General features: G+C 36.5%; 1 protein-coding gene across 7 annotated transcripts; it reads left to right on the plus strand.

Annotated features, from left to right (window-relative positions):
- Positions 1–32,071: 32,071 nt before the first annotated feature.
- Positions 32,072–41,690, plus strand: LOC149157209 (uncharacterized). Of its 7 annotated transcripts, none has more exons than XM_089435670.1 (9): positions 32,094–32,304; positions 32,395–32,633; positions 33,821–33,904; positions 34,341–34,525; positions 34,661–34,799; positions 34,898–34,957; positions 40,945–41,031; positions 41,125–41,217; positions 41,390–41,690. In XM_089435670.1, the coding sequence occupies exons 1-9, from the start codon at positions 32,211–32,213 to the stop codon at positions 41,573–41,575; spliced, it is 1,167 nt and encodes a 388-aa protein (XP_089291796.1). In that variant the 5' UTR covers positions 32,094–32,210; the 3' UTR covers positions 41,576–41,690. The 7 variants fall into 7 exon arrangements, with proteins under 7 accessions (XP_089291794.1, XP_089291793.1, XP_089291796.1 ...); XM_089435671.1 differs by lacking the exon at positions 40,945–41,031 and adding an exon at positions 38,104–38,269 and having other exon boundaries at positions 41,390–41,515; XM_089435672.1 differs by lacking the exon at positions 41,390–41,690 and adding an exon at positions 38,104–38,269 and having other exon boundaries at positions 32,098–32,304; positions 41,125–41,182.
- The last annotated feature ends 30,399 nt before the right edge of the window (positions 41,691–72,089 follow it).

Here is a 72,089-nt window from a genome sequence, read left to right on the forward strand (position 1 = left end):
ACTTGATCCGTGGCTTAACACCCGATTGGTCCATGATCTCTATTTAAAGAGCACGGAGGGTCATTTGTAGGTTAACCATTCATGAGAGAAGCTTATGTAAATTTTCATTCTTTTATTAATAAATTGCCTGAAGTGGCCGCGTTGGCTCAAGTCGTGGACTGTTTCCCTCTTTGAGGGTTTTAACCACGTCAAAAGTACTGGTGTATTGATCTGTGATCTGTGTTATGAGCGGTGTCCTTTGATGTTCTGTCTGAGGAACTTACCCTGTAAATTCCTACATGGTATTAGAGCTATTTGAGGGCCGCGTCCGTTGGTCATCCAAATCTGAAGCTGGTAGAACTGCATCCGACTACCGTTTCCTAGATCTACTGTTTCTGACTGCTTTCGGGCTGAGAGGACTGCTCTCTTGTGTTGGGAGCATCTGTTCCAGTGAGGAACCCCTTTCGTTTCACGCGAAAAGGTTTCCGGTAGCCCTAGCTGCGTCATTTTTAAGATCTGGAGGTATACAGTGTTTATTTGCAGTTTATAGTTATTTTCTCTTTGTTTATTTCGGTTTCGGTTTATTTAGCCTTTTTTATTACCGGATATATACCTTTCATTTCTGCGTATGCTCTTTGCCCCGCGACTCTGTGCGATCTGGGCAAATCAGAAACAGAAAGGAAGGATTTTTCTCATGCGTATGCTCTTTTCCGCTGCGCCTTAGTGTGATCTCGGAAAATCAGAAACATTGAGGAAAATATTTAGTTTCCAGCTAAAGCTAACTTCGAGCCGCAAGGTTCATTTTTTTTGTATGTCCGTGTTGGGTTTTGTGTTTTTTGTTTTGTAGGGAAAAAGAGCGTTCTCAAAGCAAGCACGCAACCCAAAGCTTCAACCACCCCCCCCTCTCTCTCAAACTTTTTGTATAGCTCACTTGGTCCAAAGCTAATTTTTGAGAGTAGAGGCCTTGAGTTCAAGTCTCCTTTTTGTGGGGGCGGATTTTTCATTTCCGCACATTCCCGCACTTCATCGGCATCTTCATCAAATTTTCTTCAAAAAGCCATAACTTCCTCATCCGGAAGCCGTTTTCAGAACTGTTTTTTTTTAAACAGCCTAATTTTTCGAGATCTTTCCATTGGAACACTTAGTTTCAGCATCTATAGCTTCAGTTTCTGTTAAAATGGAAAGTCCATGTCAAGTTATTCTTGACAGCACCAACTACTTCCAATGGTGGTCCTACATTGTGGATTTACTTAGAAGTAAAGGTCTCTATAAGATAGCCACAGGCCAAGAAACCAAACCGAAAGATGAAGATAAGGTAGCTAAATGGGAAAACAGGCAAGATCAAGCACGTGGGTTGATAGGGATGTCTATTTCTCCAGATCTTAGATTCCATATTGCAGAACTTGATACTCCTGATGAAGCATTGAAACAGATTACTAAAGTTTTTGGAATAAAAAATGAACTTAGAGCCCATCAACTTGAAAATGAGTTGCTTACATTGGACCCCAATAATTTTTCTTGCATTGAAGATTTTTTGTCCAAGTTCAAGACCCTTAGACTTCTCTTGGAAGGTGTTAAGGTTAAGAAAGAAGATAGTAAACCTTATCTATTTCATTCTTACTAAGTTGGGACCAGCCTACTCTGTGTTTGTTTCCACCTTCCATTCTACAAGAGAAGCCTTCATTTCTCAAAGACAAGACTACAAGTCCCCTTCCTTTGATTCTTTTTGTGATTCTTTAATAAAAGAACAAGAAAAACTCTTACACCTTGGTCTTCTTAATCTTGGAAACTCTTCTAAGAAAGCGTCAGCTGCCGAGCAACAACCAAATCCAAAGAATCCTAAGAAGTTGTATCCTAAAAGGAATGGTCCTAAACCAAACAAGGGTCCTAAGCAATCTCAGCATCAAAATGAAAAATCATTTCAACAAAATGATAAGTCAAATAAAAACAAAGGGAAGAATACTGATAGACATTGCAACTTTTGTAATCGAGATGGCCACTTAGAATCCAAATGCTTTAAGAAGATGGAAGCCTTAGAAGTAGCAATGAAGAAGCATAACATCCATTTGGAGCACTCTTCAACTTCAACTTCATCTTCAGGAATGGAACTTTCTGCATGTGTTTATCAAGCATCTCGGTCTGGCTTTGCACTAAATATATCTTCTTGTTCTTATTCTCATGAGTGGCTCATTGATTCTAGAGCTTCTTATCACATGGCCAAAAACAAAGCCATGTTTTCTTCTTTAAATGATTGTAACACCAAAAATATATATGTTGGTGATGATAGATCTCTTAGTGTTGTAGGGACTGGAACTGTTCATATAGACAATGGTCAGTTTAATGATTATTATGTGTTCCAACCTTATCCTGCAACCTTCTATCTGTATATCAGATAACCCATTCAGGTGAAGGTAAAATCGTTGAATTTTCACCTCACGATGTTGTAATTAAGGACCTAAGAGATCCTAGACAGATTTTAGCTACTGGCATTGCTGATGATTCTACAAGGTTGTATAAGTTTCACAACTTTGGGTCATCAAATCTTCCCTCAGTATTTGTTGCTAATAATGATGAAGTGAGCAAACTTTGGCATGAGCGATTTGGTCACTTAAACTATCGCTCTCTTTAGAATCTATGTAAAGAAAATATGGTGACAGGTCTTCCAATGGTATCTTGCAGAGATGGTGTTTGTTCCGGATGTGTACTCGGAAAACATCATCGGGACAGTTTTGAAAAATGTGCCTCTTGGCACGCCTCAGCCCCTTTACAGCTCGTGCATAGTGATTTATGTGGTCCACTTCCAGTTGTTTCATTCTCTGGCTACAAGTATTTCTTAACTTTCATTGATGATTTCTCCAGACGCACTTGGGTATACTTCTTAAAAATCGAGAGTGAATTATGTAACATGTTCTTGTCCTTTAAGGCCTTTGTTGAAAAACAATCTGGACATCAAATTCTTAAGCTAAGATCTGATAATGGCGGAGAATATGTTAACAACAAATTCATCAACTTTTGCACTGAGAATGGAATTCAAATGCAACATACTGTTCCATATACTCCACAACAAAATGGTGTAGCTGAAAGGAAGAATCACACCTTAAAGGAAATGGCTAATTGTATGCTTCAATCTAAAGGACTTATTCTTAATTATTGGGCATAAGCAATTAACTGTGCAAATTACATAATAAATCGCACTCCTACTAAGGTTCTAAAGAATATCACTCCAGAAGAAGCATGGAGCTCAATTAAACCAGATGTAAGCCACTTTCGTGTTTTTGGAAGTGAAGCATGGGCCCATATTCCAGATGAGAAACATAAAGCTTTAGAACCTAAGAGTGACAAATGTATTTTTGTTGGATATTCTGAAGATGTCAAAGGATATAGACTTATTCCACTTAAGTCCAAAAATGTTATCATTAGAAGAGATGTAAAGTTTGCTGAAAAAATATCGGCCTACGAGCCTAGTTCAACAGATGTGCCACCTCTCCCTATCTCTTCTACTTTTGAAAATATTTCTTCTTCAGATGATGAAAGCGAGGATGAAAATCCTCCCCCACCTTCTCAGGATCCTCCTTCAGCTCCTCAGCTTCCAAAATGGGTCCACGCTACTCGGGATGCAACAGGTGATCTTGTGGGTGATCCTACAGATCAGCGACGTACACGTTCTCAGTTTGATAGAGCCTTTTCTTTATTGGCTCAAGCTTCAGTGAATTATGATGCTGACACCTTTGTAGAAGCTTCAGGCCATCTCGATTGGGAAGCAGCTATGAATGAAGAATATCATTCATTATTGGCAAATGATACATGGAATCTTGTTCCTCTACCAAAGGGACGAAAACTTGTTAGATGCAAATGGGTTTACAGAACCAACTATGGACCAAATGGGAAAGTTGATAAACATAAAGCTCGTCTTGTTGCTAAGGGTTTTTCACAAGTTGAAGGCATTGACTATACTGAAACCTTCTCCCCTGTTGCCAAAATGAACTCTATCCGCCTTGTTCTTTCCCTTGCTACCTCTTTCAAATGGGAAGTCCATCAGGTGGATGTTAAATCCGCCTTCTTGCATGGGGACTTGCATGAAGAAATCTATATGGAACAACCTATTGGCTTTATACAAATAGACTCCAGCCTTGTATGTCGGCTTAAGAAATCCCTTTATGGTCTCAAGCAAGCTCCTCGAGCTTGGTATGCCAAAATGGATAACTTTCTTTTAGAAAATGGCTTTTCTAGGTGTCATTCTGACAATACTGTCTACACAAAGAAAGTGGACAAGTCTCTTATCATTCTTGTTCTTTATGTTGATGATCTTATCCTGACCAGTAGTGATCCCAACCTTATAAACCATGTGAAGTCTAGCCTTAAAAGGAAGTTTGAAATGACAGACTTAGGACACTTACATTATTTTCTTGGTCTTCAAGTCTTGCAATCCAAGGAAGGTATTTCCCTTTCCCAGTCCAAGTATGCCTGTGATATTCTACGCCATTTTCACATGGAAGACTGTAAGCCAGCCCCTTCTCCCTTTCAGTCTAGAGTCAAACTTTCAGTCACCTGTACTTCTCCTGAAGTTGATGCTACCTTATACCGTCAACTTGTAGGAAAACTTTTGTATCTAACCCATACTCGTCCTGACCTTTCCTTTGCTGTTGGCCTTGTTGCTCGGTTTATGCAAAACCCACGTGAAAGTCATTGGAAAGAAGCTAAAAGAATACTTCGTTATGTTCGAGGTACAGTTCAGTTTGGGATTCATTACAGTGTCGAAGCATCTCCTCTATTGGTTGGTTTCACTGATTCCGATTGGGCTGGTGACCCTGATGATCAGAAGTTTACTGCAGGTTATGTGTTCACTCTTGGTTCAGGACCTATTACACGGGCTTGCAAGAAACAAGGTGCCATTTCTCTTTCTTCAGCAGAAGCAGAGTATCGTGGTGCCGTAGAAGCTAGTAAGGAAGCCTTGTGGCTTCGTCAGATCCTGTCAGAGTTTGGCTTTCATCAGTAGCATCTGTCTACACTTTGGTGTGATAATCAAAGTGCCATTCAACTATGCAAAGATCCAGTCCAACATCAGCGCAGAAAACACATTGAACTGCACATGCACTTCATCAGAAAGCTCATCCACGACCATGTTCTTGAAGTGCAATATTGTTCAACAAATGATCAAGTTGCAAACATCTTTACAAAGGCTCTCACAGAGGCGAAGTTCACTAAACTTCGATTTATGGTTGGAGTTCAGGAAGTTGTCACTAAGGGGGGATAGGCTCTAGTGCCTCCTTCCTTCTCCTATTGTGTCATATTTGTAAATCCTTCAATCCTATCCCAAGTTGTTCTTAAGGGGGGATGTTAGGATATTCCGACACATAGGAAATAGTTAAGTATAACTTGGTCTAGTATAGAGTTAGGTAAGGTGTGTTTCTTTACTATGTACATTTTGTAACTTACAATCCGACGGTCACGATATGTAGTTGATCCGACGGTTCATTCTCTCCTCGGTATTATCGACACTTGATCCGTGGCTTAACACCCGATTGGTCCATGATCTCTATTTAAAGAGCATGGAGGGTCATTTGTAGGTTAACCATTCACGAGAGAAGGTTATGTAAATTTTCATTCTTTTATTAATAAATTGCCTAAAGTGGCTGCGTTGGCTCAGGCCATGGATTGTTTGTCTCTTTGAGGGTTTTAACCACGTCAAAAGTACTGGTGTATTGATCTGTGATCTGTGTTGTGAGCGGTGTTCTTTGGTGTTCTGTCTGAGGAACTTACCCTGTAAATTCCTACAAGTAAAATATTTGTCATTATTTTTTAAATATAAATTTATATTTAATTTCAACAGTTAAATTTGTTAAATTATAATTCAAATTCAAATTATATTAGTTTTTCTTCTTAGTAATTTGTATTCAATATTTTTAATGAATAAATCATAATTTATATATCGAAAGAATTTAGTTCATGATTTTTCTTCTAGGTTTGATAAATTAAATTCTTGTTTTGAAAATAAATATGCACAAATGAAGGTGTTGATGGAAGCTTATGTGTTTCATGGTTGTATTTCACTTGAAACCAAGAACTAGAAGGTGATCAATAGTCCATCATACATAAAGGATTATGATGTCAACAATTTCCCATTGATAATGACACATTGCCTTTGATTTGATGTTCAATCACCTAGACATGAATCTCATTTCAATGAAGCAATATGTGAACTACAATTTTTTCCTACCTTAAACAAACTCAAAAAAGATACTCGCATCTACCAGAATTTAATAAGGTATCACTTGACTCCATCCTTCAAATCCTCCCATCATTTGTTCATTAATGCATAGCCATTTATAAGCTTATTCTCATTAATTATTCATGGACATATTCAATGGATGTTCTATTAATTATACACTGAATTTTAAAAAACACTTTGTTTATCTTTGAACAACATAGCCACACAATTCACTTCAATGTCCCTTTCCCCTACATTAGAGGTGTGTTATTTTATCATGATATACGTTAAACCACATCTTTTGAAAATTTCAAAGATTTTCTTATAGTTAAATTTATTATATATGGTACAAATCATTTAACACTATTTTTATTGTAGTGATATTTACATCACAACATATTTTTCTTATATTTTCAAGTAAACATTCTCTATTATTATTATTATTATTATTATTTAAATACAAGAAAAATATGATATTGATAATGGGGTTGTAATAGAGCTAATAACAATGATATAATGTTGTATAGATGCTCAAATACAAAACTATGCAGTCCTCTACTACTACAAGGAATGCATTCTAGCTTCTTCTACATGTTCACCCATTAAAAAAAATGCCTTTAGTACATGAACAAATTCTCACGAATTGATTGCATAGTGACATACAAAAACAACACCTATTAATATTCAAAGAAAGTTAATGGGTATCTAACATCCTATGTGTATATTTTATTTTTCCTCTTCATAACAATGTCTTGATTTGATTTCCTTACTTTCCTTAATGGAGTCAAGGGGTGTCTTTACAAGAGGAAGGAAAACTAGAACTAACATGGAGTTTCACTTTGCCTTCCTATAATTCTTCTTCCAATTACTATTCATCATCTTTGAAAACCCTATGTTTATGGTGTGGGTGTGGTAGGGGGGAGGGACTGGACAAAGGATATGAATTCTTTGTTTACTTTTGAGCTTCAACTATGAGATTTGGGTGAGCCCTCGACCTTTCTTGTTCTTCTTGATGATGCAGAAGCATCTGAACCCTTGATAAAAAAAAATTAGAGAAGGAGACACGTGGATGACCACATGGACAACCAGGCCAACCTTGAACAAGATTCAATTAATGAACTAATTTTAGTTTAAAAAATCAGTTAAAATTGAATGTATATATAACAAGAACTTAAGGATTCATGAGTGAATCAAGAAAAGAGAGGAGAAAACCCTGTGCGTATGAGAGAGGGAAAAATGTAGTTGCTGGAGAAATCTTGATTAAGGCTGAGATGCCTTAAAATTGTAATATGAGTTTGTACATAATAAAAATGTGTTTTATGTGAACTTGTGTCTATGTATGTTTTTGCCTAAATTGTTTGCTAGCATTTTTGTTTTATTTTCTGGAGCCATGATTGATGGTCAGAGAAGCTTCTGATTTTTTGAAGTAAAGCACAGCAAGGGAATAAGTTCTAATATTGAAATCTGTGGACACCTTGAAGAGTCGGTGGTCATGGCGGCTCTTTCGCTAAAGCCCAAGAGCATGTTGAACTAATTGGCCACGCCAAATTTTCTGAATCGACTGAAGCTGTGCTTAATCTGGTGTGCACTGCCTGCGGGAAGCCCTACCGCTCCAAAACCGAGACGTGAAAGCCAAAGAAAGAAGTTGCAGAAGGTTCGAATCACCGGCAAGAAATTTTATGAGGAATGAGAGTTTGAACAACTTGCACAACCGATGCTCGAGCGTGTGAAAGGGCCCTGTGTGCAGGCTTGATTGAAATAGCAATTACTGTACTTAAGATTCCTGCGGTTGAAGTTGTTGGCTCGGGTTTTCATGTTCATGCAATATTAAAAAAAATATTGACCGAGACTTTTGGAGTGTAGTGTCTACGGGTTAGCTAGGTTTAATCGCGGTTGGGGCGTGGATGGACCAGGCGTGGCTTTGATCAGAAAGAGTAGCAATAAGAACCCGCTGAAGCAACCGGCCAAAGAACCCGAAAAGCAAGCGCGTGTGTGGATGAAGAACGATGACAATGACATCATGGATTGTCACCTAGTTTATTCTGGTGATGGCCTTCAATATTCCGAATAAGGCAAGTGAGATCAGAGTGTAGTTGTAGATAGGCTTTGTGGGCCCATAACCCATAGGCCTCAAGAGCAATTTTATTGGGGAAATGTGATTTTGGTTCGCCCCGAAATCTCATCACCATCACTTGATCTTGGTCTTCAAGGATTTCAAATATGTTGTTCCTAGGATTAGATAGTGCAAAACAAGGATTTATTGGTTAAGATCCCTTCACATATTTTTTCTTGCCCCTTCTAGAAACTAGGTTTCTGTTTCTTGTTCAATATTGTTCTAGGGAGGTAAAGCATGGTTAAATGGAGTTTGAGATTGTTTTTTACTTTTGTACCTATTTTCAAAGTGTCCATACTCATGACAAGTGTTATAATTGCATGTAATCTATTTATAATTTAGGTCTTGAAGATGACTCTAACCTTCTAAGTTGAATTTCTTTCTAAGGGCTATTTGCGAAGTTGACTTTTACACACAATGTTCATGTATTTATTCCTCAACTTATGTCTACTTGGTCAATCAAGTGACCCATTTTGCCTCCAATACCTCTGAGAGTGGATTTACCTCGAGATGTGGAAGTTTATCCCATACAACTCCAATTGAGATTTTAATATCTAGATCAAAATCAATGGTCCAATATGAGTGAGATGTTCTGTTATAACGCATGAAGTATGGGTTTGACTTAAAAATGATATTTGGCCTTTTCACTTTCAATTATAAATAAGAAAAATATATTACTTCAATAACAAGTTGACATGGTAGATTTCAATTCTTTGGGGTCTATAGTTGAACTAATTCATGGTTGGGTCAAATGCCTATAAACTTCTCAATCAAATCTTGTTCATTCAACATGATGGCTTTGTTTTTTTCCTTTAGAGTTGAAATTTGTAATTTAAGGATGTCTTGAACAGTTGAAATGAATTTACCCTTTCTAGTATGTGTTTCTCATATAGATTTTTCATTTTGGAGATGAGAACCGAAGGATTGCTCCTTAGATATATTAAGTGCTTCTATACTAACTGGAAACACCAACTATTGTCTTCCTTTATTGTGTTACTGATGTAGTTTAACAAATTTTTGAATCTAAGGGTAGCAATAGCTAAGGCCCCCACATAGTGTCAACATCAATCTCCTTCACCAATTGAAAGTATAGTATGCATATTCCTCCCAAGTAGGTAAGCCTAGCCACTAAGGATTCTTGCATCTAGCTATTACTCTCGTGCTTCAATGACAACTCAACTTGCTCTCAAAGTTGTCATGGTAGCTTCTAAGGCTAACCCTAACAATTTCTTATTCTTGACGAAAGTTAATCAATTCAAGTAGTCAATGAACTATGTTATATCAATTCTTTTATATTTCTATATAAAAAGGAATTTTTTCTCATATTTAGTTTCCTTTTAAAAAAATATGTCCAATACCATGTCATATTATGGTGAGGCTCTAATGTCCATAAATTTTTTTAATAGCATGTAGATCATCAAAATAGAACATGGGTGAGACTTTGCAAATCGATTCCAAACACCAAAACTCCATAGGTTGGAGTTCGTGATGAGACTTGCTTTTTTATTGCTTGTATCTTCCTACACTACGAGCGTATGGGTGACGCCTCCAGATATTTGAACACGGGTGGGACTCTTTGCAAATCAATTCCAAACACCAAAGCTCCAAAGGCAGGCGTTGGTGATGAGACTTGCTTTTTTATTGCCTGTATTATCTTCCTACACTAGGGGAGCATGGGTGATGCCTCCTGAGATTTGAACACGGGTGGGACTCTTTGCAAATCGATTCCAAACACCAAAATAAAAGCTTTGGATATACCTATATTAATGCATTACTTTGGATTGTAAGCATCGATCTTTTAGTTTGCAAGTTATTTTCAAATGTTTTGGGCTAATTTTTCTACCATTTGAAATAAACCTTGGGAAACTAATTATATTTTCTTTGCAACGGATCCTCTCTTGAGCGGTGCAGCAGCTGCTTGGCGTGCCGGATGAAATGGAGAAGCTCCTCAATGACATCAAGGTATCTCACTGCCTTAAATTTCCTTCCAGATATTTTCTTCTGTTTTGACCATTTGCTAAGGTTTTGTTGTGATGTGTGTTGTTGTTTCCTGTGAAGGTTCAAGTGGAGGACCAAAACATTCTGAACATCAGTTGTGAGCTGAAGTGAAATACATTCTCATGGAGCACAAGGTGGGGAAGGAGAGAGGACATATCTGTCGTCTGTCACGATGGATTGTTGACCGTAAGCGTTCCTAAGCTTTCCCTCGCGAGTTGAAGAAACCGAACCGAAGACAATGGAAGTTAAAATTGCACAATTCCTTCGTTGTGTATGCAGAGTTCAAAATCTTTGGTAAAATTTGTAGAATTCGTTGTCCGTGTTTTAGTATGAGTTTTGCATATTTTCACTTTCAGAATTGACATTCTGAAAAATATTTGAGCTTTGTGTTACAGCAGAATACGGCTCTGCATCCCTTAAAGAGTATTCTCATTGTGAGCGTGTTTCTGGTTATCTCAATATAAATTCTGTATTTTGAAAAGATTTTATGCACTTTGCCCATGGTGTAATTTGTGGAAATTGTGCCGTGTGGAATTTAAATTTAAACGTCTTCGGTATGTATTTAAAAATAAATGTAAATTTTCAGAAACATTTTTCGAATACTCCAATAGTGTGTTTTCCTCGTTATCTCATTATAATTTTTGTATTTGAAAATATTTATGGACGTTGTCCATAGTGTGACTTGTGAAATTTTTGATTTAAATTTGAAAATATTTATGGACGTTGCCCATAGTGTCATTTGTGAAATTTTTGACCCGGTGCAATTTAAATTTGAAAATATTTATGGACGTTGCCCTTATGTAATCTGTGAAATTTTTTACCCGGTGCAATTTAAATTTAAATCTAAACTTTTTCAGTATGAATTTAAAAATAAATTTATATTTTTAGCAACATTTTCTGAGTTTAATTTTTAAAATGGCCAAAGTGGGATGTATTGGAAATATTAGCTCCTACAATCACTTAGTGAAGTCTACAAGGAGGGATTGATTTGGAAATAAATTAAATGATTTCCATCAAAGTAATTAGATATAATTATTCTTTGAAAAATGCATTTATTATATGTAAATATTAAATTATAAAAGAATGCATGAGAGTTTAGAAGGTTGTATCTATAGGATATGGTGTACTTTTTCAAACTTCTTTTTATATCATATTGTCATATTTTTGTATGTTATATATATATATTTTATATTTATGTGTTTATTATATTATTTTTAATAGTAGTTTAATGCTATTGTATATTTTTAATTTCATTTTCTTCATAAATATAATGTAATAAAATTCACTTTTAATCTTCATTTTTTTAAAATTGTACACGAATATCTTAGTTATATCAATGATTCATAAATATATTTTAGTAGTTAACAACAAAACATGGAAACATACATGTTTTCTAAGTAGAAAAAACACACATAGCCAAACAAAAAGAGCTAAGTGTTTTTTTAATAATAGAGAACATTTTTACAACATTTTGAGATGTAATTTAATATTATTTTCCATAATATTTACTATGAGCCAATTTACACTATATTCTGCATCATCTTGGCTTTCAAATATATGCATCTTAGTTTGTCATTTTATTGTTGAAATCAATGAAACTTTATTATTTTTCTTTCCAACATCACTAAAATAAATGAGATATAAGCTTTCAAATTCTTAATAGAATTTGGAAGCTATTAAACTTTAGTTGGAATTGATAATTTCACATCCCAATACTTGTAAGATTTCATGCTTGCAATTAATAATGCTATAGCCATAAATCCCAAATTCCTTAATTCTTTGTATTTTATAGTTACATTTCCTTGTACATTAACATTTTTTAGATTGTCAATTCTAAATGTAATAAACATTTACAATGTTTAAGGGTTTGGGAATAACCAATAGAATAAGATGATGATAATGTAATTATTAAGTTCAATGTATGTGGGAGGGGCCTCATAGAGACTAGTTGACTAGATTGAGTAGCTAAGGTTCAATGCCATAGAGTAACTCAACCAAAGATGTTGTCAATGAGGTATTTTAGTTGGTTAATTGATTTTTCAGGTCAACCAACAAGAAGTTACAAGTCGCAACTACCCTAATTTATGTAATGTATAATTAGACACAAATTTGAAATGTAAAAGTTTTTTTTTTTTGGACCATATATTAGTTGTGTAACCTAACTAATAGATAAAATAATCATTTTTCTAATCATTTTTTCCCTTTAATTTTGTCAAATTCAGATAGATATTTTTAAGAATAATATATTTAAGCTATTTTATTGGCTAATCATATATTTAAGTTGTTTGATGACAAAGTTCAAGTGCATTGGGGTTTTTTTTGTTGAAACCATTTATGCATTTGAAAACACATTTTAAACAAGATAAGAATATGTGATTTTTAGGGTGTTGAATCCATTTATGCATTAAAAGACACATTTTAAACAAAACAAAATTAGAATTTCGCCTAAAATTGTATTTCTAATTCCTGTGAAACAGGTCATTTTGTATATTAATTAGATCATTACCTATATTAATAAAGAATAGTTGTTGTTGACTCCAGAATAACTCTCCATTTTCTTTTCTTCCATATATGTATGCATGTATATTTTATATTTTATATTGTGATTGAATTGTTGCATTATTGGTAACAACTTTTATTATATAATCCCCTAAATTACCACAATATATTTTACATGGTTTAATTAATCTTCATGGAAATAACTAATCATTTTGAAATGCATTATCACTTATATTAATGCAACTAATTAATATTACTAAAATTAATGTAATTGGCGAAATTCATTTTCTTCAAATGTTCAATGAATGATGATACTAGGAAATATTGTAAAAGGCTTAGGGCTTGTATTTAATACATGATTTTATTATTATTGAAATAAGTGTTTGTGAAACAATCATTTAAAGTTAAATTATTGTCAAAATGAATTAATTATAATATATTTGTCATATATATTACCATTAAAGCCAATGAAAATTATTATTTTCCGCAATATCATCAAGAAATCAATGCAACAAAAGAATATCCCATTTTCAAATGCTTATTTATTGATGACATATGCTAATATCAGTTGATGCAATTTTAAAGTAATTTTGATAGTTCTTAAATTTTAAACGTCATTTTAAGCATTTAATCATAAGATTTCTTTTAGATTCTACAATCACTTTAAGTTGTTTTCTTAAATACAACCATATCCTCAAAGATTAGTTGCCTGACGAAGAACTTGAACTAAAAGTTAATATTAATATTGGTGAATACATTTTTACCCAAAATTTTCTTACAAGATGTTATATTGTTTAATTTACATAGTACCATAGTCATGGTTGACAAAAGGTAGAAATACAATGGTCTACTAACAAGCACAAATTTAATTATTTATTATTACAAAAAAACTAAACCATATAGATGAGTTATTATGTTCAAGGAGGAGACTAATAGTAACATGATCAGTCCCTTACAACATGACTAAATTTTAGTTTTGTTTCTATAAGCTATTAATTGGTTGATTTGATTCATTATCCTGTAATATATTTACTAGTTTAATGAGTAATTAATTTCCACCAATTTGTAGTGTATTTTCCAATTTAAAGAGTCATTAATTGCCTTCAATTTATAACATATTTACTAATTTAATGAGTCATTAATTTCCTTCAATTTATAGCGTATTTACTAATTTAATAAATTTTAGTTTTGTTTCTATTAGCTATTAATTGGTTGATTTGATTCATTATCCTATAATATATTTACTAGTTTAATGAGTAATTAAATGCCACCAATTTGTAGTGTATTTTCTAGTTTAATGAGTCATTAATTGCCTTCAATTTATAATATATTTAATAATTTAATGAGTCATTAATTGCCTTCAATTTATAGCATATTTACTAATTTAATGAGTTGTTAATTATTATCAATATGTAGTATATTTGCTAGTTCATATTGGTTCCTTTTTAATGGTTTCAAATTCATTTCATTTTTATCATTAATTTTTTTCAATATGAATAATTTATTAAATGCCATGAGTCTGTGTAATTTCATTGTATAATATTGAGCTTAATCCAATTTCAATGAAAGAACTTTATAAAATTATATGTTTAAATATCAAATAAAAACGCCATATATGTGAAATGGATAGTATCAAATTATATGCATGTAAACATGCATTAAACAATAGTATACACAAGTACAAACACATGATATATATGTGGGGGTGGGGGTGGAAGCCAACTACAATATTTAGTTAACCTATTGAGAGTAGGATGGGATACATTGCCCCCAATTTGTCTACTATTGCAAGGAGTGCAGTTGCAGCGAAATTGATGGTTACTGCAGGGGGCCTCTCTTCACTGGCTAAAATGCCAGCTTGTAATGTGTAACTTCTAGGTGCAAAGAAAAAGAATTTGGAAGGATTTTCAACAACGACTTCACAGTTTCATGTTGGATACCTTGAACAAATAGAGATTTTCCAGAGCACGCCACCTGCTTTGAGAATGCGTGCATATCGATTGTTAGTCGCTAATTTTTTTTTTTTCCATGAAACAGTTGAACCAGAGACTGTTGGAAATACTGAGAGGGGGGTGAATCAATATTTCTTTTCAATTGTTATTTTCAATGCTTTTATTAATATAATCTTTACAATAAATTAGGTACAATATATATAAGGCTCCAATCTGTTGCCAAACACCAACTTGGTCATTTGTGAGGCTCCAACCCTATCTTCTCAAGGCGCCAACCTTGTGTTTAGGAGCACCTACTCCAAGGACACCAATCCTTCCAATTCTGAGGCACCAACCCCAAGGGCTCTGACCTTATAATTTTTCTTTGTCAAGAAATGTTTTGATTGTATTACACTGCTCTCAAAATCTTCTTCATTATGTTCTGTCAATATACATCTTCACTGTGATGTCAATGACTACCTGTATTCATATGAAGGAGTCTTCACAATTCTTCATATTTCCCACACAGAGTCTGCAAAGTTACCTTATGATGATTCCAAATAGCCATCATGATATCCAATAATGTCTCCAAGACCTGTGTTGCGGTAACTGTTTCGAGAGTGACCACTTCTTATTGTTGCGATATCTTACTTCCAAGAAACAAACTGACAATTAATTCAATGCTGGTGCTGTCTACTGCTCCCTTCAAATGATGACAGATGAAACTTTGTTTCCTTTCACAAAACTGTTCGTCAAAAATTGCGTTCTGTACTTCTTCCATAAAATTCATTTTATCACAGGTCTGAGCCTTTTTAAAGATTAACCCAATCAACAAAATGTTTTTACCTTCGTCTTCCGCTCGCCCTTCGACTTTGTCTGCGCTCACTCAACCTTCGACTTTCTTTCTACTATTCGCTCGACCTTTGGCTTCCTTTCTTATGCTAATTCATGTTCACGAGTTGTGAAGTGTCCTTCTTCTCCACATGGAGGTCCCACATTCCACGTCATCACCTTTAATTCCGTAATTACGATCGACGGTTTGCGGGACTTCAACTGGCATATGGATTAAAAACGTCCTTAACCCCCACAGTTGACCGTGATCTAAGGGTTGACTATGAGATCGACAACTAGGATTGACTGTGGGACTTCAGCCACGATCAAGGAAGTCCATACTTTCCTACCCCAGCTCTTCCGATAGCTATTGCTCCTTTGACTTCTCTTCACTCTTCCGCTCTTCTGATAGTTTTCTTCTTTACTCCTTTGTTATCGTTGTTTCTCTTTGTTCTTTCAATAACACTTACCCTTGGGCATATGCGATAACCTTCTTCTCTTGCTCCGATGAGTTATTTCTTTGATGTCTTTCAATAAACTCCTCATCTTACTCTTTTGCTTCTTGCTCCTGTTGCTTTACTGAATCTACTGTGTCATTTTCTGTTCAATTGTTGTTCAATTGACCTCTTGCGTCATTTGTTTTTCAATTGCTGTTCAATTGACATGGGTCCTCCATCTCATCATATCATCACTATGAGCATTATGATCAATGGGAAATCATGTATCAAAATTTTTTCCATCACAAACATTGTTGTTCAATCGGTGTTCAATTGTTGTTCAGTTGCTGTTCAATTGACCTCCTGCACCATTTTCTGTTCAATTTCTATTCAATTGACTTGGGTCCTCCATCAAATCATATCATCACTATGACCATTATGATCAATGGGAAATCATGTATCAAAGAATTTTCCATCACAAACACTGTTGTTCAATTGACCTCCTGCGTCATTTGATGTTCAATTGTTGTTCAATTGCTGTTCAATTGACTTGGGTCCTCCATCTCATCATATCATCACTATGATCATTATGATCAATGGGCGATCATGTATCAAATAATTTGCCATCACAAACATTATTGTTCAATTTCTATTCAATTGATGTTCAATTGACCTCCTGTGTCATCTGTTGTTCAATTGTTGTTCAATTGCTGTTCAATTGACTTGGGTCCTCCATCTCATCATATCATCACTATGAGCATTATGATCAATGGGAAATCATGTATCAAATAATTTGCCATCACAAACACTATTGTTCAATTGATGTTCAATTGCTATTCAATTGACCTCCTGTGTCACTTGTTGTTCAATTGTTGTTCAATTGAATTGGGTCCTCCATCTCATCATATCATCACTATGAGCATTATGAACAATGGGAAATGATGTATCAAAGAATTTTCCATCACAAACACTACTGTTCAATTGCTATTCAATTGACCTCCTGCGTCATTTGTTGTTCAATTGACTTGGGCCCTCCATCTCATCATATCATCACTATGAGCATTATGATCAATGGGCAATCATGTATCAAATAATTTTCCATCACAAACATTGTTGTTCAATTACTTTTCAATTGACCTCCTATGTCATTTGCTGTTCAATTGTTGTTCAATTGACTTGGGTCCTCCATCTCATCATATCTTCACTATGAGCATTATGATCAATGGGTAATCATGTATCAAAGAATTTGCCATCACAAACACTGTTGTTCAACTGCTATTCAATTACCGTTCTATTGACCTCCTGTGTCATTTGTTGTTCAATTGGCTTGGGTCCTCCATCTCATCATATCATCACTATGAGCATTATGATCAATGGGAAATCATGTATCAAAGAATTTTCCATGACAAACACTGCTATATTGACATCAATGACAACCTAGATTAATAGAGACTTTGCATTTCCAGTTTCTTTAAACTTAATAGTTTAGGTATATAACTTGTGGGCTGCAATGAGAAGATATATGACACCCGAAATTGGATCTAAACTTTGTAGCCAGATACTCCCAATAGGCATCTCCTAGAAAATCACCTTAACAAGTGACAAACTCCTTTTGTTTGTTGAATTTAAAGCAAAGTGGCATGCAATCTTGATTTATTGGAACAAAACATGTGAATGTTTAGGACCTTCCCTTCTCTTCTACTTACCTCCGCCTACATTTCCAGGGAGAGGATATCAAAAGGGATTCTCTTTTTCAACCAATCACCATTGATTAGATGGTTACCTAAAAGAACTCACAAAGAAACCACCAATGGTAGAGAAGCCTTGAAGCTTCAAAATAGAAAGAGATTGGTTGGCAACTATGACATTCCAATGTGATCAACAATAGAAGATTTATAAAATTTTATGAAGGGTAATATGAAGAACTTGAACTTGCCGATTGACAGAATTTCATCTAAGTCACAATGGTATACCAGTGGGCCTATCTAACAAAACAAATGTGGCCAAGGTTTTTCTTATAAAATGGTTTCACCTTGGTCACCACACATGTAGCTATGTCTATGCACTTCTTGCCTTTATTAAACCACCAACTCCAACTTCACCTCAATTTCTACATTTTCCATTAATGCAATTATCTCACATGTATTGCTGTCACATGCCAATCTAAATTTGTGTCATGCGTTATGGGCATGAAATCACTACCACACCAAATAATTTCATACTCAACTAAATTATATGAGTCTTGTGACAACAAACTCCAACCATAATTCCTCCCAAACCTCTTGTCACACCAACAACCCAAATGCAACACCTAATCCAGTGTATCTCACCTAGTTAAGCAATTAATTCATGACAAGATAAGTAGAACCATCATAAGTTGTTACACTCATGGTTATCCCTTTACTCATGGTTGAAGTTTCATGAGTTAGAATCTCTTGTACACCATCCAATTGATTATTCTCGAGTTGTAAAGAAAATTGGAAATGAGATCGATTTAACTCTGGTTGATATTGAGGGTCTTTTGCCTTCGGCAATCATTATGGTTATTTCTGTCATTGCATCTACCACTAGTGGTAAGCCTCTATCAGAAGAAAACTTGCAAAAGACTTTAGATGCCTGTGATAGAGCGCTTGCACTTGATGCAACAAAAAAGAAGGTTTTGGATTTTGTTGGGAGTAGGATGGGATACATTGCCCCCAATTTGTCTGCTATTGCAGGGAGTGCGGTTGCAGCGAAATTGATGGGTACTGCAGGGGGTCTATCTGTAACAACCCCGAAATAACAACACATAATTAATTAGATTAATCAAGCTATTTATAATCAACAAGCACTTTATCAACTAGTTAACATTAAATTACAAAAATATGAGTGAAGAGAGACAACTTACCTGTGGAACGCTAGTTGAATTTTGCTACTTGCAACAAAGTCTTGGGGATGACTCTCCACCCAACTATAGGCTCAGTTGCACAAAATCTTGCTACAACTGGCCACCCCCGAGCCCTCAATCAACGTACTACTGCCAGGGAATCCTTTGTCTCACAACACTATTCTCCCAAGAGAATGGATGGTGGAATCATGGAATGATGGAATGCCTCTCATCTTCCTCACCATCTATTAAATAGAGAAAGCATTGGAAGGGGAACCACATGCACACACTCCATGTGTCTACATGCAACTTTATTGCTTTCTTGTTTTATTTCTTTTGTTTTTACTTTTTGATAGCTTTACTGATTTTTACTACTTTCTTGTTTTATTTCTTTTTATATTTATTTAGAGCTTTAGTATTGTTATTTATTATTTTATTATTATTTATCATTTATTTACTATTACTAATAAATAATAATAAAATAATAAATAACAATATTAAAGCTATAAATAAATATAAAAAGAAATAAAACAAGAAAGCAGTAAAAATCAGTAAAGCTATCAAAAAGTAAAAACAAAAGAAATAAAACAAGAAAACAATAAAGTTGCATGTAGACACATGGAGTGTGTGCATGTGGTTCCCCTTCCAATGTTTGCTCTATTTAATAGATGGTGAGGAAGATGAGAGGCATTCCATCATTCTATGATTCCACCATCCATTCTCCTAGGAGAATAGTGTTGTGAGACAAAGGATTCCCTTGCAGTAGTATGTTGATTAAGGGCTCGGGGTGGCCAGTTGTAGGAAGATTTTGTGCAACTGAGCCTATGGTTGGGTGGAGAGTCATCCCCAAAACTTTGTTGCAAGTAGCAAAATTCAACTAGCGTGCCACATGTAAGTTGTCTCTCATCACTCATACTTTTGTAATTTAATGTTAACTAGTTGATAAAGTGCTTGTTGATTATAAATTGTTTGATTAATCTAATTAATTATGTGTTTTTATTTCGGGGCTGTTACATATGGTATCAGAGCAAGTTCAACTCTTAAGGCCTATAGATATTTTAATGTGGCTCTGCAAGTTGAAGCTATAAATTTTTCTCATTATCCCTTTTTGGCTTTGGCTCTACCCTCAAATCCATATTTTATTGAAAATAATGAATTCAATGCTAGGGTTTCTCAGAACAATGTTCAGAATAAGAGAAAGATGTTCTTTTCGAACATAACATTGCCTTAAAACCGAATATCAATTACGTTTATTCAATTGCACTCAGAATTATTGTGATTTTAACTTGGCAAGATTATTATTATTTGGAAATAAAAATAAAAATAAAAAAACCATACCTACACCCTCAAGGATCATTATTTTTGAAATCCCAAGACCAGCTTGTGTGGCCATCTTTGGCAGAATCGGGAGTAGGCTTTCACAGGATTTTACTTATAATTCTTAAGAAACGAGGACATGACCTGGAACAGGCTAATCCGATATCGGAAGCTTCAAACGTCCTCGAATTCATATATGCAACATCCGCAGTTTTTATATATCACCAAGGTAAAATATATATAATAAATATATTTGTCCAGATATAAATAGGGAGGAAAAATATAATTTATTTATTGTTCTCTGAGATATAAATATATAAGGCGGAAAAATATAAAAATAAAATAAATCAACACATAATTAATTAGATTAACCAAGTGATTTATAATCAACAAGCACTTTATCATTTAGTTAACATTAAATTAAAAAAGTATGAGTGAAGGGAGACAAATTACTTGTGGCACGCTAGTTGAATTTTACTACTTGCAACAAAGTCTTGTGGATGACTTTCCACCTAACTATAGGCTCAGTTGCAAAAAATCTTGCTACAACTGGCCACCCCCGAGCCCTCAATCAACATACTACTACCAGGGAATCCTTTGTCTCACAACACTATTCTCCCAAGAAAATGGATGGTGGAATCATGGAATGATGGAATGCCTCTCATCGTCCTCACCATTTATTAAATAGAGCAAACATTGGAAGGGGAACCATATGCTCACACTCCATGTGTCTACATGAAACTTTATTGCTTTCTTGTTTTATTTATTTTTATATTTATTTAAAGCTTTAGTATTATTATTTATTATTTATTTACTATTACTATTTTATTTATTTATTTTCTTGCATTTTAATATTATATTATATAATATTATTTATTATTTATATTATTATTATTATTATTATTTATTATTAAGGGACATTACATTAAATAAATAAAATATTAAATAATTCAACTTAACTTCGGGGCAAAGTTCCTTAAAGTGGGGAAGTATTACAATAATAAATAATAATTAATAATAAAAATACTTCCCCACTTTAAGGAACTTCGTCCCGAAGTTAAGTTGAATTATTTAATATTTTATTTATTTAATGTAATGTCCCTTAATAATAAATAATAATAATAAAAATAATAAATAATATATAATATAATATAATTTTAAAATACAAGAAAATAAATAATAAACAATAAATAAAAAAATAGTAATAGTAAATAAATAATAAAATAATAAATAACAATACTAAAGCTCTAAATAAATAGAAAAAGAAATAAAACAAGAAAGCAGTAAAAATTAGTAAAGCTATCAAAAAGTAAAAACAAAAGAAATAAAACAAGAAAGTAATAAAGTTGCATGTAGACACATGGAGTTTGTGCATGTGGTTCCCCTTCCAGTGTTTGCTCTATTTAATAGATGGTGAGGAAGATGAGAGGCATTCCACCATTCCACGTTTCCACCATCCACTCTCTTGGGAGAATAGTGTTGTGAGACAAAGGATTCCCTGGAAGTAGTACGTTGAATGAGGGCTCGGGGGGTGGCTAGTTGTAGCAAGATTTTTTGCAACTGAGCCTACAGTTGGGTGGAGAGTCGTCCCCAAGACTTTGTTGCAAGTAGCAAAATTCAACTAGCGTGCCATAGGTAAGTTGTCTCTCTTCACTCATACTTTTGTAATTTAATGTTAACTAGTAGATAAGGTGCTTGTTGATTATAAATCCCTTGATTAATCTAATTAATTATGTGTTGTTATTTCAGGGTTGTTACACTCTTTTCACTGGCTAAAATGTCAGCTTGTAATGTGCAACTTCTAGGTGCAAAGAAAAAGAATTTGGTAGGATTTTCAACAACGACTTCACAGTTTCATGTTGGATACCTTGAACAAATAAAGATTTTACATATCACACCACTTGCTTTGAGAAAGCGTGCATGTAGATTGTTATTTGCTAATTTTTTTTCCATGAAATAGTTGAACGAGAGACTTTGCATTTCAATTTTCTTTAAACTTAACATTTCAGGTATATAACTTGTGCGTTGCAATGAGAAGATATATGCCACTTGAAATTGGATCTAAACTTTGTAGCCAGATACTCCCAATAGGCATCTCCTAGAAAATCACCTTAACAAGTGAAAAACTCCTTTGTTTGTTGAATTTAAAGCAAAGTGGCAGCGTCTTAGGATCAAACTCCTCTACTTGATTTGGAACAAAAGAAATGAAGCACTTCGTAGCAAGGCACAAACTGCACAATTATTTTATTGGTATGTTCGTACCCCAATCTGTGTAAATATTCACTTGCAAAGCACTGTCAATTCCAAATGGTTGAAATGAAAGTGGTAGACTTGTGCAACAAGGATCCCCCTAATCACTATGTTTTCCCCTTAGCCCCCTAATCACTCTGTTTTACCCTTAGCTTATTCTAGGCAATCTTAGTGCTTAGAATCAAGGAACAAACATTGGGTTTGTTGGGTTGTTCAACAAAGAAGGACATGGGAAGAATGGCATCACAGTTAGCCTCCCCTGCTTCAACAACACACTGAAAAGTTCCTTCAACTAGTTCTCACTTTTTTTGAAGCCAAGAAGCTATCCTTCAATTGAAATGATTTCTTTTTCAAATTTGGAATGTTGAAGCATAGAAAAAAAGAGATGTGCAACAAAAGAGTAAAGCACAACATTAACTTACAGTGGTAATATTATGATTGAAATCTTTGATTTGACCTAGAAACTAACTAAAAAATACACCACTAATTTTCTTGAATGATGACAGAATAATGACCCACAACTAAATTTCACTCATGACTTGGATTATACATTACCCTAGACTTATTAAACCTAAACCCTTTTAAAAGTTTGACAACTTGAATTTATTTACCAATAAAAATTTAGTATATCCTATTGACACTAAGTCTTGATCTCTATCAGATCATAGTAGCACTTTACAAATTGACCAAAATAATATAAAATACTAAGATTTATTTTTATTACTATAAAATAGGACACTAACACATCGACCAAATTATATGCTTTGGAAGATGAAATTTTAAGCATATCTTTTAACTCTTGATGTGAATATTTTCTCTCTCATTTGAATATGGCATGTAGGATGAATTTAATGAGGAAGACAGGAATATAATATTAAAAGGACTATCATATCATGATGTGGCTAAAGTGAGACATTGTGTTACTACAAAAGAAATCATGGACAGACAAGCTACATAGTTTTTATGGAAGAGAAAGGGTTCATGATTTATAAATTGTTGGAAAACCCCATTGCATTATTGAAGAGAAAGATAATGATAAAAAGGACTCCACATTCATAGTAGTAGAGGATCCAATTTTAGCTCAAGAATAAAGTGAGAGTAGCCATGAGAGTAATGACATGGAAATCATTGATTTAAAGATACAACATGAGGAAGTCATCAAGGAAATTGATAATTTTTGAAATCAGCTCCAAGGCGGGGAAACCTATTGGTTGATGAGAAGGGGCATTTAAATCAAAGAGACATCCCTAGGATCCGCCTTGTTACCAAGAACTATCTTATTGTTTTTTTTTAGATAGTCAAAGGCAATACGTAAATTCATCACCAATGAGAGGACTAAGTTGGGAAGGCATAGATAATCCTCCTTTGCAAATCCTGTAACACCGACAAGCTTGGATGAAATCACTGAACATCCTACTACAAATTGTTGTATTTCTCATCTTCATCCTCTTGAGATGGAAAAGTCAAGGTGATACTTAGTAGATTCCTGATCGTGTTTCCAATCCCATAGGTAAGGCTAAAATTTGGGAAAATCCGCAAGCACTTATTGAATCTTTTGACACAACCCTGATACTAGCACAAGTCTTTGCACTTCCAATCTACACACTTTATGGACACATGAGAGGATGACCTGCATGCGACAACAAGGAAATATTATGCAAAACTCGAAAGGATGATTCTACAAGATAACATGCATTAAAACTAAAGCAAGAATTCAATAAAACCAAGCAAACCACACTCACACAAAGCGAAATACAAAAAGCGACAGAAAAGAAGCAAAAGACATGAAAAGCAGACTTTCCTGGAAAAGTTGCAATGAGTGTGCCGAAGGTTCCTAGATGCGTTGGGAATGCCATAGCTCCAAGATCGAAGTGAAGAATGAGATCTGAAGCGTCGAATAAATACTTTTGACAAGATTGAGGCTTATGATGCGTATGCCACAATTCTACTAAAAAGTGACACTTGGAAAGAGGTTTCTAAAACGGCTTTTGCATGTAACCCCCAGCTGCTAAAAATAGATCCCTAAAATCTAGGGATGTTTTTTTCTTTTTCTTTTTTCCTTTTTATTTTTAAGGAAAAATCCACCCATGCATGCAAGGCAAGATTGCACAGTCCTGGAGGGAACCGGTCAACTTGTGAGCACATGCAACAGATAGCAAGCCTTGGGATGCATTCTAGACTAAAGCCAAGGCTACCAGCTAGAACTGCACAAATTCTGAGAGCAAGCCCAGTGATGGGCTGCTTTGTACAATTTTCTTGGGGAAGGCGGTCGCATGCTCTGCGCAATTTTCATGGGGAATGCGGTCACATGCTCTGCGTAATTTTGGAGAGTAGCTAGCTTCCATGATGCACTGTGAAATTCCGGAGAGCAAGGTTGGTTTCCCTCCAGTTCTGCACAATTCTCCAAGTTAGCACAAGAACCGGTCAAAGACCAAGTCACGAGAAGTCAGTTTGTGGGTGAAAGGAAAACAAGTTAGCAAACACAAGATGATAAGCCAAAGAAACTCAGCTGAAAGAATAAGTACTTGGGCTGTGCAAGACATGTTGCTAAGGATGGTTGGTAGGGATGCTCCAAAACGAAGCCAAGGAAAAATTTTGGAGGATGGTTGTAGTCGCTACAACATAGAGGGAACATCACGGGATCAAGAAGAACTAAAGAAGGACTCTAGGAAAGAACCTTAAATATAACAACCTAGTTCAAGTGCCATGAACCATTCACGTTCCTTGTTCAAGATGGAAATGAAGGGCATCAAGACATATCAAGGTGAGATTGATGCCTTTGAAATTAAATCACCACTTGTAGTAGTTAGAACTTTATTTTGGTGTCCATCACTGATCTAGGTGGATCTTTAGATACAATGGCATGGAAAAGCTCAAAAATCAAAGTGGGCAGAATGAAGTCAACCCAGGACCAGAGCAGAGATCTCGTCTTTTTGATTCCAACGGTGTAAACGCTACTTCAATCCGAGCTTGGATGATGAAGTTATTGCAAAGAGAAGGGCTCTTCAATCCTGAAGAAAATGAGGAATTTCCTTCGAAAAAGGAGTCTTAAGCCTTAAGGCCAAATCGCAATTGGAGGTCGCACGAGCGTGGACTTAAGGTTTGGGTCGTGGAACCCCCGATCGCTGATCTCCGATCAGATCGGATTGGCGAATCGGAGGCAATCGCAATCAGCAGTCATCTATATATATATATATATATATATATATATATATATATATATATATATATATATATATTATATATATATATATATATATATATATATATATATATATATATATATATATATATCAGTGAGCGGATAGTGTGATCGACAGAACCTCCAACAGACACCCGGGGCGACATATGTGCAGGATGCTAACGCGATCGGCTGATGCCGATATCGGGGATTATTGATTGACGATCGGTCATTCCTGAGGACCAGGATAGGGACACAGTGATATGCCAATTCATGACCTCAGCGTGGACCCGATACAGATTATATGCCCGATTTAATAATATTTGAAATTCGGGTGAACGGTTTTTGGCAGATTTCTTAGTGTTTTCAGGATTTTGGAAGTTTTATCATTTTAAACGATAAGAGGCCATTTACAAGAATGGTTGCGCCTGTCGATACTTCCACTCTACCAACCTCCATAGTTAACAAGGAAAGCCCTGATTTAAATGGGATCTTGTCCGAGCACTACAACAAAACCAGCGATTAGCGTCCCTTTTTACTTCTTTTTTTGCATCTAGAGCCCATTTTTGGTGCTATTTGCATCCATTTATCAAATATGGTGCAAAACTTGACGCAAAATTTGCATCAAGTTTTGCACCAAATCTTACACCAAGTTTAGCACCAGGTATTGCAATAGGTTTTGCACCACGTTTTGCACCAAATTTTATGCCAAGTTTTGTGTCATCCTTTACACCAGGTTTTGTTCCAGGTTTTGCATCAAGTTTGGCACCTAATTTTGTTTGACATACTTTTGCATCCTCATTTGCATCCACTTTTTGCACCTACACTTGCATCAACTTTCGCATCGACTTTTGCATCCTTTTTTGCATCCTTTTTTAAATCATTTTTTGCATCCATTTTTTCATCCATTTGTGCATCCCTTTTGCGCCAAGTTTTACATCGAGTTTTGTGTCTAGTTTTGCATATAATTTTGCATCTACTTTTGTTGCATCCACTTTTCCATCTTGTTTGGCATCCATATTTACATCCTCTTTTGCATCTATTATTGTACCCACTATTGCATCTAATATTTTTGTGCCACAATTAGCGCCTAGTTTGGCACCTCCTTTTGCACCCACTTTTGATTATAATTTTGCATCCATGTTTGCATCCTCATTTGCGTCTAGGTTTTCATCAACTACTACATCTATTTTTGCATCCCTTTTTGTATCCAATTTTGGACCAGGATTTGCATCGGGTTTTGTGTCTCGTTTTGCATCTACTTTTGCATCGACTTCTATTGCATCCACTTTTGCACACAATTTTGCATCCACTGTTGCACCCATTTTAAATTTCACTTTTTGCATCCCTTTTTACATCTTCATTTGCATCATACTTTGATTCTTTTTTTGCATCTATCATTACATCCACTTTTGTTATGCCACAATTTGCACCATGTTTTGCACTCACTGTTGTATCCACGTTTGCTTCCAATTTTGCATCCATGTTCACATCCTCTTTTGCATCAAATATTGCATCCATTTTTGCATCCACTTTTGTGTCAGGTTTATGCATTGGGTTTTGCATCTCGTTTTGTATCTACTTTTGCATCTACTTACATTGTATCCATTTTTTGCATCCAATTTTGTTTTGCCTGTTGCATCAATGTTTGCTTCCACTTTTACATCCATTTTTGCATCTTATTTTGCATATTTTTTGTCTATTGTTACATCCACTTTTGTTGCACCATATCTTGCGCCTACCATTGAAAACCACATTTGCTTCCACGTTTGCATCCCCTATTGCATCCACTTTTGTTTCATCCATTTTTGCATCTGCTTTTGTGTCCGTTGTTGCATCCACATTTGTTTCACCACAATTTGTGCCAAGTTTTACACCTACCATTGGACCCATGTTTGCTTCCACTTTTGCCTTCATGTTTGCATCCAAGTTTGCATTGACAACTGCATCTACTTTTGCATCCACTTTTGTGTCAGGTTTTTCATGTTGTTGTGCATCTACTTATGTTGTATCCCCTTTTCATCCAATTTTACTTCTATTGTTGCCCTCATTTCTATGTTCGCTTTTGCATCCCTTTTCCAACACTCATCATATTTTCTGCATTGATGATATTCCTTATGGCATTGACAATTATGAACAATTGATGACAATGTCAATAATATTGACAATGATGAAAATGAAGATGATGGCGATGACATGAATTGTGATTATGATGATAAAGACGATAGTGGTTACAATGACAATGATGATGATGGCAATGATTATGATGATGACGATGCTAATGACGTTGGCGAATCTTCCCAATTTTAGATGTTGTCATTGTCATAATCATAAGCATTATCTTTGGTGTCATCATCATCATTTTCATCTAGGTCATCATCAAAAACTATAATGGCATGAATGATGATGATGATTACAACAATGTCGATAGAAATTACATTAATGATGATGATGGGGATGATAAAAATGACAATGACGATGATAATGGTGGTGATGATGATCATCATCGATCATCTCTCAAAAATAGAGTTGTTATTTCTCTTACGTATATCAATGTGTCCTAAACAACCCTTTTCTAGCACTGATCACATTTTTTGGGTTGATGATATTTCTTACAACATCTACAATTATGAACAATTGCAAACAATGTCCATAATGATGATGATGATGGCATGAATGGTGATTATGATGATAATGTAATGATGGCAATAACAATGACAAGGATGTGATGATGATGACAATGATTATGATAATGAGAATGACCTTACAATCTTATGGATTCGTGAACAATTACTAGTTTCAATACCATCTTCTGGATACGTATTACTATTATACTTTTTAGATTTTCTGTCTCTCTTGAGGTATCTTACTATAATGGTGTTGTCAACACTAGAAAGATATCTTGTTGTAATGGTGGTTCTAATGTTAGCACTAGCAAAGTTTTTGTTAAATTTTGGTTAAAAAAAACCGATTTATGCAATTATTTTGACAATCTATGTAAAAAAGTAAATAACATCCAATTATTTTGACTGTAGTCCCATTGATTATCATGAATTCACCAGTTTGAAGACCATCTTCTACATACATATTATTATTAAACTTTTTGCATTATATCCCTCTTATATCTTGTTGTAATGGCAGTATTAGCACTAGAAAAATATCTTGTTGTAATGGTGATGTTAGTATTAGCACCAAAAAAATCACTAAATTTTGGTAAAAAAAAGTTTATCATTTATTTATTTTTAATTTGGGAAATTTTTGTTTTTATATTTTTGTTTTTAATTCTATTTTTATGCAGTAATTTTTTTTTTGGTTGAATTTTGGTAGTAACTAGTTTTTGGTCTAATCATATGTATTAACCATGTTCTTTATACTACAAGTCTAATTGTTGGGACAAAATTGCTCTTTCAAATAAGTTGCAAAAAGCATATAAATGGAAGAATAGCGATGACAACTATTTTCATTGTCCAACTGTTCAGTATATCATGTATGAAAATATTCAACATTTTTATAAACAATGGATTAGAGGTGAGTCTGTAATTGTACATAATGTTTGGATGATACATAAAAACAAAGTTTGTTTCATTGATGTGGTTATGATCTACTTTGGATACGAAACCCTAGGTTTGGAAGTATGCAAATAATGAATTTGGTTTACCTTTGATAACAAATGAAATTTTATTTCTTTTTCCTCGTAAAACCAAGGAAGATATGGCAATAATTCTCGTTAGAAAACTACTTCTTGTTGAAGGTTTATAATTGGTTGCAAAAGTTCAACAACTGGGTATAGAAGTTTTTAGTTGCTATTAGGGAAACAATGTGATTATAGGTTTTAGCAGACATAGATCATTCTTGGTATTTGATTCACTTTGAGAATATAAGTACACCAAAGTGGATTAGGTTATGAGTGGATTGGCAAAGCAACCCTTATTTGTTCCTTTTAGTTTTTGAGATATCTCAAGTTCAACTAGTGCTAGTAAATGGTTTCAAAGATGTTTGCTAGGGTTTTTCAACAAGGTCACTAGGTCCCAATGTAACATAGATACTTCATATTTGTTGAAAAGTAAAACCCCCACATAGCACTGAATAGATCATTAATGACTACCTAGAGAACTTAGACTAAATTAATCGTGGAAGTAAAAATTACAACCAAATTAATCATGAAAGTAAGAACTACAATTGAAAAAAACACACTTGGTAATATACTAGAATTCATCCTCGCCAAATCCAAAGTTGATGAATAATATGTTAAATCTTTAATGAAACTCATGAAAAATAATAAGCATGTTATCGATATAAGAGTGCATGAACTTGCTTAATGTATATTTGTTAATTGGAGATGATGAATATCTAAATAAAGTTGATGAATAATATGTTAAATATTTGATGAAACTCATGAAAGATAATAAGCATGTTTATCCATATAGGAGTGCACAAACTTTCTTAATGTGTAGTTTACGAGAAATTTTTCCAGTGTAAATCACAAGATATATCATTTGTTTAGGCGTTTCGAATCAACGAGTGTGGTTCATCGTCAGGACAAGTTGAAGAATCAGATCCAACTTTGCATGTTAAATAGTTTGAGCAGAGGGGATATTTGCACCTTAGCCTTAACAACCCTTGCCCAAGATGAATCTATTTAATGGACTAGCTTGGATATGTTAGGTCTTGGATTTCCAGAGTACCCAATCAATGCTTAACTCCCTAGTCCTAGCCAAAATTCACTCCTATTGAAGAGACAACTTGAACAATCTTGCTAATAAGATTAACAAGTTCGTTCCTTTTGATTGATTTACAACAAACCTTAATGCCTCTCTTTTCTTATCCTCCTCTTCCATTCTCCAACAAAAACTTATTAATCTTATATCATAAACACTTTATATAGGTAAGCATTGTAATCATTTTCCTCAACTCACACGGTACCTTTACACCTCAACCCATATAAGTGGACCTAAGTCCATTGCACAACCCATCACACTCTAAGATGGTTCTAATTGTCTCCTCAAAACTAGGACATAACACACCTTAAATGCCAAATGGTTAAGTCATCCCAAATTTGTGGGATTTTTTCCTTCATGGAACACATTCTAGCTAGTGTTGATCAAACACAATGCACTAACACCACTAACACACACTAAAAGTCCTAGATACCCTTACGCTGTGGCACGCACCCAAGCACTTCGACTGCACCTCCATAAAATGCACCTTCAACTTTGGATGTCCCAAAATAGTAATATCCTAACCCAATATGGCCTACTTGTTAGATTTGTGTAGTTCCCTCCTTATCAGATCCTTGCACCTCCTTGCACTCCATGGTAAATCTACTCTAATGGTCACCTTCCAAGTTCCAACACTTCCTTTCACATCATGACATAACCACCGATATACATTACAACAACCTTCAACTTCTTTAGTGGGTTGCACATCTATTTCACATTTCTTCTCCATCTTACAAAGTGGTAGTGCCAAGGAGAGAGTATCAAGTTGAATCAAGGATTGCTCACTTAGTACCACTACTAAGTTGCCTTCGTGCAACTTGTCAAATCCCTTAATTTTGTTTCACAACTTCTCATAGGGCTTAACTTGCTTGTATACACTTCTAAGTGAGACTACAATCCCCCAACCTCTCCTCTGCAACCCTTGTTAGAGTCTTCTTAGACGTGCAATCATGCCTCAAGCTGAATATAACACTAGCATCCCAAATGTGCATGCTCATTCCATCTTTTAATGCTTCGCTGAAACCACATTATGGCACTGCTTAAAATGAAATGTTTACATCTTAAGACAATGTACCTACTTTGCTTATGACAATCTAAACTATGCAAGTGGCTAAGAGAGGACTATATTTTCCCAGGATGAAAATATAGGGTCTTACAACCCCATTCACACAATAATTTTAATATATTTCACCCGAAAAAAGATACATACCCTACTCCTTTCAAATTTATCATATAATTTTAAGAAATTAACACTTGTTATTAACTATTAAATAGACTTACTATATATTCTCCTTTGTTTGCACCCACCTTATATGTAAAAACATATAAATAATTTCAATACAACCAAATTAAAATCATATTTTTCCATTTAAAAATTATTAAATTAAAATTAATAAAAATTACACCTAATAAACTTAAACAACAACCATAAAATTATATTATTATTATTATAAATATTTTCTAACCTAACCGATAACCAAAAACATTATATAGTTACTTCTTTAGTGATGTGAAAATAAAAAAAATATATTTATTGTTTTAATAATACCTAATAAACTTAAACAACAACCATAAAATTATATTATTATAAATATTTTCCAGCCTAACCAAGAACCAAAAACATTATATAGCTACTTAACTAGTGATGTGAAAATAAAAAAATGTATTTACTGTTTTTCACTATGAAATTAACATTTTTGAAAAAGGTAAAGCTTTACTTTTCTTTACAAAACCCCTCCCAACCCAAACTTCGTTTACATTCTAGAACAAGGAGGATCTGTTCGCTTTTCGCAGGGCGGGAGCGAAAACGAGATTGCAGAGATTTGCGAATTAGGGTTCACCAGTAGCAGACACTCGAACCCCACGATCGGTTCTTCAGTCCATGGACGGCGCCAAGGTATGTTCCATTTTTAACTTCAATGGATTTCCACCCGCACATTCAGTCTTCCACACAGAGAGGAGTACACGCATTTCAGGTTTCTGGTTCAAAATCCAGTGTGTTTTTAGCAGCCACTCTTGTATGTTTAGGTTTTAATCTCTGTGCTGCAATCTGTTACTGTTTGCAGGGATGGCGCTGGCATTTGATGAGTACGGGAGGCCATTTATCATAATAAAGGAGCAGGAGCAGAAGACCCGAATCAGAGGCTTAGATGCTCAGAAGGCCAACATTGCGGCCGCCAGGTCCGTTGCGAGAATCCTCCGCACCTCACTCGGCCCCAAGGGAATGGACAAGATGCTCCAGAGCCCCGACGGCGATGTCACCATCAGTAAGCTTCTCTTCCATTTATTGAATCTCTATTTCTGGGTCGGTAAAACCCCATAAAAATCTAAAAATCTGAAACTAAGTAGAATTTATTTTAAAAAACTTATGATTCGTAAGTAGCAGTTACTTTAAAAAATTTATAGGTTTTCCGAAAGGAGTGAAATAAGCAAATACTCTGCGATCTGCTTACTCTTCCTCACAAACTGTGAGGCCCGCCGAGCTAGATGCTCTACATACGACGCTGACTGCCTACGAAAGCTCCAGAATGGGTGAATGCGTTGAGATGTCACTAACATTGAGAGATAGACACTTTCCAGGGATCTACTTGGCGTAGAGGTACTTTTGGCGGGCTTTTCACCAACCAAGAAACTTCGTTTACAAATTATTTTGCTCAAAATAACACCAATTGCTCGACAGCAGAAGGTTCATAAAGAAATGGAAATTCCAGGAGGCTGAGTTTTCAGAGGGACAAAACTTCCATGGGGCTGAGATCCCCAGGTTCCATTTTGTTGTGTAATTTCTGTATTTCTCTGAGTGCCGTTTTCCTTGAGCGAGCCCTTATTTTTCCTGAGCATTTTAATGAAGGATAAATTGGAGGGCCGAAAAACAAGTTCTTTGGTGTTTGTGGTTGGTTTTCATTCATGTTTCTGTTGCAAATGTTTTTATAAGCTAAAAATTAAAATACCATTATTTTCTTTTCAGCAGTTATTCAGAAAATAATTTACTGGGGTGAATATATTTTTTTGGGAATAATTAAATTGCTAGGAATTTTATTGAGATATGGTATTAGAAATTTAAAACAAGGAATCGTCAATTAAATTGGGATTTTCCTGAACAGGGTTGAGAGAACAGCCCCTGGAATCTAAGTATGAAAAGAGCAAGGTTCAAAATATAATGCAGGTTTTAAAGAGTGATAATAGCAACTCAATAGCAAGGGCAGTAAATACTACATATTTTTAAAGAGTCTGTAAAAATTGGGGGTTTTATGGGAAATGATTGACATCTATGAAGCAGTGAGTTTTCAGTTGATGATTGCCTATAGAGAAAGACAGCCTCTCTCTTAATGCAGCTTCCAGGCTTTTGAACTCACATTGGTTTTTATGGCAGTATGGATTTTTTCCGTGCATTTTCCTTTCTCCAATTCAATGTTCTGTTTTCTTATGTTAAAATTGCATTGTGTTTGTGATTGAGGTGGTTATTGATCTGGAGGGGTCTTTCTTTTGATGCAGTGGTTTGGTGATGCTGAAAAGCTGACAAAGGCCCTTTTCTCATTTGCAAGCAGGCTAGCTCCAGTTATCATATTCATTGATGAGGTGAGCTTAGTTGCTTGTATTCTGTTTTCTGCACTCGCAGATGTCTTAGGCTTGCTATGTTTAGTTAGCCTACCTCTAGTCATCTTTTAAATTATGCAGCATTTAAAGTGAGTTGCAACATATTTACATTTATTTTATGGTATATTTCGATATAGTTGTCTCAGGCTTGCTATGTTTAGTTATCCTATCTCTAGTTATCGTTTTAAATTATGAAGCATTTAGAGTTGCACTTTTTTTAGATTTACCTTATGGTATATGTTGCAAAAAGGGCTTCTTTAATATAATTTTATGTGTTTATCTGGGATTGCTGTTCATCAGAGATTTCTAGGTCTTCTCCATATAATTCTTTATTTGATGCACTGCATTTGGTGCTTAAATTACTTAGTGGTCATTGATTTCTATGGGTTATTGCAGTTACATTCTATCTATTTTGTAGGTAGACAGCATTCTTGGGGCTCGTGGTGGTGCTTCTGAACATGAAGCAACAAGAAGAATGCGAAATGAATTTATGGCAGCTTGGGATGGCCTCCGGTCTAAAGAAAGTCAAAGAATACTTGTGCTGGGTGCTACCAACAGACCATTCGATCTTGATGATGCAGTTATCCGTCGCTTACCTAGAAGGTCTGTTGGACAGAGAACGCTAGGAGTATGATTGCTTGTTTTCTGATTCACTATTTGTGGAATATCTATTATTAGATGAAGGAATTTGTCAGACCTTTATTTGTAAGTCATCATAAATTGCTGTTTTTCTTTTAGGATATATGTAGATTTACCAGATGCTGAGAACCGAGCGAAAATTCTGCGGGTTATTCTTGCTCAGGAGAAAGTGGTGGATGGTTTCAATTTCAATGAATTAGCTTGTGCAACGGAAGGTTATTCTGGGAGTGACTTGAAAGTATGCATGCAATAGTTTCTGTTTTCAATTTGCAAAATTTTCACTGTCTATTTCTTCCACATAGTTTATTCATCTTATAGAAAATTTTAATCTTGTAGAACCGATGCATCGCAGCAGCCTACAGGCCAATTCAAGAACTTCTTGAAGAAGAGAAAAAGGTAAGACTCTATATTCTCATCCACAAATTTAATCCTTCTTAACTGTTGTATTCTCTTCCACTGACTTTGTTTGGTCAGTAGAGAACATTAAATTTTTTTTCTTTCCTTTCATTTCTAATCTTATGCGAGTGAAGATTTCTATCCAGCATTTCTGATGTTGGTTACAAGGAAACTGTTCTGTTACATGGTGGAAGCACTGCTGGTGGGAATCAATAGTCTGCATGATTTTGGAAGTGAGATTGAGAAATACTGCATTTCTCCCAATGCCTGCCTATATTTTATTTCAATTGAATTCAAAGTGTCAAGTAGTGGTTACAAATAGCTCAGGTTCTGTGAATTACATATGCAATGAGCATGGTAACTTTGTATCAGCTAACACAAGTGCTGCACAGCATTATATTCAATGATGGATACCCTAGTGCTTGGAATTAATAGCCTGCATGATTTAGGAATTTGGGTTGAGAAAGCATATTTTCTCTAGTGGCTGCCTATATTAACTGTTTCGTTTCAAATTAGTGTTGAAGTGGTTCGTAGAAATAGCTTGGGTTGTGTAAATTATATATGAAATAAGCAGGCTAACTGGAATTAACTCCTACATTTGCCACACCTGTACCTGATATGTTTTGGGTGCATGGGTCTGCTGATTTGCATCTAAAATGCCTCTGATTGGAGGTGTTACTTCACAAACTAGCACCCTTAGATTAAATTAAAAAAAATGATACTAGCCTATTGGCAACTAAGAGGGATACCAATGTCACCTCACTAACCCTCTTAACCTTAGGGTGACTCTTCTCCAACTCAATGGGGGCTTCCCTAAGATAGGATTGCTAAACCCTAGGAAATAACAACTCAATGTTAAAATAAAGTGTGGCTTTAACAACAAGTGTTTGATTAACTTCAGAAAATAAGATGGGTGAGTAGACTGAGATTTTCTTTCCCTATACACAAAAAGTCATTATACATATCTTGGGCCAATTAGACAAATCTTTGAGGGAAAACTCAAGTGCCAAAACTATCTAAATGATGAAAATTTAAGCTCAAGCTAGTGATTTTTTTTTTTGTTTTTTGATTTTTTATTTTCAAATAATAATATACTAGGAAATTTGAAAAAGTTTCGAGTTTTGGAATTTTGATGAGGTGAGGAAAAGACTTTCCTTGTGCCCTTCTAATTAACTCTTTCAGTTCAAGATTGTGGTTACAACCCTCCCTAAATCAGCCATTTTTATTTGCACAAGTAGTGAGTTTGAAGTGCTTGCGTAAGTCGTCCCCAATCTTGTCTAAAACTTTCACCAGCGCCCAAATTCAACTAAGAGCAATTCCCTTTGTGGAATACCTCCAGCCAATGGATCAACTATGAAGCTAGGAGAGATATAATCCTTTATGGAGGTACCCCTGATAACTGTTTGTCCAAAAATCAGATATTGGTAACTGTAGTTCAACAAGAAGTAGGTGAGACCGTTAATTCTTGTGGCATTTCATTCTGTTGAAAACTAGATGTTCTATATGGTCAAGCGAGATTCTTATTCCCGGTCAAAAGATCTGAATTCTGGGATGAATGGGGAACTGGTATTAACGTCCTCCTTTTATATCTAATTTGGCCAGTAGGTGGAGCACCGGTGTGTTGGCTGATTGCTCCTGGAGCGGTAGGGCCCCTCACTTTCTTTTGTTCGGCTTTCCCAGGTGATTGGAAGATCTGGCCATAGCTATAGGAATAAGTTGGGGGCGCTCTTGCCAGCCATTGTGGATTCGGTAATTGCTTGCCATTGTGAAAAGGTTGGAAGAGCTCAAATAAGAATAGGGGTCGCCTAATAATAGTAAGTAGGGCGACGCACTAATCTGAACCTATGGATGGAATCAGCCCAATCTATCTATCCTGTTGGCCCCGATTGGAATCCTGTAGGAAAAAACTGGCTTAGTCAATCAATGCTTGAGCAGAAACATCCCTCATCTCGCCGCCCATCCGATACAGCTGGGCATCCGATCTAGGTCAGACCTCATCAAGGTGTCGAGCATCCATAAGGTAATCCGATCAATAAGCGAGAACGAGCGCATGAATGAACCCTTTATAAGTCAGGGGCCTGCCTGTCACTTCAAACATAGAATTGAGATTGATGTGCCTGGATGGATGATTTGGACTAGCTAGATGCCGGCCCACCTCCCCGCTGGCACTACTCCCGATATAGGGATTCGATCCAGCCAAAGCAGGTGCAGGGAAGAATCCAACCGGGCGATTAGTCTTTGTGTTATGAGCTTTCTTGGTGGAAACACGTACACTGGTCTATGTGCCTCACTGATTAGTAATGTTATACCATCCTGTAATAAAGAGACTATAGATATGAAACCTACTAACTATCCATGGTACTTGTTGGCTCTCTCCCTCTTTCACACTGATCTAGCCTCTAAGATCTTTATAGAAATTTCTAAGATCTTTATAGATCTTTATATGAAACCAATTATCAGACAGAGAAGAATGGATATCATGAAGAAAACCTAAATTTTATGGCTATAGAGGATGCAATTCCCAGAGGCCAGGCCAACAAGCCCTTCTGGGCTCATGGGGTTGACTTATTAGGATATTCTTTGGGGTCCAGGAGGCATGCCAATTTGCCATTTGAAGATCCTAATTCTCCTCGCCATTCGCAAATCGTTCATCTGTGCTTATGCTCAGAGAGGACAGCTCAGCTTGAGAATGTAAGTTGATAATATGTACTGATAGATTTATAGATAGTTTTGTAGCATTGCTGCAAGTCAATATCCAATACTGTGTACTGTTTGATTTAGTAGTGTCAGAGAAGTCATATGGGGAGGATAGGAATTATGTTATGCGGATATGAAGTCCATAAGGTTTATTTCCTAGTATCTAGGTCAATGAAGAGGATAGGAATTGTTCTGTAACTGTGGATAGGAAGTCCATAAGGTCTATAGCCTAGTGATAGCTAGGCCATAAAGTCTATTATCTTCCATGTTAATAGAGTTTATTGTCCACAAAGAGTTTATAGTCCATGAGGTCTTACATTTGTGCATTGTTAATGCCATTAAATGCACACTAGGTTTTGTTCTCTACGTTATATCATTATAAATTAATGAACTATAAGTTCTATGATTTCATGAGTATCAATTTTGATGTTGATGGATTGCCATCACAGGTTTGCAAGACAGAAAGAACAACAATGTGTGGAGCTTTAACAACAGCTGGGCTTAAAGCCACTTCCGTTCTCAAGGAGCTTGGCAATCGCTGGGAGCATTACTCTGTCATAACTCTGGTTGACTGCAGAAGCCTCGTTGGCAGCAGCCTATCTGATCATAGTGTTGGTAAGGTTTTGCCAATTCCATATTTGCACATTGCTTTATTTTATTTTGAATTACCACTGTTGCTTCAAAGTTTTGTCTAGTTTTCACAGTATGTTTTTGTATTTATTTACAGTTATCGGTTTCTGTAGGTTTAATTTATTTATGGCATGATTTCTTGCACTCTATGAATTGGGTTTTTCTAGTGTGAGCAGTCATGTCGTTCATGGTATATATGTTGTACAGATACACTTGTATTCAGTAAGAAAGCAATTGTGTGTGGTTCTATCAGCTACAAACAATATTAGTATATCTCAATTTGTATACCCTTTATTTTTTTATTAATTTTCTTCTGATCAGTTGTGTGAATATTTGTATTGCTTCCCTTGACCCTTATTTTGGTTTCTTGTGGGCACGAAGGTTTCTACCATTCTGCTATTATGAATACCCATCATATCAATGAAACAGGGGACTTTTGGGAGCTGCCCAGACAATGCTCAAATGCACTTGATACATCTATGAGGAATCGAAAACATTTCACAGACATGAGTGATGTCAACTTTCTTATGTGCCAAGCAATTCAACATCCTTATTTAACTCCATCATCTTCACTTCGCACTTCACTTATTGTTGTATTTGAAGGTCCCATGGTGGACGAAATGGATGAATTGAAAAGGGCAATAGGTTTAGAGGATTATATGGGATGCTCTTCTGTTCATGGAGTAGGACCTTCTCTTGCAGTTTTTGATACAGTCAGAAATGGAGCTTTGGATTGTGCATGTGTATATCCCGCATCTTTGCATTCCAGAAAACAAATGAAAACTTTAATTAACTGTATGAAGAGTATCCTCATTGGTGCTGCTAAGCTCTGAGAGAAAGTGTCAGGTGCAGACCTTGACAGAAACCTGACTGTACAAATGGGATAAAGGATATCATCTAGGAAAATCTTATGTAGCCATTGTTTTCGTTCATGCAAAGCAGTGTTTTTTTGTAGCACAGACTTTTATCATTAAATACTACCATATGATAAACAACGATCTTATCTATCAATTTGCAAGTATTGTTTATATTTTTCCCTCATATCTTTTTAGAGTGAGAATCCCAATTTCAATTTATTGAAAATAAAAATACACAAGTGTGGCCAAGCTCGGAATCCTATTGAGACAATAAGATGCAAGAGAATACACAGAGTCCTTATGTCCTTGGAGCACCTACTACATGAGAAAATAAAAAAAAAATCACCTAGTTAATTCAAGGAAAATGATATAGCCTAAATCCAAAGAAATGTAGAGGTTCCATCTTTCCATAGGCGCATAATAATATTGTATGCATAAGAGATAACATATACATAACACAAATTTTCTCTGCTTTCTTTTATTTGTTGTCACCCAGATGGCCCTGGTTAGTTTTGTAGTCAAAAGTGGTCAAATCTTGTAGTCAATGGCTACAGAATTATTTGATGTTGTTGTCTGACATAAGGTTGTTTGCCTGTGCTGTAGTTGATCTATAAACTGAAGTATAACTAGAGGTGTTCTAGTTTTCAGCGGATATTTTATAGTATCTGAGAATTCATATGTATAGCACAAAGAAGTTCAATGCAATTCTTCACTATTAAGAAATATGTTAATAGATAGTAACCTTGTTTTCCTATTAGTGAACAAACATTTACATTCAGTCGGTATACATATTACAGGATTTCAAAACAAAAGGCTCAGTCTTTATAGAAATTTCACATATGGAAATTTCATTATGGCTTTCTGGTGGGAGTGATTAGCTTGTTGGAGACCAGAACTTCAGATGCTACTGAATACAAAAAACACTCTGACTTTTTTGCCTGCCTTTCTCGAAACCTCGTTCTGGATAATCCACTCATCGGAGGTATGAAAGTGAAGGACTTGAAATACCAACCTTCATCTCCCAGATGCTGGGAACTTGGGAGAGAATGCTGGATGGTTTCAAGATCTCACTTCTGTGGAATATGGTTTCAATATTTTCATGCTGATCCTGAGACCCCGGGTGAGCAATCTGTCATTAGCAGATCCCAGTCTTTAAGCAGTTAGTCCTGTTTGGACACTAGGAGATCCCTCTTTAGCTCCTTTTACTGCTTTCATGAACCCCACCCATCTACTCCTGAACCTGGACCACCTGTAACTCCTGCTACTGATCTTTAGTCAAATCCATGAAGGGAGCATGCCAGGAAAGCATTTTTATTGTTGATGGCATAACTGCTGCAGGTCCAACTAGAGAAAAATTGTTTGATATGGACAGTAACAGAAAACATGAGGGATTCATTGACCCTGCCAAAATTGAGGGAAACAATGGCCAGGACGCTGGAGAGAACCAAAATTTCGAAGTTGGAGAAAATATACAGATTGTGGTGAGCAAGTAGGAACCTTCCCAACTGGATACTCCATTGAGGATCCATGAGGTTACGCCGGGATATAATATATCAACCTGTTTAATTACCTTATTTGGCCTGGACTCTAGTATTCGATCCAAAAATTCAGAACTTAGAAAAAGTTACAATATATCCCCTTGTTTAAGTATGAATGAATCTCTTCTAGAAGACACAAAGAAAAGTCGGCAATGAGAGCATTCAGGTATTGAATTTTTCATTAAACATTATTTAAAATGTATTAATACTTATAAGTATCTTAAACATGTATTTGTGTGAAAATAAATTGAATTGGTTTTTTAAGGACAAGGCATCCAAGGCGAGGTTAACCAAGACAAAAGTCACTCATCGTAGTGGCCAGAAAGGTTTAAAAGCACTGATAACAACCTTTGTAAGTATATTAAACATGTGATATTTTTTTAATAAATTTTGTACTAGAAGAAAGTCATTGTTATCTAATTTCTCCCTATTTACTGATTGATAGGAACTAAAATATGGAAGACCTCCAAATCATTTGGAAAAGGAGGTGCTGCAGGAAAAGAGATGGGTTGAATTTGTTGTTTGGATGGACTCCATGGTATGTAATCTTAGTTGGATTTCCAATATACTTTTAAACCATATTTTCATTTTATTTTTTAGTACTATTAGATATTATATCTTACTTCATTTTATGGTTAACATTGTATAACAAAAACATGCGTTGTGTTATGTAATTAATACTAACATGTAATATTGATTTTTTTTGTCAGAATGCTATAGGTAATGATTGCCAAGATGATGATCCAAATTATGTTCAACATATATCAGGAGATGATGAGGATGATGGTGGTGAAGGAGGAGATGATGATGATAGTTGCGGTGTTGGTGATGATGTGGATCAGAGTAATGAGGATGGTCAAGATGATCATGAGGATGATCTTGGTGGTGGTAGCTAGGCATGCACATGCATTGTTTTTTATGAAGAAATTATTGTGTAGAATGACATTGTTATGTTTAGATGGGTGTTGTGAATTTACCCTATATCAATGAGACATTTTGATTTTGTAATCATACGATGAGTTTGATTTATGTATGTTGTTAATTTATCGTAGAATAACGATATTCATGAAATATTTTGATTTGTTAAGCATATTTGAATTTTACTTGTTTTGATTAAAAATAATACTGATTTTATTAGTATTATGTTGCTATTTTATACATGTTTTGAAAGTTGTTAATGACACATTGTTATTTTTTTGGATGGATGTTGTCAATTTCTCTTAAATTTATTTACAAATGATTTTGAATTGTGATATCTGTTTTAATGATATTTAGAAACTATCATATATTTCACTATGAATCTATAAAGGGGGTCATATATGTAAAGAGAAATATACTCTATATAAGAAGCCAAATGCGGATGTAACCATGGATGCAAAATTGAAAGTAAAATTGGATGTTAAACTAGGAATTAATACAAAATGAAAACAATTGACATACAAAGTGTTTTAAATTAGAAGTGAAAAATTGTGCAATAGTTGACACAAAGAAGGGAACAAAACATGGCATACAAAAGGATATCAAATTGGGCAAAAACAAGGACACATAAATGGGCACCAAATTAGATGCAAAAAAAGACAACAACTAGATGTAAAATAAGATGCAAAGTTGAGCGTTAAAAAGAAGCAAAAAACGTTACAAATTAATATGCCAAATGATGATGCAAATAATGGTGTAAATTTGGGATGCAAACTTGGGTGCAAAAAAGGAAAAAAAAAAAGATGTAAGAAAAGACATAAAACAAGATGCAAAATGGGGCTGAAAAAAGGTGAAACCAAGGATGCCATATTGGATGTAAAAAATGATTCCTAATCACATGCAAATTTAGGCTCGAACTCAGACACAAAATTATATGCAAATGTGGACACAAAATGAGGCAAAAAAAGATGCAAATTTGGATGAAAAAGTCGGTGTAAATAATGGTGCAACATTGGACACAAGTAGACACAAAAATTGGTGCAAAAAGAAGCATAAAATAGCTTAAAATTGGATGCAAAACTTGGTGCAAAAACAAATACAAAAGTAGACGTAAAAAATGGCTCTAAATTGAATGTACCATTAGACACAAAATAAGATGCAAAGGTGGACACAACACATGACTCAACATAAGATGCAAATATAAATGCAAATTTGGATGCTCAAAATGATGTAACATTAGATGCAAGAGATGGTGTTAAAAATGATGCAAAATTGGATGAAACAAATGACGCAAAATATGGTGCAAAATGAGATGAGAAAAATGGAGACAAATCAAACATAAATGTGGATGTAAAAAATGGTCCAAAAAAAGATGCAAAAATGGGCACAAAAATGGATGCAAAATTTGGTGCTAAATCAAATTCAGCACATGGTGCAAAGATAGGCACCAAAGCTGGTGCAAAAATAGAAGCAAAAACTAGTGTAAGACTAGATACAAAACCTGACGTAAGACTAGATGCAAAAACTGACACAAAATGGATGCATAAAAAGACGTTAAATTGGATTCAAAATACAGTGTAAACTTGATGCAAATGATGGTGCAAAAATGGAAGCAAAGAATGACACAAAATAGGAAGCAAAAGGGAATGAAAAATAGATACAAAAATGGACACAAAACTAGAAGCAAAACCTGTCATAAAATAAGATGCAAATCTTGGTTCAAAATTTGACACAAAAACTGATGCATAGTTTGGTGTAAAAAATGATGCAAAATCTAGCGTGAAAAAGGATGCAAAATCAGGTGCAAAAAAGGGCGCTTTAAAAATTGTACAATAGAGCCAGATTTAGCGCCAGGTTGCTCATCACAATTACAAAAAAAATGCACTAAAATCTGGCGCAAAATCTGGCGCAAATTGCTGGTTTTGTTGTAGTGGAGAATCCATTATAAAAAGAGGATCAATGGAAGAGCATGAGAGGAGGCATATTTATGGTTGCATCACGCTGTTTCGCAAAGGTTGAGAGCATCTATTGAGTTGTTTTGAACAGTTACATGATTCCAGTACCTTCTACAGCCGCGAGAAGCTTTGGTGTTGTATACCACTCCATCTCAGGCATTCATTTCATAGCCATTAGGTAGATTGGAGGTATAAGCCTCGTATGGAAAATTTGATGAATGTAGTTCTGTTTATTGATGCCATTTAATAAGAAAGGCCTCCCCATTGTTGAGTTGGGCCTGGGGACGTAGTCCGAATTGGATGAAATCCATTATCAAGCCTTGGTGTCCTCTTTTGTGCCTTTTATGTGTTTCCTTCTTCTTTTCTTATGTGCACATTGAGGTTTATTGTAGGGTTCAGCAAATTGTAGAGGATGAGGCAAAAATCCAGCTGGCCTCTCTACGGCTGGGCAACACAGCTCTCGTTTGGTGGGAGATTAAATTGTAGAGAAGTAAAAATGTGCGTAAGCTCTTTTCCTCATGGTCTGATTTTACTTCTGCGTTAAAGAAATAGTTTTATCCCTTAGGATACAAACATAAAGCTTTGATGAATTGGCAATATTTAAGGCAAGGAAAAGGGCAGGATATTCAGATTTTTACAAAAGAATTTAGGAAGCAAGCACTGAATTTGGGTATTGCACGTGATACACTCGAAGTTGTAACTGAGTATATTGGCTCACTGCATAGTTATATTCGACATTCATTATTGTTGTTTGAACCAACCACTATTGACGCAGCTAGTGTGAAAGAAATTCATATTGAGAACAGGGGCAAGAATGAAAGAGAGGACCAGCCCAGAAAGTCACCATTCAAACCTCCCAATGGAAAATCCAAAACGAAATGGAAAGGGAAGGAGAATAAAACAGCAGCAGCCAAAGAGGGAGAGCGGCCTTATTGCAATCATTGCAAGAAAGAAGGCCACGATGATGATCACTATTGGAAGTATCACCCAGAAAAACGCCCAAATAAGTATGGAGGAAAAGGGAAGCAGAAAACAATGGCAACAACGTAGCAAGACCCTGGATCCGATTTGGGAGATGAAGCGCTGGTCACAACAGTGGGAACAAAAGGTACCCTTACACCTCTTGTTGATTCTAAATCACATGCAAGCACCAGTTCTGTAGATGAGTCCCTTTCAAATGATAGAAAAAGAATTGAATTATTTCATTTCAGAGTTGTAGTAAATCACACCAAAGTAGAAAATTTGTTTGATATTGGGTCCCAAGCGAATTTAATTACAAAATCCCTGGTAAAGAAGCTTGGTTTAGAAACAAAACCGCACCCAAAGCCTTACCCGCTGGGATGGATACATGATAAAGCTAAATTGAATGTAACCCAGTAGTGCAAGGTAAAATTTGTGATTGCATCTAAGCTAGTATATGAAGTAGAAATGGATGTAATCCCACTGGATATCTGTGGCATGGTATTAAGGAGCCCATACCTGTATGACAGGAAAGCAGTCTTTTTCTGCCATGAGAATAAATACCACATCACCAAGGATGGGGTAGAATACATAGTGCGGGCTCATCAAAACAAGATTAACGCCTACCTCATAAACACTGGGCAGATGAAATGGCTGGTGAATTCCAGCAAGACATGCATGCTTATGGTTGTGAGAGAGAAGGAAGCCGAATTCACGGACGCGTTCTAGGGCTGTGATGGGAAGCAGAAACAGGAATTGATGGACTTAATTTATGATTATAATGCATTGTTTCAGGAGCCGCAGGGACTACCCCCAAAGAGGGAGATCCAACATGAGATCCATCTGTTACATGACTCCCCTTTACCGAATATCGGCATGTACAGAATCTCAGAAGTCAAAATGGAGGAGATCAAGTGTCAAGTGCAGGAATTGCTGGACCAAGGCGTGATCAGGCCGAGGTCCTCTCCATGCGATTCGTCGATTGTTCTAGTGCCCAAGAAGGAAGGCAGCTGGAGGATGTGCGTGGAATACCGCGCACTCAACAAAATATAAGTAAAAAATCGCTATCCCCTCCCACGCATAGATGAATTATTGGATCATTTAAAAAATGCTGTATATTTCACAATGTTGGATTTGCGCAGTGGCTATCACCAAGTTTGAATTGCGGAGTAGGATGTGTGGGAAACCGCTTTCAAAACCAAGCAGGGGCTGTTCAAATGGATGGTGATGCCATTTAGGATTTGCAACGCTCCAACCACCTTTATGCGGGTTATGAATAATATATTTTAGCCTTTCATTGATGAGTTTGTTCTCGTATATTTAGATGATATACTAGTTTTTAGCAAGAGTTTGTTTGAACATGTAAGTCATGTAAATAAAGTTCTTGATGTGCGGAAGAAAGAAAAACTCTTTGTAAAATTGTCAGTGTGAGTTCGAGAAAACCTCTTTGGGTTACCTAGGTCATATTGTTGGTCATGGTCAGTTAAAATTTGATCCCGATAAAGTTGAAGCAATTGTAAATTGGCCTAAGCCTACTAGTGTAACTAAGGTCCGTAGCTTTCTAGGTGCAGTCCAGTATTGGAGGAGATTTATTGCTAATTTCTCTGTTATTGCAGCACCTTTGCACACATTAACAAGTGTGAAACAGGTCTTCCAATGGGGAGGAAGACAACAGAAGTCCTTCGAAACATTGAAGGAAAAAATTAGCACCGCGAAAGTTATGCTGAACAATATGCTAACGATGATGACTTTAAGGAGGTTTATGCAAAACTAACCCATGGTTCATAGGTGCACAACTATCACTTGCAGGGGAAATTGTTGTATCACCTTGGTAAATTGTGTATTCCCATAGGAGAAAGAGTGCATGTAATTTGAGAGGCCCACACCTCTCTTATGTCTCGACACTTTAGTGTCGAGAAGACTTTACGTCATGTACAAAGATTTTGTTTTTGGCCTCATATGAAAAACATTGTGACTCGTTATGTAAAGGGTTGTGTGATGTGTTCTGTTTCAAAGCCCTTTAATAGAAAACTTCAGCTCTACACACCACTCCCTATTCCGATTCATCCATGGGAAAGTGTGTCAATGGACTTTGTATGAGGTTTACCTTTGTCTAGGAAGGGTCACGACTATTTATATGTCGTCGTTGACCATTTTAGAAAAATGTGTATTCTTATGCCTTGTAAAAAGCAGATTACTGTAAATCAAACTGCTTCTCTTTTCTTTCAGCATGTTTGGGTCCACTTTGGATTACCCACATCAATTGTGTCAGATCAAGACTCTCGCTTCCTTGGAGAAATCTGGACCAGCCTGTGGAGGATGATGGACACCAAACTGAAAAGAAGCACGACATTTCACCGGCAAACCGACCGACAGATAGAGGTTGTTAACCATAACGTGGTACACTTATTATGAGGCTATTGTCGAAAACATCCCAATTTTTGGGATGAACATCTCCCCTATATACAACATTCCTACAACTGAGCAGTGCATTCATCGAGGCAACATTCACCATTCGAGACTTGTTTTGGTTATTTGCCAAAGGACCCTTTTGATAGGGTCTTTGGATGGGAGGATGGCTCCAGTGGACATACTGATAGAGACAAAGCTCAGCAGTTCATTCAGCGAATCCAAATGATTCACCAAGCAGTGCAAGAACAGTTGGAAAAGAGTCAAGCCCATTACAAGGCTTGACATGATAAACACCGAGTTGACCATCAATTCCAAGTGGGCGACAAGGTGTGGTTCCACATTAGAAAATACAGGATGAAGGGAGAAGGAAATAAGTTGCGGCCAATTCGGTATGGACCATTCACCATATTAGAGAAGATTGGGAACAATGCCTTTCGTCTTGACTTGCCAGTATATATGTAGATGTACTCAGTAGTGAATGTGGAGAACCTGAAGCTGTATGAACCACCTTTGATCATGGACACTGATGAGGTGGGCACAATTCCTACCATCGATGATTTTGCACCTGAATATCTCGATGAGTTGCCCGAAGACATCATCCTCGACAAAAGAACCAGGACTTCACGGTGAGGAGATGTAGAATACCTTCGAGTTGGATTCAAGGGAATGCATCCCAGAAAGGCCAGATGGCTGGAGAAAGAGAAAGTGAGGGCACAATACCCTCACTTGCCAATTGACTAATGAAAATCTTTTGACGGCCCAAAAAGCTCCTCCATGGAGAGGATTGATCCAGGTGGATCTTTAGATACAATGGCATCGAAAAACTCAGAAATCCAAGTGGGCAGAATGAAGTCAACCCAGGAAAAAAGCAAAGATCTCGTCTTTTTGATTCCAATGGTGCAAATGGTACTTCAATCCGAGTCTAGATGATGAAGTTATTGCAAAGAGAAGGGCTCTTCAATCCTTAAGAAAATGAGGAATTTCCTTTGAAAAAGGAGTCTTAAGCCTTAAGGCTAAATCATAATCAGAGGTCGCATGAGGCGAACTTAAGGTTTGGGCTGTGGAACCCCCGAGCGCCGATCTTCGATCAGATCAGATCGACGGATTGGAGGCAATTGCAATCGGTAGTCATATATATAAATATATATAAATGGATATCGGCGAGTGGATAGTGTGATTGACAATTAGCTAGATCGGTGGAACCTCTAATAGACACCCGGGGTGATATATGTGTGGGATGCCGACGCGATCGGCCGACGCCAATATCGACGATCGGTCATTCCCGAGGACCAGGACAGGGACAGAGCGATATGCCGATTCGCGACCTCAGCGTGGACTTGATACAGATTATATGCTTGATTTAATGATATTTGAAATCCGGGTGAACAAGTTTTGGTGGATTTCTTAGTGTTTTCAGGATTTTGGAAGTTTTATCATTTTAAACGATAAGAGGCCATTTATAGGAACGGTTGCGCCCACCGATACTTCCACTCTGCCAACCTCCATAGTTAACCAGGCAAGCCCCAATTTAAATGGGATCTTGTCCGAGAATCCATTATGAAAAGAGGATCAATGGAAAAGCACGGGACGAGTCATCTTTATGGTTGAAACACTCTGTTTCATAGAGGCCGAGAGCATCTATTGAGCTATTTTGAACAGTTACACGATTCTAGTCCCTTGTACAACTGCGGGAAGCTTTGGTGCTGCATACCACTCCATCTCAGGCATTCATTTCATAGCCATCAGGCATATTGGAGGTATAAGCCTTGTATGGACAGTTTGATGAATGTAATTCTGTTTATTCATGCCATTTAATAAGAAAGGCCTCCCCATTGTTGAGTTGGGCCTGCAGACGTAGTCCGAATTGGATGAACTCCATTATCAAGCTTTGGTGTCCTCTTTTGTGCCTTTTATGTGTTTCCTTCTTCTTTTCTTATGTGCACATTTACGTGTTAAGCTGCAATTTTATATGCAATTCTTTTCTATACATATATAAGCGAAAACATCCTGGATCAATCACATAGAGGAAGATGAAGTTAGAAGTTTCATTCCTCATTTAAGGTATGAGGGATATTTGTAATTGTTCAATGTTTAATATGGAGTTTGACATGTAACATTTATATTTATTTTCATATATATAGAGAGATGGTTTCTACTTCCGAATATGAGCAAGATTGTATTAACATTTTAATGTGAAAATTGTGAATCATAAATAAAATATTTGAATGCCAACATTCTATATATAAAATAAAATAGAAAGTCTTATAATTAAAACATTTTATCAACATAAATTCTCCATATCTACCAAGAGTTAAGAGGAATCAAATCTCGAGATGTGAACTTCTTTTCATGTTTTTCACTTAAAAAGAGGTTTGCATATTGAGAGAATTGATTGTTGCTTACTAGATCCAGAGTTAAGATGGATTTATGGTATTGAATCATGGTATTATAAAGATTCCTATTGATAAGTTAAAAATCTCCATATTAAAGTGAGGGTGAATTGAAAAATATTCATATTAAAATATGGGTGAATCTCAATGATAAAAAAATATTAATAATAAAAATAATTGAATGTATTCCAACCACTTCATCAAGTATTACATCAAATCATTGGTGGGTACTCTTGCACACGATGTATTGCTCACCATGCACACGACCAATGATGTGTTGTGGGTACCATGTACCAAAAATTATACATTTAACTGATACCCTAAAACAACGTCGTCTTTTTTCCAAGAAGGTCATCCTCTTATGTATCCATAAAGTGTGCAAATTTGAAGTGCAAAGACTTGTGCCAAAATCAGTGTTGTGTTGAAAGCTTCCAAAAGTGCTTACAGATTTGTCCAAATTTTAGCCTTGCCTATGGCATTGGAAACATGATTGGGCATCTACTAAGTGTTGTCTTGACTTTTCTATCTGAAGATGGACAAAGATGATAAATATGACACTTTGTAGTAGGATGTTCAGTGATTTCATCCAAGCTTGTTTGTGTTACAAGATTTGCAAAGGGGGATTTTCTATGCCTTCCCAACTTATTTCTCTCATGATTGATGAATTTACGTATTGCCTTTGATTGTCCCAGGGATGTCCCTTTGACTTACACTCCCCTTCTCATCAACCCAACCTAACCTACTTTCTATTACCTTGGTCTCAAAGGAGTGAGTTGTTTTATTCATATTCTTTTAAATTTCATGTGTCACTTCATGTTGATCATGGAAGAAATTGCACATCTATTTCATATTAAATTATAAAAAACACATAATCATAATAATAAAACAACATTTTCACACCAATATTTTATAAATTTAACTCTTAAATGATAAACAATATGTTTTTTTATTAAATAAATATATATTTTTAATACAAATACATTGTAACATTAATTTCATAAAACATAAGACAAATAAACATGTTTGCTAATGATTTCAATTTCAATTTGTTTTTAGGGATATTTTTAGATATTTTTAATAAATCTAAGATTAAAGTAATGCATATGAATAATTTTTTTAATTAAATTATAAATAGTTATATATATATATATATTTTAAATTTATAGAAATAATTATATTTCTATGATTTTTATTGTCAAAAAAAATAAATCTTATGACTATTAAAGTGAAGTAGAGTATTGCCCATTTCTCAAAATTATTTTGAAAGAGCTTGTTGCTTTTGTGACACTAAAAAGATTTAAAATGAAAAACAAATTCTCACCAAAAAAAATTGAAGATAAATAAACAAATTCTCTTCAAATCTCCTGAGTATATAGAGGTTATATCTCATTTTCAAAAGATTGGTCACATGACCAATCCTCCTAACCTTTTAAGTCAACAAAATTATGGGAATTTTGAAACACTACCCTTAATATTTTTGTAACATAAAAATAAAATTCTAAAAATTTCTAATTGAACATTTAATCTCATAAACCAAATTGATTTCCAAAAGAAAATCTAATAATTGAAATAATTTCCTTAGTGTAGGAGTTTGACCTCAATGGATATTAATAATCATAATCAAATATTAATTTTTTCTACTACCAAATTCATGAGTAAGACTCCCTTGCTTTTAGGAAAAGAGATCCCCTCCACACAAGAATTTTATTAATAAAGTTTATGGAGAATTTAAACAACTAATCTTCTATAGAGAAACACATATTCTTACGATAAAGTTTTCTCAAATACTTTTTTACCTAAAAACTCACTCCATATTTTTTACATAATAATTAGGTATAAAAAACATATTATTTTCTTATAATAATAATTTAATCTTAAAATAACAATTAAATTTAAAAACAAAATTCCATACAATTAAAAATATATCTTTTTACCATTAAAATTAAAAATATTTATATAATATTGTTTTAAATTTCCTTGAAATTAATTATATAACCTCTTAGTAACACTAACGAAACATTAAACTTTCCATATAACCTCTTACTCACCCATTAAGTTTTCCACAGGGAAAGTTGTGAAATTCCCTCTCCTCCTCGTCATAAGGAAAACCATAAAAGCTTCCATTTCGTGTTTGATTTAGCCACTAAATGTCAAATATGAATAATCTTCATATTATGCTAATGGTATATTACATGACAAAATGGTTACTTCTTAATTATAAAATAATTGAATTGTTACTGAATTTTACCGTACGATTTTACAAAATAAGACACCGCACACATGGCCAAATATGATGTTCCAACACATTGGCAAAATCATCCAGAAACATATTACAATCACGCGCAAGTCTTACATTCACGCTCACTGACAAACCATTAGGCAAGTGCACAAATCACACATCCACAAATCTATGAAATAGAGTACAGGGACATATTACAATCACGCGCAAAGTCATCGAGGGACATATTACATTCACGCTCATTGGCAAACCATTGGGCAAGTGCACAAATCCATAAATCTATGAAATAGAGTACAGGCATGCCATATATGATATTCCAAGACATGCAGGCAAAATGCATCATGTTTATTGCACAGATTTTATTGATTAAATGCCCAAGTGTCTCAACTTCACCGTGAAGTTTTATTGAACTTATGCACAAATCTATAAACCAAATAGAAACCAAACCACTGCCTTTGTCTCACCTCCACCGTCGGTTGTGGAGACCACATGTTCCTTGCGTAAAATGGATATGTATAAACTTGACAAAATTCTTGTCGAATTCACTCACTGTTTTCTAGTTTCTTTAGCGTCCTTCCTCTTCGCTCTTCTGAAATATGCCAGCATTGCAGTTTTTTATTACTTCAACAAAGTTTCTTGCTCCCAGGTTTGGGCGTTCGCTTCATATATTTCTCACTTTCTCTAGGTTATATGTGCAACAAACATAAGCTACAACTTCGTGAATCCATTCCATTAACTTGTCCTTCAATAATCTGGATCCTCCATTCTAGTATCTACCTTAAGATCGCAATTGTGATTCCACGGGAATATTTTCTCAAAATAATTTAACAGTGGGTAATCATTGGCAGGCAGCGGGAGGCTATGTTTGATAGCAACCTGTAATTGATAGAAACGACAATTGCACCTGCAGCATTGGCCATTCTCACATAGCACGTGAAAGCAACAACACTTGGCTGGCGAACCCTTGATGAAGGAACATGCTGTCATTGCAATCCGTTTGAATTCCAGGATGAAAGATCCTCCCAGTTCCATGGATAACTCCACTCGCTTTGGTCGAGGCATTAGCAGCAAAATTCAAATGGGCGCCGAGAAATAGCAAAATTGAAACCGCTCATTGCAGATTTTAAATTTTGAAATTTTGAGAGGTAAACTGCAGGTTGAAATGTTTGAAATTTACCGCTTACAGGCGCATTGGTTATCGCTTACAGGCGCAATGGTTGAGTCTGTTACAGCTGTCGGCGTTAGACGTACACAGGACGGGACGAGATTGGATAGAAAGTAGGCCGGAAATGGCGACAAGGTGCGGACGTCGAAGCATTATCAGAGACTACGTCATTGCCGGAATATCAATGTTATGGATGTATGAACATCCATAGCAATGTCACATCGCCCTCCAAAAATTCGCATTATAGAGTACTTCCGTTTCTAATTTTCCTTAATCATGGAGGAATGAAGGACGGGTTCGTTGGGTAAGGTGCTAACAGAAGAGAGTGGGTACACATTGGGCGATTCTTATTTCCAACCCATAGAAAAGTTATTGCGTCTGACATGCGTCCTGGATAGCCATATTGGATAGCCATATAACACGCCGTTTTTGTAAATGTGTTAGAAAACCTGCACAGATGAATCTAGCTAGTAAAGGTTGAACACACAGCTTTGCAGAGCAAAAACACTAAAAGAAAATCGAAAGAAGAAAAGAATGATTCATTCGAAAATATGTTAGAATGCTCATGATATAGCATCACTGGTTGAAGATCCCAAGGTAATGCACTATAGTGGTGATCAATGAGAAGACTCAACACCTACAACAAGTTCCGGAGATAACTAGTCAGTTGCGGAGTTAAAGAAGGATCAAATCAAGGAGTAAATCATGCAAAAGGAATCTTGCATGCAATCCCATGCTCTAACTAAGAGTCCGCATGTAGGTGTGTAGTAGTTCCAACATGCAAAAGGAATCTTGCATGCAGTCCCATGCTCTAACTAAGAGTCTGCATGTAGGTGTGTAGTAGTTCCAACACCCCCCCTGAACACCACTATGGGGAAAAATAGAAAATGGGCCGTGGCAACTAAGGCCAAAGGTCACCCAAAATACAATGCAACTTGTACTAAAAATGAGGAAAGAGGGAAAACCTAGTGGGAAAACCCCCCCCCTCAAAATACAATGTAATCAAAAGAAAAGAGGAAGAAAAATACAGTTGCTAAGTAATCGTGTCCTTCACTCCAAGACGATCGCGCAAAGAGCGAAACTTCTGTTCAGTGAATGTCTTGGTGAAAATGTCTGCAGTCTGTTTTGCTGAAGGACAGAACTGCAAATCAATGACTCGATCATGTACTAAGTCTCTGATGTAGTGCATATGGATCTCTACGTGCTTCGTCCGCTGCCGCTGTACTGGATCCCTGCAAAATTTGAGAGTGCTCTGGCTGTCACACCAGATGACAATGGGCTGGTAGAACTGGACGCCCAACTCAGTGAGGAAGTGCTGTAGCCACAGAGCCTGAATGGTGATGTTGACTACTCCTTGGTACTCAGCCTCAGCTGAAGAGAGAGCAATAGCAGCCTGCTTCTTGCTCGACCAACAGATAGGGCCAGATCCTAGACTGAGTGAATATCCGGAGGTGGACTTGCGATCAATGCTATCTCCCGCCCAATCAGAATCTGTGAAGCCAAGGAGATTTAATGCAGTGCCTGCTGCATAGTGAATCCCGAAGGTGATGGTGCCCTGCACATATCAGAGGATGCGCTTGGCAGCATTCCAGTGTAGCTCATGCAGCTCCTGCATGTATCTGGAAACTGCCCCTACTGCATATGAGAGATCTGGTCTGGAGTGGGTGAGGTACAATAAGCTCCCCACTAGCTGTCGCTAGAGAGTGCTGTCAACTAATGGAGTGTCACCTCCATCCTCAAGGCGGACCCCAGACAGAAAAGGAGTCGGTGCTGGCTTGCAGTTAGTCATGCGAAATCTCTCGAGGAGATCCCGTGCATACTTAGCCTAAGAGAGTTTGATGCCTGTGGCATTCTTGCTGATCTCAAGGCCAAGAAAGAAGTGTAATGGACCCATGTCCATCATCAAGAACCTATAATGCAAGGCCCTCTTGACTGTAGCAATGGCTGAAGCCGAGCTGCCAGTGATTAGGAGATCATCTACATACAAAACTAAGATAAGAAGAGAATCATGTGTCCTAAGCATGTAAACATTCGGATGAGACTTACATCTTTCAAAGTTTTGTGATAAGAGAAAAGAATCCATCTTTGCGTACCAAGCTCTCGGGGCCTGCTTAAGGCCGTAGAGAGATTTCTTCAGTCTGCAGACCAAAGATGAATCCTGAATGAAACCATGTTGCTACTCCATGTAGATCTCCTCAGATAGGTCTCCGTGAAGAAAGGCATTCTTTACATCCATCTGATGTACTTCCCACTGCTGGGCAGCCGCAATGGCAAGTGTAAGGCGTATGGAATCCATCTTTGCTACTGGAGCAAAGGTCTCGCCATATCAATGCCATGCACTTGTTGGAAGCCTTTGGCTACTAGCCTTGCTTTCCGTCTGGTGATTTGCCCATCTGCAACACTCTTGGTCCCATAGACCCATTTGCATCAGACAAGTTTCCTTCTTGAAGGAAGGGGGACCAGATCCCAAATCTGGTTCTCGAGGAGGGAGTTATACTCCTCCTCCATGGCGGACTCTCAAGATGGATGCCCAGCAGCCTCAGCATAAGACTGTGGATCAGAAGACTGAACCAAATGAAAATGCCAGGAGGGTGATGGTTCAGTGGCAGTGAGGACAAGAGGAGGCTCAATAAACTCTGAGCTAGTCCTCTGTAAATCAAAATTATCCCCCACAAGACCATTTCTAGCAACTGGTTGGTCTTGTGCATATATCTCACGTAAGCTCCTTGTTCTCTGATTTAGGACAGGGGAATATGATTCATTGCTGGAAGCTCGATCTGGGCTTGGATGTGGATCATCATTTGCATGCACTAGATTTGTATCTGAAGACTCTGTGTTTGCATCTGCATGCTCTTCCTCGGCATCTTCATGATCTGTATCTGCATCTGAGTGCACTGAGTCATCATCTCGGACATGAGGTAGATAAAAAGTGTCTACATGTGGCGCTTGAGGTGCATGCAAGAGACTTTCCTCAAATTTGACACTTCGCTCAATGATGAGCTTGTCTGTAGAGGGAAACAGGAATCGATATCCCTTCACACCATCGGGGTATCCAACAAAGATGCACTCAATGCTCTGTGGATCAAGAGCTTTCCTCTTTTCAGAGGGGATCCGGGCCCATGCTCGAGAGCCGAAAACACGGAGGTGAGTGACCTCTAATTTAGTGCCGCTCCAAGCCTCAAAGGGGGTCTGATCCTTGACAGACCTATGAGGAGATCTATTCTGGATGTAGTTAGCACAATTAAGTGCTTCGGCCCAGAGCTTATGAGGCAGTGACTTGGCATGCAACATGCAGGAAGCCATCTCTTTGAGAGATCGGTTCTTTCTATCAGCAACTCCATTCTGCTGCGGAGTGTATGGAACTATGTACTGCAACTGTAAGCCGGACTGACGACAAAGGTTCCGAAGTGCTGTGTTAACATATTCCCCCCCATTGTCTGTACGGAGGGCTTTGATCTTTCTCTCTGACTGTGTCTCAACTAGTGCTTTGAAATCTTCAAAGTGCTCAAAAACTTTAGATTTGTTCCTGAGAAGATACACCCAAGTATACCGTGAGAAATCATCAATAAATGTAAGCACATACCTTGCTTTGTTGATGGAAGGATGAGGAAAAGTCCCCATGAGATCACTATGGATCAGATCTAGAGGAGAAGATGCTCTGTGAGTCTTGCCGATGTCAAACTTTTCTCCGGGATGTTTGCCAAGAACACACCCTTCACAAACTCCTTTGGAGAAACTGATATTTGGCAAGCCTTCCACCATCTCATTCTTGCTTAGCTGCTGCATATACCTGTAATTTAAGTGACCAAACCTCTCGTGCCAAAGCCTACTACTATCATCAGCATGTGTAAGCAATAAGGAGGATTCAGATTCAATAAATTCAGAAAATGTATACAGTCTGGCTCCATTGTTTACCTCACCAGTTGCAATTTTGGCGCTGCTATGTAGATCATATATGTTCACTACATCTGGAGTGAATTCCACTCTCTTTCCGGTGCCGGAATGAGTGATCTGATAAACTGAAAGCAGGTTTACTGAAAGTTTTGGAACATGAAGCACATCTTCAAAGCTTCCGTGTAAAAGTTCCACTCTACCTTTTCCGGTGACCTCAATAGGTGAGTCATCTCCCATGAGGATGGGAGGTCCTTTGCATGCATCCAAAGAGGAATAGACTTCCTTTGCAGTAGCCATATGATGTGATGCACCAAAATCTATAATCCATGCATCAGGAGAAGAATTAATTGCAACTAAAGCATGAAAATTGTTACCTTTCCCGTGTGGCGGATCCTCAGTTTTCTTCTTGGCGCCCTGAGGGATGTGGTCCCCAAGGTTGTGCTTCTGAAGGATTTCTGCCATTTGGTCAATTTGTTTCTTCATGCAAGAGGATTCTGGATGGAATCCTCTTTGACAGTAGGTGCATCTGTTTCTTTTCTTCCCTTTCTCATTTCTCGAGCCGGAGGAGTCATTGAAGGGCTTGGTGTACCCTTCCTTCTTTGGATGGGAATGTACTTTTCCTTTGTCTTTTTGCTGCTGACTTTTCTGATTTGAATTAGATCTGTGATTTTTATTGTGGCTGCCATCATGCACAACAAGTGCATGTGCTTTTGGAGGTTTGATTTTCCCCATGCCAATGAGTTTATCTTGCTAAAAAATAAGGGACTCCATAAATTCTTTGAGAGAAGGCATAGTGTAGGATTTACCTGTTGCGAGCCTTACTAAATGAAATGTAGACACAAAGGCAGAGTATTCCAGTCCGAGCTTTGACATAATAGAGAGAACTTGGTGACTCTCCTCCTTGGATTTGTCAATTCCACAACCCTTGAGTTGTAGCAATAGTTCATTATATTTGGTGAAGAAGTCTTGAATTCTGTCATAGTTCCGTGGATCCAATGATAGCAGCTCCACTTCGAGCAGATGTCCTTTCATCTCATCCTGTTTCCCGTAGAGATCTTCAACCTTTTTCCAAATTTCATTGGGAGTATTGCAGGCAGATAGATGAAACTGCAACTCTGGAGAGATGCACATGCATATGGATCCGTGGGCCTCATCCATACGGTTGAGGTACTTGGATTTCTCTATGGCTGAAGTGGGTTCCACTTCTGTAGCCATGGTAATCCTGTACAGCCCTTTATGACGAAGGTATCGAGCCATTTGGTCCTTCCATTCATGATAGTTGTACGGTGTTAGGATTGATGCTTTGGGAAACTCAATTTTTCTGTCAATATTCGATCTCCAAGCTGTAATACTTGCAAAATAAAGTACTGGTGCGCCTTTTATCTAGCACCCTGTGGGCTCCGATACCATGAAAATGTGTTAGAAAACCTGCACAGATGAATCTAGCTAGTAAAGGTTGAACACACAGCTTTGCAGAGCAAAAACACTAAAAGAAAATCGAAAGAAGAAAATAATGATTTATTCGAAAATATGTTACAATGCTCATGATATAGCATCACTGGGTGAAGATCCGAAAGTAATGCACTATAGTGGTGATCAATGAGAAGACTCAACACCTACAAGTTCCAGAGATAACTAATCAGTTGCGGAGTTAAAGAAGGAGCAAATCAAGGAGTAAATCATGCAAAAGGAATCTTGCATGCAATCCCATGCTCTAACTAAGAGTCCGCATGTAGGTGTGTAGTAGTTCCAACATGCAAAATGAATCTTGCATTTAGTCCCATGCTCTAACTAAGAGTCTGCATGTAGGTGTGTAGTAGTTCCAACAGTTTTTTTTTTTGTTTTGTTTTGTTTTGTTTTGTTTTTTTTTTTCTAGTCATCACCGCGCGCGTGTTATATTTGGCTATCGACGACGCATATCAGGGCACAATAACTTTTCTATGAGGTTGGAAATAGGAATCGCCCAGACATAGTCCTTAACATATTTCGTGTGTGGGGCGTTGCGTGCCATGTCTTTTTCTGTCAGCTGTCAACGGAAGGACTAGGATTCGCATCAGTACGACGGCTTTAACGTGCACAGGCTGCGTGCTCCATTTTTCGGCGATTGCTATTTCCAACCCTATAGCATTATAAATGGGTGCTGACAAGCGAGGGAAATAACGCTCACCATCTCTCTCCATAACACGTGAACAAATGAATGGAGCGTGGAGAGAGAGCGCGAGCGCTATTTCCCTCGCTTGTCACACACATTTATAATGCTATAGGGTTGGAAATAGCATTCGCCCGAGTGTTCCATCTATTTTGAGAATAGGCCTACATACGGTTTACTTTGTACGGTTTGATTTTGGTGTCTCCGAGGAAGATGATAATGTAAACATCTAAAATCCTCACATTTGTCGTATGACCTCTGAATCTCCAACTCGCCTATCGTCAAAATACGTAGCTTTTTTCCGCATTTTCACTGTTCATCCAACAGTACACATAGATCTAGAGCTGTTTCAGTGCGTTTACTGAATGTTGGGTTTTCTAAACTAATTATGACAGAAGGGTTCTTTCTGGTCTTAAAAATATTTGCAAGTGGTTCCACTTTCATTGCAAGGGAAAGGCATCACTGAAAGTTGTTGTCCCTTTCAAATTTTACTCTTAAAATCAAGAGAGTTTGGACACATAAGAGGTGCCAGTTGTGCATGGATTCATGGCTGTATATTTCTTTGTAACTCACCCGTCTGCAGTCAACCTAATTTTTGCCAAATTGTTTGACACTTTCAGGATTGTTGCAGTGTTGTCGTAGATACATCCTTTACTACTACGGTTAAATGCCTTATGTTTAGTGATTGAATTGAGTTCTCGCAGATATATCGTTTACCGCTACACTTACATGTTTAGTCATTGTATTGTGTTAAAATCTATCTCTAAAACGTGAAGGCCTTAATGCTTTTAAAGTTATTTCTTTCGACGCAGAGCAATCCATGAATATCCATTTTTGCGAGACAAACAGTTTTGACTAAGAGTTGATCAACTGGTGCCATAATTTGACGCCGTCAACCTGCAACATTGAGCATAGTTGTTTAAATAAATGGAGAAGTGTAAGACGCTTCTGAAATGATAATCTGCATTTTAGATTTCGCTCATACGGCCGTTTGTTATTGCAGATTTTCACTTGACTAAAATCTGTTTTGTCCCTTCACGGGAATCTTATGTTGGTCTTCTGAGATGATACAGTTGGGCCAGTCAGAGAAGACAGCTGGAGATGCTTTTTGGTTGATTGAAATCAGAGATGAGTGCATTCCAGCATTCAAGAGAATGCCTTTCCAGTTCTAATGGGTACATATTTTAGGTTTATGTTAAAGTAATAAAGGAACGTTATAATAGAACTTGCGCTTATACTATGAAACCATTTTCTGCATTTTGTATTTGGTTTCATTCTTATGAAAGATTGTCTTCTTTTTAAGGCAAGAAAATTTGGAATTTTCATGCTGGCAAACTACCCATTGATTATTTGATATCTTCTTTACTATCAAACTTTCGTGGTATTTTTCCGATCGATCCTATTAAAATCCCTAAAGCTGCAAGCATTTAACTTTTGCTCAGTGGAGCATAAGTCTAGCTGTAGAGAATCTCGGCCTATATTTACGAGGCAGTTACTGATCCATTCACTCTGTCATTAATGGGGCAAATATGTTTCAGGGATTAGCATTTAACTTTTGCTCAGTGGAGCATAAGTCTAGCTGTAGAGAATCTCGGCCTATATTTAAGAGGCAGTTACTGATCCATTCACTCTGTCATTAATGGGGCAAATATGTTTCAGGGATTACGAATCATTAGGTGATAAATCTTTTCCATTTATCAAAAGTTATATCCGTGACAGCCACTGTAATATATTCATTCTTTTATATATATGTTAAATTTCGAGAAACCCATTTGCTTAGGATCTTTGGAACCATATCCGAAATAAATAATTCCAAATAATAAATTATAGTCACAGCGTTGTTCGCATTTCCCTCACAGAGTTCTCAATCTGCACTGTAGTCATCTTCTTGTTGTTTGTCAATGATGTTGTTACTGGTGTTCTTTTATCTGCCATTATATCGACTTCGTAACATTCATACGTTTGAAAGGAAATATTATTTTTCACTTTCACTATGAAAATTCTCCCTGGGTTCTAATTGGCTTCTTATGGGAATCTATTCGTGGTCTCATATCTTATTTTAAATATATGGTTGTGGTCATCTTCTTGTTGTTTGTGAATGATGTTGTTACTAGTGTTCTTTTATCTGCCATTATATCAACTTCGTAACATTCATACTTCTGAAAGGAAATATATATGGTAGAAATTGATCTGATATGGTTTACTCTATTAATTTTTTTTTGGAAATTTTAATATAAGCGAGCATTAACTTCATTCGTGGGCTCATATCTTATTTTAAATATATGGTAGAAATTGATCTGATATTGTTTACTCTTAATTTTTTTCGAAATTTTAATATAAGCCAGCGTTAACTTTATTTATAAGTGTAAATAGGAATTAAGACCCTGAAAATTTGAAAAATTAAGGCAAAATTCAATTTGAGAATGAGCTTTAATATTAATTTTTTCAATTCATTCAAATGATGATAGTTCATTGCATTCTTTTAGCAAGCTTGTTTTTAAGTATGGGGGTTTTACGCAGTGCATTATATTAGATATCATTTTGGGATTCAACTGCGTTAAGTAAGATCATTCACGTATGACCATTTCGATGAGAGGTAGTCGTAACTGACTAATTTCTCATGATTTTTGAATAGTTCACTTAGCACTCATTGCATCGGGTGATGCTCACAGGGGTGAAGAAGTGGGATTGAAACTAGTGAAATGTGGAGAACGAATCACATAGCATCAATCATCACTTCTGGGGCTTGCACCCGGTAACCAGGACTTCCCAGGAGGTCACCCATCCCAGAACTCCTCTGGCTCAAGCGCGCTTAACTGTGGAGTTTTTCCCCACAATCAAACCCACTTAGCTTGCTACCCCATTTGCAAAACCTTAGCAAGTATTGTGCCTCATGAACCATTCAAGTAGAGATCCCTTGACTCTTTTTGAATTTAAGTATGGGGGTTTTACGCAGTGCATTATATTAGATATCATTTTGGGATTCAACTGCGTTAAGTAAGATCATTCACGTATGACCATTTCCATGAGAGGTAGTCGTAACTGACTAATTTCTCATGATTTTTGAATAGTTCACTTAGCACTCATTGCATCGGGTGATGCTCACAGGGGTGAAGAAGTGGGATTGAAACTAGTGAAATGTGGAGAACGAATCACATAGCATCAATCATCACTTCCGGGGCTTGCACCCGGTAACCAGGACTTCCCAGGAGGTCACCCATCCCAGAACTCCTCTGGCTCAAGCGCACTTAACTGTGGAGTTTTTCCCCACAATCATACGTGAATGATCTTACTTAACGCAGTTGAATCCCAAAATGATATCTAAGCTTGTTTTTATTAGCAAGTATGTATTTTGTGGTATATGAGTTGATTGAATATATCTTTAACTACATTCAAGGTTGAATATCTTTATTTGACAATTTCACCTATTAAACGATAACATCAAAATTACATGCTATTCCTTCCAACATCAAAATTACATGCTATTCCTTCCAAAAAGATGCTTGATGTCTTCATTTACATCCATTTATGATATATGCTCTATTTTGTTTTATGACAAAGTTATATTGTTATAATCCATTCCCGTATTGTCTTTTTCATAAATCCCACATACATATAGTCATTTATTCATATTTACCTCATCATTTTATGATATATGCTCTATTTTTCTTTATGAAAAGTTCTGTTAAAATCCTTTTAGATATTGTATTTTTCATAAACTCCACACCCATATGTTATCATTTTTCCATATTTACTCCCCCCCATCTAGAATCTTCATGAATGTGAGTATTCTCATAGTTTTTATGGATGATGAATTATGTGTTATTTAGCTTGTCTTACTTTTTCCAACTATATCTTTTTTTTAATGTCCAAAAATTCCCTCTATATATTTTACCCAATGTGTTTTCCCCCCATCTAAGCCAACATTTTGTAGCCCCCTTTAAAGTGTATGTGTTATATATAGTTAAGAGGTGACTTACGAGATTTTATTTTCCCATTGTAAAATCATTCTTCCTTTGCTTGAACCAAAAATTATATCAAATTTAATCTCCCTTCATTGCAACACATAACCCTTACAACAATTTAGATTTATTTGTTGTCTCATGTACCCTTTCCTCAATTGATAAATTGGGCTAATTTTTGGAAGGAAAAAGATAATAGTTTCTCTTCCATTATAATATGAAAATCACATATCATACTACATAAGACATAATCATACCATAATTGCAGAAAAATATGACAAAATATATATTTAATTTTATGCCATTTATAAAACAATTCATAACTCTTTCCTTCTCTTCCCTTTTCATTTTCTTAACTTCTTTCCATGAGTTTGGAGGAGGCACAAAAACTTATTACAAGTAAGAACGTAGAATATCAAAGTTCCCAAAATGAACTAGCGCTTGATCTAAATAAAATACATCACTTTCATGGTATCATTTTGGTCCACCTAAATGAGAATCAACTAGCATGACCTCCCTTAAGGAATAATTTTTTATAACCATTTATTCTACTTTAACCCCTAAGAAATGAGTGGATCCCCTATTAGCACTTACTATTTTTTATTACTTCATTATGATCCCTATAACATTACCAAATTTTTTCCTTTATAAATTTAATCTTTTTGGTTTTGATTTGATTCCTTTTTCTTGGAAGTATGAGGTTAAGCATGGAATAAATGGTTTGTAAATGTCCTCAAATATGGCATACACTACTCCTCAAATATGTGTTCACATAGTCAAGGGTTATGTTTATTTGAATTCTTCCATGTAAAAATCCTTTTTTTTGGAAAGCTCTTACTAGCTTATGTCTTTCTCAATACATGTGCATGCAAATGTGCATAAGGACACTACAATCATATCAATATTTCATTTCATGTAAGTTGTCAAAATATTCTCAATATCCTCAACCTCTAATAAGTACCACCAATAAAATAGAAAAATTGGAAGATGAACCTAAACTATTATTCTAATAACTGACATAGTTTGTTTAGGGAACCAATGAGTTGCAAAATATATTGCATTTACTCAAAGCCAATGAGTCTCAAGTAAAACACTTGCTACTTCAACATCATCATAAAATTTAATGATAAAAATGCCCTTGGAGGAAAATATATCTTAGATTTATTTGTGGAGGTAGACTAAATCTATTAAATACACAAATAATTGAGTCAATAGATGTAGATGGATTATCAACTTATTTACCATGGTTATATCCACCATAAAAACACCTTATTCATTATTCCCTATATAGAAACTAAGAATAGGGAACCCTTTAAAGCATTTGGATTGGAAGATTTGTTTTTGACTACATCTTTAAATGACACAAGTTTGTAACTTGAAGGAATCCCTATCCCATAACACCTCTAAGAAATTGTGATGGAAAGGGAAACACATTTACTATAATTACAATGTTACATCTTGAAGAGAAGCATACCTGTAATGACCTGAGTTAATTCACCTACATTGCTTTGCAAATGATGCACACATAGACCTGAACACACATGGATGTACTCTCTAGGAAAGAATTATCTAGTGAATGTCTTTCTTGAACATGAATTGCTAATAATAAACACTTTAGAAAAGTAATATCTTCCAAATCTTTATACTATTGAAAAATATAGACTTAACTAAATCTTGCTAAAAGATTTCTTCCACACTTTTCTAGAATTCTCTATGACTAGTGGGAATAATTAACATATTAAACACTCATCCTTGAGATGAATGGAAACACTTCTAACACTAGAAATTAATTATTGCAAGCAACACTGCTAACACTAAAGAACTAATTGTTTAATAATTTCTCCATGGGATTACAAATTGATCTTGTTTTAAATGCAAGAATGTAGTAGGTACCCTTTTTAGGTTGCATTAGATGCATAACAAAACATTTAACCATATGAAATATCCATGTTATGATATATTTACCATTAAATTTCCTAATATATATCTTTTAACTATAGTAGTTTCTTCATGAAGAACTGAATATTTAAAGCTATGAAACTTGGAGTGATGAATGATCATGATTCTAGATTGAATATCTTTTCTCTCCAAGAGTGATAAAATACTCCCATATTGCTTGAGTTATAACACAAGTATTTCCCATATTTTCATCATTTCCCTCATCTCCACGTCCCAAATGTTATGGACTATGCACCTAAAAAGTCATGGGAAGTGAATAAATAAAATACATTTTGAAGGGAAACCTATAGGGTTGTGTATAATACATATTGAACATAAATTAACACATGATATATACTAGGAAATGTAATGTAGGATAAATCTCAATGTGAAGGTGAGGTAGTTTCTCAAATATTTCCTTTACTTATGAATAATGTAAATAAAATGAAATGGAAACTCACTATCCAGTTTCCTTTGACATTGTGGCCTTAATGGATACTATAAAATATTTTTCCTCTTTTCTTTTTCTCTTGAATCCCAATCCTAAAAGATTTTCTCAACTATGGAACATGTGCAAGACAAAACAATAGAATTCTCTTTTTTCATGGAGTCCCAATATTTAATAATGTATAATAGCCATGGACAATTATGGTTTTTACCTACTCAACCCTTAATTAGTCTTTGGACCTGTTATATTACTTTTGAATCTATACAAATGAATATCATGACATGTTTGAGTAATGGGGGCTGACATGGTGTGTGTTGAAATGTGGCAACATGAATATTCTAATTTAATTTGTCCTCGAATTAAATTGTGAATTAAAATCGAATTTAGTCTTAACAACTACTTGGAAATAATTACTTAAGTTATCTTGACTTAATTGGTTGGAGAAATTCAAGTTAGAAGTCTTTCTGAAGTCATGCAAGAGTTATCCCTAAAATTTAGGAGATAAGCTTGAGTTACATTTGAGTTGTAATTAGTTAACTTAGTTTACTGAGTTAAGTCCAGTTAAATTAGTTCCAAACTATTTGAGGAACTAATAGAGAGTTAACAGTCAATTGATGCATGCATGCACTCAACTAGTGTACTCTAGTGAACTGAATATTCCCTCATCAGAAACTCATGCATGCCTATTCTGAGAAAGACCCAGTTGAGATTAAAGATAAGGAAAATTACTATCAGTTGCATGTGTTTTCTTATAAAGAAAAGTCATGCATGTATTCAAGGGCTCATTCCTTGAGGATTGCACAGTTCTGGCAGTGTGTGAGATCAGAGTGTTCCACTTCGGTGAAGGTGAATCATCCCAAAGGAACAATGCAAGGAAATAGGAGCTTGAAGGGCAGAGAGGAAGGATGAAGAGTAGCCAAGATTACCTATGAGCATCTATGAGGATTGTACTAAGAGCTGGCTAGCTGTGAGAGCTAAGGATTTGTATAATTCCTATGTATTTCTACCTTGTATGATAATAAAGATAGTGGGGTTTTCAGCTGAGGCTTTCCCCAAGTATTTTCATGTGTACTGTGCAGTGATTGTGCATTGATTATTCTTCTTCTGGTTATATTGTTCATCTCAATCTTTAAGCTTCCGCAAATTGATAGTAGAAGTAGGTTAGAGTATTTTGCTTCGATTTATATTGTATTATCAAGTTAACCTACATACATATTTTCTACATGGTATCAGAGCTGGATTTGTAGAATTTTTTCTATAGGATATCAGAACTGTGAACAATATACGCAGAAGAGAATTCGAAGTTTGAAGTTTGGGGTTGCAGGTGCAAATCGAATTCATATCATACTTGAAGGTTGACCAATGGCGTTCTATGGCTTGAGAGTTGAGTATGCATTGGAAGGTAGCTCGAATTACATAGCATGGAAAGATAGAATGGAGGTTGTATTAGAAGACAATGGCTTGAAGGAATTCATTGATCAAGAAATCCCAAAGCCAGCTTCGACTAATGCACAAGAGTTGGTTGAGTGGAAGAAGTGTGTGGCGAAGGTGAGATAGATCATCCTTGAGGGAGTTCGAGACCATATTGTCTCGAGTCTCCATGGGAAAGATACTCCATTTTCAATGTGGAAGACATTGAAGGACCTCTACTAGAACAATAGCGACCAGAGGAAATTGGCGCTCAAGGATAAGCTACAAAGAATCAAGATGGAGAAGGGCAATACTATTTCCACATATCTAAACAAGCTCACCACCTACAGATATGAGCTTAGTAGTGTGGGAATAACTACTGCCCGTGATGATATCATGAGCCTCGCTCTCCTTGGCCTTCCAAAGATTTGGAATAGCTACTAGGACTCTGTGAATGGAAGGGAGAAACTACTGGATTGGGAACGACTATGGTCGGATCTGGTGCAGGAGGAGATCATGAGGATCACACTAGATGGTTCTTCATCCAAGGATTATGATGAAGAAAATCTAGCCTTAGCAGGTAAGGCAAGGAAAGGGAAGGGGAAGGCTTCCCATTCCAAATCGAATTATTCTCATGGAGGGAAGAAGGGTGACAAGTCTAAAGCAAGATGCTTTAGATGTCACGAGATGGGACATTATGCGACTAATTTCCCATCGAAGAAGTCCAAGAAGGGATCCTCGGAAGGATCGGAAGGTGAGGCACTAGCCTCTTAGTTCGAAATGGAATTTACCCTCATTGCATGCATGGTGTCATCGATGATGGGTTGTTTCTGGTATCTTAACAATGGAGCCTCATTCGACATGACCAACGATAAAATTTTATTCAGTGCCTTGGAGGAGAAAGACCTCAAGATGTGCATAGAGATGGGTGACGACGGAAGGTATAGTGTTTCACGAGTGGGCAAAATTTCTTTTCAGAGGGAGCATGGAGCTCCTATCACCTTGACAGATGTGATGTATGTGCCTGGACTGAAGAAGAACTTGGTATCGGTCGTGATGTTGGAGGACAAAGGCTACGATGTTGTCTTAAGTGAAAGAAAGGCATTCCTAAGACACATAGCCATAGGTCAGACCAAGAGGATAGGGATTCGAGTGAAGAATCCCTATAAACTAAAGTTAGATGATTGTGCAACATTGAGTACGAAAGGAGAATTGGTGCAAAGCCAAGACATTGGCGAGTTGTGGCACAGGTGGTTGGGCCATTTACATCATGGGGCTTTGAAGATATTGTAACAGATATCTACAGGAATTCCCAAAGGTAAACTTGAGCAAGTTGACACATGAAAAGGTTGTACCTTGGAAAAGTACACCAAGCCTTCCTTTCATGATCGAGACAGTCAAGGAAAGGCTATCTTAGAGCGAGTTCATACTAATGTGTGTGGACCATTCTCGATGGCATCCACAACGAAGCAAAGGTATTATGTGATTTTAATTGATGATTATTCTCGTAAATGCTGGATTTATTTCATGCACAGGAAGGAACAAACCTTCACAAAGTTTTGTGAGTTCAAAGCTTTGGTCAAGAAAGAGTCAGGGAAGAAGATCAAGGCCTTGAGAAGCAATAACAGCGGAGAACATGTCTCTCAAGAGTTTAAGGACTTCTGTGTAGCAGAAGGAATTAAACGAGAGTTGACAGTGCCTCATAACCCACAACAGAATGGGGTGGTCGAGAGGAAGAATAGAACTATTGTAGGGGCAGCACGGGCAATGCTGCATGACCAAGGTCTACCACTTCACTTGTGGGCTGAGGCATGCAACACAATTGTCTATTTGCATAATAGAAGCCCACATCACATACTTGGGATGAAGACACCAGAGGAAGCTTTCTTTGGTAAGAGACCAGATGTGGGTCACTTCAGGATCTTTGGCTCATCAGTATATTGCCATGTGACAAAGGATGCACAGAAGAAGATTGAGCCAATTAAAAAGTTGGGGATACTTGTGGGGTACACTAATACACCTCACAACTATCAGGTGTACTTACCTACTAGTCAGAGGATAGTGGTACGGAGAGATCTCAAGTTTGATGAGCAAAAGGGCATGCGAGTTTCCCTTGAGAGGGAGCTCCAACTACAGGCTATGGAGGAACTATTGGTTCCTAAGGAGGAGGAGCCTCAGACTGATGTGGAGAAGCCGTGTGCAGAGGTTCCAGGAGTGGAGACATCCACTGAAGCAGAGTCTTCCAGAGATAGACGTAAGCGCACAAGAGAAGCTGATAGATTGTTGCAGGGTGCAAGAGAGAATGTAGGAGCACCATCTTCTCAGCACAGACAGAAGAGGTCACCTGAGAGGTACACTGGATACATGTCCCTTGCTGGGGAATATGTTGAGACCGAGCCATCTTCCTTTGAGGAAGTAGTGCAACAGACGATTTGGGTTGATGCTATGGTGGAGTATGACTCCATAGTTCGTAATAGTGTTTGGGACGTGGTTTCGAGACTAGAGAACAAGTCAGTTGTGAGTTCCCGTTGGATTTACAAGGTAAAGCAAGCTACTGTTGATGGGAGGATCACGTTGCTACAGTATATTTCGACAGAGGAGAAAGATGCTGACATTTTTACAAATGCATTTTCAAAGTGTAAATTTGAGTTCCATAGAGACATGATCGGGGTGGAAGATAATCCCTTTCTTGTTGAGATGGAGTGTTGAAATGTTGCAACAAGAATAATCCAATTTAATTTGTCCTTGAATTAAATTGTGAATTAAAATCGAATTTAGTCTTAACAGCTATCTGGAAGTAATTAATTAAGTTATTTTGACTTAATTAGTTGGAGAAATTCAAGTTAGAATTCTTTCTGAATTCATGCAAGAGTTATCCCTAAAATTTAGTAGATAAGATTGAGTTATATTTGATTTGTAATTAGTTAACTCAGTTTATTGAGTTAAGTCCAGTTAAATTAGTTCGAAACTGTTTGAGGAACTAATAGAGAGTTAACAGTCAGTTGATGCATGCATGCACTCAACTAGTGTACTCCAGTTAACTAAATATTCCCTCATCAGAAACTCATGCATGCCTATTCTGAGAAAGACCCAGTTGAGATTAAAGATAAGGACAATGTACTATCAGTTGCATGTGTTTTCTTATAAAGAAAACTCATGCATGCAGTCAAGGGATCATTCCTTGAGGATTGTGCACTTCTGATAGTCTGTGAGATCAGAGTGTTCCACTTGGTTGAAGGTGAAGCATCCCAGAGGAACAACGCAAGGAAATAGGAGCTTGGAGGGTAGAGATGAAGGTTGAAGAGTAGCCAAGATTGCCTATAAGCATCTGTGAGGATTGTACTGAGAGCTAGCTAGCTGTGAGAGCTAAGGCTTTGTATAATTCCTATGAACTTCCACCTTGTATGATAATACAGATAGTGGGGTTTTTAGTTGAGGCTTTCCCCAAAATATTTTCATGTGTATTGTGCATTGATTATTCTTCTTCTGGTTATATTGTTCAGCTCTATATTTAAGCTTTCACAAATTGATAGTAAAAGTAGGTTATAGTATTCTGCTTTGATTTATATTTCATTATCGGGTTAACCTACATACATATTTTCTACAGTGTCCACATAGTATTGTGGTGAACCAGGAAAAATCGCCTGAAGGAAATTTCCCTAGTTTTCAGAATCAACTTACCATGCATCTGTGGGTTATGGACCACCTTTACAAATTGTAAGCGTTACGTTGTGAGTTTTAACAAAACCCCACCAATCACCATACAACGGAATAACACATAATTTTCCAACTAATGTCAGTCCCACCTGAATGCACAAAACCGAACTCTAAATAAATTAAATTTTCATCCATAAACTTCTCAGGTCCGCTCAACAATTGAACAACAATTGAACATCAATTGAACAACAATTGAACAATAATTGAACAACAATTGAACAACAATTGAACATCAATTGAATAGCAATTGAACAACAATTGAATAGCAATTGAACAACAATTGAACACATTGAATTTCCATGTTGACTTTCCCTTTTTTCGACAAACCTTATCGGATTAATTCTCCACCGTTGATCTCATCATTAATCCAAGGGTTGATGTTTCACCCGATCAATGAAACTAATCGCTGGTCCTCCACCATTTGATCAAGGCACGCTTGATCTAATGATCAATAATGATATCACACGAGAAAATTGCGCACCACTTAACCAACCCGGTCATCACACATCGCATATCGCAATTTCTTAATCCATGGTCCATTCAGTCATGAACGATGTGATGCGATATCAATCCAATGGTCAATATTAGCAATGATCGAACGGTCTGCGGCCCTTCGACTGACACACGGTTACCAAACAACTTAAACCCCGGTAGTTGATTGTGACATCAGTGGTTGAAATTGAAATCAATGTCTAGGAATTAATGCGACGCTTCAACCCAAAATGGGCCCGACAAGCAACATCATAAAGCTAATCCTTAAACAAATTAAGGATACTATCAACACCTTGGGGGATTTCTCTGCAGGTAAACTCATAGGACACAGAGAGGCAAGCATCCTGAAAAAGTTGGAGCTTCAGGCACATCTCCCTCAGAGTCCTCTTCAGATCACCAAGCATACCTTAGAAGGAAAGGCTTTCTGGAAACCCCCTTCTCGAGGTTTTTTAAAATTTAACATAGATGGAGCCTCAAAAGGGAATCCTGGTGACGCAGGGTATGGAGGAGTCCTGAGAGATGAGGAGGGCAACATACATGTAATTTTCTACAGTTATCTAGGAAAAGCCACCAACAATATGGCTGAACTCATGGCGATGGAACTATGCTTGGAAATACTGATCAAGTACAACATGCATAATGTCATCATTGAGGCTGACTCGGAATTAGTCATTAATTCGGTCAAGTGGATAGGCGCAGGATCAACACCAGAGAAAATCTCAGGTCACTGGCAGCTCCTGCAAGTCTATCACAGAATTCAATCACACCTGAGAATTCTAAGAACTCTCAGGTTTGTGCATGTTCACAGGGAAGCCAACAAAGTAGCGGACTGGCTTGCCAATGAGGGGGTTAGAAGCAAACGAACTGACATGTGTTACTGGTGGGAGGAGGTAACAGATGATAGGATACGAGATGAATGCTCATCTCGGGCTCTCAAAGATAGACAACAATATCAGAACATACAAAGAGACAGTATTTCACCTTTTGTCGATGAAGAATAAGATCACATCAGAAAGTTTCCTAGAGGATGAGCACTTGAGGATCTCAGAGGATTTCAGCAAAATCTATGTTAGACAGGGTACTACAGGGAACCTGGATAGAGAAAGCCCGCGGGACATTGTCTGTCTGCTTCAGAGGAATAGAGGGAAGAAGATGGAATACCGAGAAGAACGACAAAGGGATTCCACACATAAAGCGACCCTTTAGGGTATGTCTTCCCCAAGCAAAGCATTGGGGACCAGGGCAAAAGGAAATTGGAGTCAAAAACTGCTTGGGTTAAACCACCCTCATCGGGTGCCCTATAACCCGGAGGAGGTTTTCCTAAAAGGCATGTGATGCCACTCAGCAATCAACATGTGGCA

This window comes from Pinus tabuliformis, chromosome 5_2, assembly GCF_031772625.1.
Source record: "Pinus tabuliformis cultivar Carrire ecotype Pingquan chromosome 5_2, CPIR1, whole genome shotgun sequence".
NCBI lineage: Eukaryota > Viridiplantae > Streptophyta > Pinopsida > Pinales > Pinaceae > Pinus > Pinus tabuliformis.

Excerpts from the sequence above, each read along its gene's own strand:
- LOC149157209 (XM_089435667.1), top strand. The coding sequence starts at position 32,211 with ATGGACGGCGCCAAGGTATGTTCCATTTTTAACTTCAATGGATTTCCA. Across the intron at positions 32,305-32,394 it reads GAGGAGTACACGCATTTCAG|GGATGGCGCTGGCATTTGAT; the intron begins GTTTCTGGTTCA and ends TACTGTTTGCAG. Across the intron at positions 32,634-33,820 it reads TATTGAATCTCTATTTCTGG|TGGTTTGGTGATGCTGAAAA; the intron begins GTCGGTAAAACC and ends CTTTTGATGCAG.